The sequence below is a fragment of the Glycine max genome, chromosome 12 (genome assembly GCF_000004515.6).
Source record: "Glycine max cultivar Williams 82 chromosome 12, Glycine_max_v4.0, whole genome shotgun sequence".
Taxonomy (NCBI): Eukaryota; Viridiplantae; Streptophyta; class Magnoliopsida; order Fabales; family Fabaceae; genus Glycine; species Glycine max.
The window spans coordinates 21848047-21920135 of record NC_038248.2 but is presented as its reverse complement, the minus strand read 5'-3'; the positions used below and the strand labels follow the sequence as shown (position 1 = coordinate 21920135).

Here is a 72089-nt window from a genome sequence, read left to right as displayed (position 1 = left end):
TTATCCTTGTCCTCATCTTCAACCTCCTCCTCAAACAAGGCCATAATATCCTCATCAGGGAGTTCTGGATGCATAGGCTGATAATCATTTAGGGGTTGTTGAGCTAGATAATCTGCCAAGGCGCTCCCTTTTATTGCCTTCTGAGTGACGTAGACGATATCGAATTCTAACAACAGAACCTGCCACCGAGCTATCCTTCCAATGAGAGCGGGCTTTTCGAAGATGTACTTGACGGGATCCATTTTGGACACCAACCAAGTAGTGCAACTCAACATATAATGTCTCAAACGGTGAGCCACCCATGCCAAGGCAAAACATGTCCTCTTATGCAATGAGTAGTTCATCTTACATGCTGTGAACTTCTTACTCAAGTAGTAAATAGCATGTTCTCTTTTTTCCGGATTCATCATATTATCCTAGCACACACCCCATCGACTCATCTAATACTGTCATTTATAGGACAATAGGTCTTCTGGGAATCGGTGGCATGAGCACAGGAGGATTCATCAAACACTGTTTAATCCTTTCAAATGCCACTTGACAATCATCGTCCCATTGGACAGACTGATTTTTATGCTATAATCTAAAAAGAGGCTCGCAAGTGGCGGTTAACTGTGATATGAATCTCACTATGTGGTTCAACCTTCCCAAGAAACCCCGGACCTGCTTCTAGATATGTGGCTCGGGCATCTCGAGGATTGCTTTTGCCTTGTCTGATTCCACCTCTATTCCTTTCTAGCTAACGACAAAGCCAAGCAATTTTCCAGATTTTACCCCGAACGTACACTTTGCAGGATTCAGCCTTAACATGTATTTACGCAGTCGCCCGAGCAACTTCCGCAAATTGACTAGGTGTTCCTCCTCCATCCTTGATTTGGCGATCATGTCATCCACATAGACCTCGATCTCTTTATGCATCATGTCGTGGAATAATGTCACCATGGCCCGCTGGTATGTTGCCCCAGCATTCTTCAGCCCAAATGACATCACCTTGTAGCAGAAGGTCCCCCATAGAGTGATGAATGTTGTTTTTTCCATATCCTTCAGTGCCATCTTTATCTAATTGTAACCCGAAAACCCATTCATGAAAGAGAATAGGGCAAAAATGGTCGTGTTATGTGGTAAAGGAAAGTTATCCTTTGAACTGGCTCGGTTTAGATCCCGATAGTTCACGCACATTCGCACCTTCCCATCCTTTTTCGGGACTGGCACGATATTGGCAACCCATTCTGGGTACCAAGCAATGGCCAAGAAACCGACATCAAATTGCTTTTTCACTTCCTCCTTTATCTTTAGGGACATCTCGGGTTTCATTCTCCTCAATTTTTGCTTTACCGGGGAGCACTCGGGATTCAGAGGCAGCTTGTGCTGCACGATTTCCGAGCTCAAACCAGGCATATCCTGGTAAGACCAAACAAAGATGTCTTCGTAGTCTCTCAATAGAGTTACTAACTCATCTCAGACGTTCGTGGACATACAAGTGCCGATCTTGACCTCATTTTTCTCTCCACCAATGCCTAAATTCACAACCTCTGTTTCTTCTCAGTGCAGCTTCACCTCCCTTTCTTCTTGCTCCACCATTCTCCTCAAATCCGGGGGAAGTCCCCAATCCTCATTTTCTTCCTCCTCGGCTTGATTTACTAGCTGCTCAAAGTCAACATCCGAGTCCTCGATATCACTACTTTCACAGGACTCATTGTTGGATTTGCATCAAATCATTTAATCACAACGAAAATAAATATGCAGAAAAATGAAATGGACAAAAGTGCGAGAGGGAACATATCAATAAAAAGGTTGTATATTTATAATTGTGGGAACATTTAAAGAAAAAGGTATGCCCAATAAAAGAAGCAAACCCTAAAGCCTAGGCCCATTAATAGGGTTCAAACTACTGGATTACATTGGATTTGACACAGAAATCTCGGGTCGCTCCATTATCCGCCAATTCTTCAATTCGAAACCCGGGGAGCACGGCTGCACCCAACTTGGCTAATCTTGGTTGGTTTCTTCTTCTAGCACAGCAACCTAATTCTCATGCATCCAGCCCACACTGACAAAGCTTTTGCTAACATGACAGATAAAGACCCTCTCCATCTGTGGTCCCTGCCCTTGTAAATGGGCTAGGCTTCTTTCTTTCCTTTCTAAGGCGACCCTTCTCTTGTCCACATGTGTAGGCTTGTAACCCAGACTGAACCTTCCACGGTTTTCAATGAACTTCACCAAGTTTTCCGTGCCATCACCATTCCGGCCTAAACCCATTCCGGACTCATACCCATCCCTTAACATAACTCAAGCCACCATTAAGGAGGAACCAGATAAACGTGGTTGCACCGAAGGAGCCTCCACATAAGCATTGTTCACAATTTCTAGTGCTTGAAAAGATGTTTCCAATGACTCTTCCGCAGCTTCCACATAGGGTGTAAAGGATGGACAACTCACTAGTATATCTTCTTCACCCGACACTATAACTAGTTGTCCTTCCACCACAAACTTCAATTTCAGGTGCAACGTTGATGGGACCAGCCCAACAGAATGGATCCAAGGCTGACCTAGCAGGCAACTATAAGCAGGGCTTATGTCCATCACTTGGAAAGTTATCTGGCACGTGTGTGGCCCAATTTGAATCGGGAGATCGATCTCCCCTCTCACGTCACGCCGGCTACCATCAAAAGCCTTTACCACCATGGAGCTTGGCCTCATATGCGACACATCAAATGGCAGCTTATCCAATGTACTTTTGGGCATGACATCGAGGGAAAAGCCATTGTCAATGAGCACTTTGGCCACTATGTGGTCCATGCATTTGACGGACACGTGCAAAGCCTTGTTGTGTCCCCTGCCCTCAACTGGCATCTCCTCGTCGGCAAATGTCAAGTAATTGTTTGTAGTGATGTTGTTGAGTATTCCCTCGAAGCCCTCCACTAATATGTCTTGCACTACATGAGCCTCATTCAAAATTTTGACCAACAGTGCCCAATGAGGCTTGGAGTTCATGAGCAGCCCTAATAGAGAGATCCTGGCTGGAGTTTTATTCAATTGCTCAATCACTTTGAATTCACTATGTTGAATGATTCTCATAAATTCAATCGCCTCCTCAGCTGATATCTCTCTCTTGCTAAAGTCATCCCCTTCCCCTGCAAGCTTTCCAATAGGGGCCTCGTCATTCTCGGTCGGACCCGTCTTCTCCCTCTCGCCTATATCTGCCTTTGCCTTCCCCTTGTCTTTCGACCTTGCCGGTAGTTTGGGAGGAGCGAAAATGCATCCACTACGAGTCATGCCGCTAGTACCAAAAATATTTGTGATCTTAGCAGCCAGCATGCCATTCTCGACACATATGACAGACGCATTCTGCCTTCTGTTGGGCCCTTGTACGCCATATTTCCATGGTATTGCCTTGTCACTCTTGTAAAGGAAGGGTGCTGGAGTCTTTGCTATAGGGGGTTGGAAAACTCGGGGTATATGAGTGGTAATGTCCTTGGTGAAATGGATCACCAAAGGTTTAAGCTTGCTTGGGTTTTTGTCACCCAACTGCATGTATACCTCTCCTTCCTCCTTCTTTGCACTGCAGATTTCAATTTGACCCCTACTTATCAGTCCCTGCAGCAACTCCTAAGCTATTGGGCATGTTTCCACATCGTGCGATGCCCCTGGATGCATCAAGCATTGATCTCCTTTGTTACTATCAAGGTCAATTACACCGGCCTCGCGTAATGCCTCCAATATGAACCGCCTGGAAGTCGACACATCCTCTATCTGCTTCGGCTCTCGAGACTTCCATTCTTCCACTGTGTTCACCACCGAGCTTCCATGATTGGAAAGTGGGTTAGTGCTTACATTTGGACTATCCTCTTGAAATGTAAGCCATCCAACGCCAATCAAACTTTGTACCTTGTGCTTAAAGGCCACACATTGCTCGACGGAGTGCCCCAGGATGCCACCATGATAGGCTCATGTGGCGTTAGGATTGTACCATTGATGGGCTCACTACAGCCATTTGGTTGTTGAGCAAGGATGGTAGCAGGTCGGTGTTAGTCGATGAAAATGACTAACTTTTGTGTATAAAACTTGTATAAATTGTATCAAACTCTCCCAATTTATGGTTATTTTGTAATGTTATAAGTAATTTATGTTAAGTATAGGTAATAAATAATTAGTATTTTCATTTTGTGTGTTTAATAATCATTTTCTCTCAATTTCAAGTTAATTAGGTAAGCTTTGGAAAAGGCTGTTTTCACCTTCTCGCTAAGCCAATCTGCTGGCTTAGCGAGCATCCGCTAAGCGCAACACTCCTGGGCTAAGTGCGAGGAAGAATCCAGAAGAAGATGAGCTGTACAGGTTCGCTAAGCACACCACTTCATCTCTCTAAGCACACCGCTTCAGTTCATCCGCTAAGCGAGAAAGGCGCACTAAGCCAAAAATCACTAACGTGCGCTAAGCACACGAGCACGAACAAGGCCACCTATTTAAGCCTGAAATTTTGTGAAGAGAGTTTGGACTGGGATTCAGAGCTTTGCATGTCTAGGGTTTCTAGAGAGAGAAAGGTCTAAGTTCCAGAGAGTTTTGAGAGATTTTGCTGTGTGAAGATCTGTAGAGACCAGAGCTTGAAGCAGGAGCCGATTTGAGAGCTTGAGATGAGTTTGTGAGTGATTGTGAGATCCTAGAGGTGAAGGAGACATCCTCACCACTTGTATTTTTGCAATCTTTCATCTTTTTCTTCTCTTTGTTGTTAAGAAGGCTTCCTGGTATGGAAAGCTAAATCCTCTGTTGGATCTTCCCTATAGATACCTGATGTAAATATATTTCTATCTATTTAATGATGTTTTGTGTGTTCTCTGTGCTATCTGCTTTTCATTCCAGTATGTCTTTACCTTGATCATGTAGATGCATGCTTTGTTATGGTCATTCAATAGTGGAAACTGGCCTGACTCTAAAGTCCTTGATAGTGCAAGGCTGAGTAGTCGTGCTTTTACGAAGAATCGGGGTGCGATAAGTCAGTTGAGTATGTGTGTCTTAATGCGGTCCTGGTTGAGTTTAGTCTTAGAAGAGGAATCTGCGGACGAGGCTTGATCAGGATTAGGCTAAACTATCATAAGGAATCGGGGTTTAGTATCTCAGCAGACACCATAAGAACACATAAGCATTGTTAGATAGAGAATATCTTTTTAGCATCAGGCACCTATTAGGAAGACCAACGTGTTCTCTACTTGTTTTTACACATCATTTCTCTCGCGTGATTTTCTTTCTTTTTGCACAGATAGTTTATACACTTGTTCATATTCGCACCTACTTTTACACACTAGATGCCTATTAGCTGAAATAGCTTACCAAATAACACAAGTTCCCCGAGTGTTCGATACTCGGTTCTTACCGTTTTATACTACCTGTGCAATCCAGTGCACTTGCCGGAAGCCGAACAAGTTCTTGGCGTCATTGTTGGGGAACTTCTTTTTATTTGGGAAGTTAGCTCATTTTTAGGTGTCTATTCTTTATTTGTTATTCTTTGATTGTTTTGTGAATATTCATTCATAAATTCTATTTGTCTATTCCTGTTTAAATGGATAACCGTTGTTCTGTTAGTATTGTATATGCATAAATCTCCCACAGGCAATTTAGTTCCTCTAGACTTAGAAATTGAAGCTACGTTGCGAAGGAACAGGGCCGAGAGGAGAAGGAAACTTCTGCAAGACAGAACAATTGCATCCATTCTTGAGGAGAAGACTCATTTCTCTGACTTATTATCACATGATTCACCATCATCAAGGGAATCTGCCACTCAATTACCTGAAGCCATTACCATGGCAGAAGAGCATGACCAGAGGATTACCCTTGAGTATTATTCAAGTAGTTTAGTACCACAATTTTTTACCAGCATTGCTCGTCCTGAAGTGCAAGCTAACAACATCAACTATCCACATTCCTTAATTCATTTAATACAGGGGAACTTATTTCAAGGATTACCTAATGAAGACCGCTATGCACACTTGGCAACGTTCATTGAAATATGTAACACTATTAAGATTGCCGGTGTACCAGACGAAGCTATTAGGCTCAGCCTTTTCTCATTCTCATTGGCAGGAGAAGCCAAGAGGTGGCTCCACTCATTCAAGGGCAACAGCCTGAAAACCTGGGAAGAAGTTGTTGAAAAGTTCCTAAAGAAATACTTCCCAGAGTCCAAGACTACAGAAGGGAAAGCTGCAATCTCTTCATTTCATCAGTTTCCTGATGAATCTCTAAGTGAAGCATTGGAGAGATTCAGAGGCTTGTTAAGAAAAACTCCCACTCATGGGTTTTCCGAGCCAATCCAATTGAATATGTTTATTGATGGGCTGAGACCACAAACCAAGCAACTGTTAGATGCTTCTGCAGGGGGAAAGATAAAACGGAAGACCCCGGAAGAAGCAACAAAGCTAATTGAGAACATGTCAGCCAGTGATCATGTCATTCTACGAGACAGAACCCACCAACCCACGAAGAAAAGATTGATAGAGCTATCATCACATGACGCGCTATTGGCACAAAACAAGTTGCTTTCTAAGCAACTGGAAATTTTAACAGAAACACTTGATAAGCTGCCAACTAAGTTGTCTATGGGTCAACCTACACACTCTTCTATTTTGTAGGTTACAGGTTGTACCATTTGTGGTGAGGCTCATGAAACACGCCAATGTACTCCCGCTAAAGAAAACACTCAACAAATTCATTATATGGGAAATCAACAACGACAAGGGTATACTCAAGGAGGATTTTCAGGCTTCCAATAGGGTCCATATAGTCAACAAGGACAGTGGAGGACACATCCTGGCAATCAGTTCAACAAAGACCAGAGTGGGCCTTCAAACAGACCAATCCAACAAGGACCTAACATATTCCAGAGAACTACTAAGTTGGAGGAGACCTTAACTCAGTTTATGCAGGTAACAATGTCAAATCATAAAAGCATTGAGTCAGCATTGAAGAACCTTGAGGTCCAGGTGGGACAACTGGCCAAGCAGATAGCTGACAAGTCATCTAGCAGTTTTGTGGCAAATACAGAATAGAATCGCAATGAGGAATGCAAAACTGTGATGACAAGGAGTAAAAGGTTTGTGGAGGTTGAGGATAAGGATAGTGTTGTGCATGAGAAGAAAACTGCTGACAAGAAAAGTACTGATGGCAAGAAAAATTAGGTTAGAGGCAAAAGTAATCAAGAAAAAAAGGAACAAATAATGGTCAAGAACACAAGTAAAGTGTCTACTATCATCATGATCATTTCTCTTTCCATCATTGGGGGTGCTACTTGAGCCGCCAAATCCCTCTACCTTAGGGCGTATTCTTTGAAGGACTCATGCTCCCTTTTGCACATGTTCTGCAACTGTATTCTATCCGGGGCCATGTCGGAATTGTACTGGTATTGCCTAATGAAGGCAGCCATTAGGTCTTTCTAGGAGTGAATCCGGGAAGATTCCATATTAGTGTACCAAGTGATAGCTGCCCCAGCCAAACTCTCTTGAAAAAAATGCATCAAGAGTTTCTCGTCCTTCGTGTACGCCCCCATCTTCCGGCAGTACATTTTCAGGTGGTTCTTGGGGCAAGTAGTCCCCTTGTATTTGTCAAAGTCTAGCACTTTGAACTTCAGAGGAATGATGACGTCGGGCACTAGGCACAATTCCGCCATGTTGGCAAAAGGGTAGTCTCCACTTCCTTCAATGGCCCTCAACCTTTCTTCTATGTGATCAAATTTTTCCCTTTCCACTATGGCAGGAGGCAATCTTCCCACCGAAAAAATGTAAGGGTTGAAGTTGTGGTTGTGGGCGATACTGAGGGCCCCCCGAGGTGTTTGGCTGGGGTATGCTACCAAATGCTTGCCCCTCAGTGGCATATCCAAGGTAAGGCTCAAAGTTGGCCAGAGTGTGATCTCAGGGTACTTCATGTGTCTCCCACATGGGTTGAGCGACATGTGCATGCCTAAACTGGGGTTGTTGGCTCTCAAGGGGTATATGAGCGGAGTGGTCGACGTTCTCATCGAGCACATGTACAGCATTGGGTGGTGCATAGGGAGGCAAGCCATACAATGAAAAAGGATGCTTGCTCTGGACCTACACAAAATGAGGGCCGCCTGTACTCCCCAACGCTTTGCCTCCCTGACCTACCATATCTGAGACTGGACGATTTACTTGATTGAGGCCAGATGGGTGAGTCGGGTCCACCTCAGTGGCGGTACTTGCGGAAATGATTGTAGCTGTGTTGACCTTCATCATTTTTCTTATACTCATCATAGCTTCCATCATTGTGGTCATTTGCTCTTTCATGGCTTCCATGTTGGCCTTCATTTGTTCCTGTACCTCCTCTATTTCACTCATCAATCTAGCTTTGGCATGGGTTCGGTAAAGGCGCCGTAAAGTGCATTCTTTCCTTTTGATTATAATGATTACAGTTCTGATTTCAAGGAAAGAATGCAATGAGCAATGCAACCAATGTGAAAAGAAAAATAAGCATGGATGTACGTGAATGATACATTGTTGAAGTATTGCAAATTTTACACAGGACATTCAGTAGAACATAGGGTCGAATCAATTTAGATTTTCATTAAAACAACATTGTTCATTACATCTTGTTAGAGTCAAAGTGCAACTAGAAATAAAACATGGACATCAACAGTCCTTAATTTTGTAAATTATTTAGCTCAATCATGTGTTGGCAGTAGCCAAAGAAACTATGTAAACTCGACCCATCTTCTGCCCCAACTTTTGCAAGCTAGTTACTTCCATACTTGGCCCTGACTTGATGAAACCTTTTTCTTAAAACCATGTGCTTGGTTCGACCCCATAATCCAAGGAATAGAAATTTTAATTGTCAATACTTTGACAACCTATCATAGAGATGAATGATTAGGGCACACTTATGTTATGCATGACAAATGTAATTATGAGATCGACATGAGACGCCTGAAGAAACATCCTTTCCTAGTTAACAATGCATTAGGTACCATGTTCACATGATTTTCAATCATTTTTTTAAGAGAAATGAGTGTATAATCCCAACATGGTTTGTTCATAGCTATCATCATGGTACCCAACACATTTAACTAAGAATGTGGTGTAAACTTTCATTCTTCATTGTGACTTTCTTTTTGTTCTTTTTTTTGTTTTTTTTTTGTTTTGCAGAGGAAAATGCAAGGATCATGCATGAGTGAACATAACATGCGAACGATGAAAATATAATGTACGCAGTTGGCAGAACAAAAGCATGTTAAATGAAGATGTATGATAATGCAATGACTTATGCAAATGCAATGCATGAATATGATAAATGATAAATGCAGGAATGATATGTCCATTACGATGCCATGAAGAGATGCATGATGCAATCAAGGAACAAGCCAGAGTGAGTTTGCTATGTGCCCCCTAATTCAAAAACCTAATGGAAAGGATCCAAAAGTCCATTTCTAGTGATAACTCCCAAGGGTACTTTCATGTAACCTTATCGGTCTCTAGAGATATCATCCTCTTAGATAATACATTGTGGCGATAGGGACTATCAGCAACAATGCATTACCAAAAGAGGAAAACTCTAGATGAGGCATCACTGTTATCAAGCAAGTCAGAGATCCAGCATGACCACAGATCGACCTCCACTCCTTATGGCTCACATAGACTCAGGTATAGGGCCTAATATCTCAACGTGTGTGCAAAGGTGTAGGTGCCATGTGTGCATAGAACAAAAATATTTCTAACTACGAATGTAATAGATAGGTAGACACACACCAAACACAATAACATAGCAAAGGTTATATACAAATATGGACAAAACAAAAAATAAAAGAGAAAAGGGAACATAAATAAAGAAGAAGTCATGATAAAACATTGCACACTGATCGAATGGTTTAACTCTCTAACAAGGTGTCCCTAGTGGAGTCGTCATCTGTCGCAACCTACCCTTTTACGGGAGGGCGAGGCGAAAAGAAAAGCGTACATCCTACAAAAAAGAGAACGTGCGGGAGTCGCCACCAATGTTTCTTCAAGGAAAACGTTAGAAAAACCAAAAAGGAGGTCTGTGAATTTTGAAAATAAAGATTCGGAAGTTGTTTACACGTAGGGAAGGTATTAGCACCCCACGTGCTCGTCACAAGGGACGACGGCCTTTAATCAAGTGTGCAACGTGACTTCAAAAATTATTTACTTTTCCCTTTTTTATATCTTTTTATTTTTCGGGTCGACAAGGGGGTGCCCTTGCTCCTACGTATCCTCAAGTGCGATGAGGAATTCAGACCTACGTAGTTCTTTAAAGTGAGAAAGTTTGTGTGTCAAATTGGATTTTATGCTTTTGAAAGATTCTTTTTAAATAACAAGAACAAAAAAAGGGTCGTTAAGATGTTGGACCTTGAACAATCTCAAGTGACTTTGATGGAGAGAAATTCAGTTATGCATAGATTTTATCTTGGTTTTGTTTATTAACTTTCAATCTCTTTAAAAGGCAACTTTGCAATGCTAATGATCGGTTAAGGTTAAACTTTACAAAAAAAATGAGATTACCGATGATAGAAGGAGGAGATGAATATGCACAAAACAACAAGGGGGACCCCTAAGGGTGCATAGATCACATTCAAATCATAAAACAAAACTAACCGATAGTCGCACGAAGAACACCAAACAAGGAACGATGTAGGGATTGATCACAGTCGCGATTCGGCAATGCCTCGGCTTTGTTTCCTCTTCTTTCTTCTTCTTCTCTCTTATTTATCTCAATTTCCTTCACTACTCAATGTTGGAACCCCTCCTCAGCCCCCCTAGCACGCCTATTTATAGGAAAAGTGGAATTTTGGGCACTTGGAGCTCGCCCAGGTGAGCTAAGGCTTATTCCTGAAGTCATCAAATCACCTAGGCGAGTTGGTTCCTTAACCCTAAAGCTGTTTGGCGGCCCAGGCGAGCCAGAGGCTAGCCTAGGCAAGCTAGGGTCCAGGAAACTCAAGGAAAAGACCCTTTTTCCCCCCTTTCTTGGTATCTTTTGCATTCTTGATCAAAACATTGAATGATCATTTTGTTTTGTGCAGTAACTAGTGTCGAACAATGCAGCTCGGCTAGCGAGAATCAAAACATCAGTGAACGATAGTCCCCAAATGAAATTAGGGTCTGACACTCTCCAATGACATGCCAAAACTGTTGGTAGAAAAGGGCAGGCATTCCATCCTCACTTGGCACTTTAGTAGGGCCCATTCCATGCAAAGCTTCAAAGACTTCCTCCTCGAGAAGCTTTGTTCTAGAAAATATTACTTTTCAACGTCCATGCATCTTTCAACTAGCCTTGCACTTCTTCCATATTTTTGGGGTAGAAGATGAGAAAAAATTAAAGAAGAAATTGGTTAAGGTTCCCATATCACCACTCTAAACCGCGAAAAAATTAAAGAAGAAATTGGTTAAGGTTTCCCATACCTTTCCAATCACATGCCCTTCATCATCCTTAATTCTCTTTATTGAATTTGTAATGACCCGCCTCGTCGCTACGATATCACCACTCTAAATCGCGAAAATTTCAATTTTTAATTGTAAAATCTGTTAATTTTCTTATGAAAAATGAAAGTAAATTGTTCACGATATACACTCACCAAACAACACACCATTGCTTAAATGAATACATATATATATATATATATAGGTATAGTAACTCAGTACACATCATTCACATAATGGAAAGTAAATTAGTTCATACATATAATTAAATCTATGATTTACATCCTCAGTTCAAAAAAGAATTATGGAACCAGCTACGGAGAAGTTGATTAACAAAACACAACTCTCTCCCAAAATAATCTCAACGTCATCACGTCGACTTGGCGGCTCCACAAAAGAATCTCACTTCACGTACTCTACTGCTGTCATTCTGCTCCTATGAACAAAGGTTCACGGTCATCACAGGTACCAACCATACGGTACAAAAATTGCGAGGGTGAGTTTATTATAAAAGAAATTAATTCTAAAAATCAAATAACCATAATTAGTAAGAAAACATTAACAAATACCATAAGCATACACAAACATCCATTAGTCCAATATACACTCAACAAGTAGTCATCATGCATCCATAATTGCAATCAATCATGCTCAGTATGATGCATGCACCTGACCTCAACTCTCAAATGCAATGTGGTACCATTCATCAAGGAAATAGCCTAAGTGTGTCCACACGCCACTCTCACTTAGAAAAACTAGGCAGTAAGTGTCGAGGTCACCCTGTCGTGCACAGGCAACTCCCCCCCATGGTGATCAGCCTGAGTCTCAAGGGAGTTCTAAACCAAGTGACATGCTCCCAAGTACAAGTATTCCTCCTTATGAGAAACTATAAGTACATACTAACAAAGTTTATACTATTTTCATGCTATGAAACATGGGCACCATCAATGCACTAATCATGGATAATTAAAGATTCTAAGTCATCCCCCTCCAGAGATGCTTAAAACTCTTTAACCACTTTATTTCCCCTACTAGGGATATCCAACATGGTCACTGCACCTCCCATGTACATACACAGCATACATCATCACAATGACATTTTCAACATCATCAACATCTCATCTCAATGTCATTATCAACATCAACATTGTCTCATCTTAATGTCATTCTCAACATCAACATCATCTCATCTCAATATCATTCTCAACATCATCATCATCTCATCTCAATGACATTATCAACAATAACAACATCATCTCATATCAACATAATTTTCAATAACAACATCACCTCATATCAATATTATCATCAATAAAAACATCATCTCATATCAACATAATCATCACAATGAAGGCCGACATGGAAGCCATGAAAGATGGAGAATGAGTGGAGGGAGAGAGGAGAACGAAATTTTGAGAGAGAAAAGAGGGAGAATGAGGTCAGAACTTTGAAGTCTAATTTCTCAAATCATCAAAGTTGCAAAATGCACACACAAGACCTCTATTTATAGCCTAAGTGTCATACAAAATTGGAGGGAAATTTGAATTTCTATTCAAATTTCACTTAAATTTGAATTTGAATTTGTGGTGCCAAATTTTCACTAATTATGATTAGTGAATTTCAGCTATGGCTCAGCCTACTAATCCAAGATCAAATCCTAGATTCTCCACTAAGTGTGCTTAGGTGTCATGAGGCATGTAAAGCATGAAAGACATGCACAAAGTGTGACTATATGATGTGACAATGGGGTGTAGCAAGCAAATGCTCACCTCTCCCTTAGGCTGGTCCAAAATTTAATTGGATTGGGCTTCTCCCAATTCAATTAAATTTCTCTCCCAACACACACATCAAATAGTGCACTTAATGCATGTGAAATTACAAAACTATCCCTAATACAAAGACTAGTCTAGGTACCCTAAAATACAAGGACTGAAATATCCTACATTACTAGGGTATCCTAAACTTGTGGGGTACCCCTCCCTACACTATGGAGCCTTAAATACAAGGCCCAAAAAATAATGAAACCCTAATATAATATGTACAAAGATAAGTGGACTCATTCTTAGCCCATGGGTCCAAAATCTACCCTAAGGTTCATGAGAACCCTAGGGCCTTTTCCTGCATCCTTGGCCCAATCTTCCTACAGTCTCCTAACCATGGCTCTGGTGATGGGTCCTCTCCTTGGGAGGATTGCATCATGGTGGAGATTGTGGGAATGATGAAGGAGAAAGGAGGCGTAAGAGACATGGGGCATGGAGGAAGAGATAGAGAGGAAAAAATAATAGAGAAGATATGGATGAAATATCCTAAGTGGGAGATGAAAGTTGAACAAATCTTTGCATGTCATAAGTATAGTGAATAGAAGAAGATTAGGTTGGCTACCTTAGGCTTTGATGACAAAGCACTCACATGGTGGAAGCTTGAAGAGAATGAAAAAGGGAGGATAAGAAAACCTGAGATAGCAACATGGAAAGAAATGAAGGAGTTTATGAGGAAGACATTCTTACCACCTTCTTATGAGAGAAATGCTTATGGCTAGCTACAAAACCTCACACAAGGTAGCAAGAGTCTTGAAAAATACCATAAAGCGATGATAATGACTATGAGGAGAGCCAATTTACAAGAGCCTAAAACTTTCATGGCAAGGTTCCTACGTGGGCATAATAGAGACATTCAAAGCATTTGGAGGATATGATGCATCAAGCCAAGAAAGTGGAGAAACAACTTGAGATGAAGCATTCCTACAAGAAGACCTATCACTATGACTCTTCTAGTGGTAAGGACAAGTCTGAGAAGGAGGGATCTTCCCCACCTAAGCAGCAAGGTTCAAAATTTCCAAGTGGTAAACATGTTCCTAACCCTAGCACTTCTTCTACTTCTAGGAGTAGTTCAATTAAATGCTTTAAATACTTGGGTAAAGGTCATATTGCATTACACTGTCCAAACAAGAAAACCAAAGTTTTGAGGGACAATGAGATTGTCACTAGTGAGTTTTCTTCTATTAGTTCATCTAATATCTCTAGTGATAATGATAGTGGATGTGGTACCAAATGTGTAGATGATGGATTGATGATGTGTAGGAGGTTGTTGGGTATCCAATGTAAGGATAGGGATGAGATTCAAAAGAATAACATATTTCAAACTAGATGCTTGGTTCTAGGGAATGTGTGTTCTTTGATTATTGATGGAGGTAGTTGCATAATGTGTCCAACACAAGGTTGGTTGGCAAACTTAATCTTAAAACCACTCCACACCCTAATCCTTATTGCTTGAAATTTCCATGTGAAGAAGGTGAGTTGGTTGTAGAACAGCAAGTGTTGATGAGTTTTACCATTGAAAAATATAAAGATGTTGTGTTGTGTGATGTAGCTCCCATAGAAGCATGTCACATCTTGTTGGGTAAACCATGAAAAATTGAAAGAAATGTGAAACACCAAGGGAAGACCAATAAGATTTCTTTTGTACATGAAGGACATAAGATCAAACTTGCACCACTTTCACCTAAGGAAGCAAGTGAGGATTGAGTTAAATTGACAAAGAAAATAGAAGATGAGCAAAAAAAAAAGGCAAAAGAAAAAGAAACAAAAGATCACTACTTAAAAAATGATTTTTACAACGATTATAAGGGGTTTTTACGACGGTTTCAATTGTTGTTGAAGCCGCCATCGTGGAAACTGTCTTAGAAGGGTACAATTTCTAAGATCATTTTGTCCCGAAATCGTCTTAGAATGTCCTTTTTTAAAAAAAAATTGACAATTCTAAAACGGTTTTTTATAATGTTTTTTTAAAAAAAATCAAAAAATTTGATGATTCTAAGATGATTTTCTAGATAACGTCTTAAAATATCTTTTTTTTAAAAAAATTAAAAATTTTCATATACATTTCTTCCAATCTTTCTGAGATTTCTATTCCTAGCCACATGCTATTTCAATTTCATATATTCTTATGGTCATTCATTTCACATCACAAGTTTCATAAATGTTGAAATAATATAATAATAATAAAAGAACTATTAAGCATAAACATACTGCTCTACTAGCTCATTTTGGATCTGGCTGCATGAGAAGTGTGATTTTTTTTTTCTAGTTTTCATATTAGAATTTAATGAATGCCTTAAGGGTTGTATAATTTACCATAAATCATGCATTCTTTATGGTGATAGCACTCTAACATAAAATGACATTGAAGGGTCAAGGAGTAACCACGATAGTAATCAAATACTTCCCTTGAGATCAACTTTTCTAATCAAGGCTTTATTTATATAGTCACCGAACCAAGGAAAGTATATAGTACACAACTATCAATAAACATTAAATTTCTTACACGGTAAAGCCAGCAAGAATACACACACAAATTAAACAGTGATCAATATCAAAGTATGCCATAGTTATGTACCTATGCCACATCATTGAAAAATCCATGTTGAATAAGAGCTCTAACAACATCCCGCTTTGAAGGGACCTTCCTTGAGGAAACGATCACAGAAAAATAAAAAATTGCTCATAATATAGAACCAAAAGTAAAATGGTTATGCCATTTTATTCATATAAAAGAAGCTAAAGAGTACCAAAAAGCCAGTTATTATGTTACTGAGATGATAATCAAAAGAGCATCAAATGTTAAATTAGCATCAAATGTATGTGGACAATGAAGCACTACAAGGATTTGGTGGACTGATTTGCAAGACAAGGCCCATAAAGATATATTATCTAGTTTTATTTTTCTATCAAATAAAGTTATAAATATTTAATATGGCATAATAGGAGTGACTATTTAATAAGTCACTAACTTTAAATAATTACTACCCTTAGGAGTTCATTATAATTAGGGACTCTTAGTATGTCTTAGGACAACTATATATGTACCTCACAATTTTATCAATGAAAGAGACTTAAATTTGGATGCAATCACAATTTAGATTTGTGCTAAATGTGAGAGAATAATTCTCTTGTGGTTATTGTGTAGAACCCTAAATTCTTATCAAAGAATTCATATTCTTTGTGACAAATTTTTCTCAACTTATTAATCCTTAGGGATTGTGATATTAATCATTTTTATTTCTCACATCGATTCGCTTTTCCTTTTCTTATACAAAAATTACCTTTAATTTTAGATCTGATAAAATGTTGAATTGTGATCCATGAAAAAACATTCTCATCACATTCAAATAATGATTAAAACTGCAATAATTATATTCATTGTATTTCAAAAGAAATAATTTTTCAATTTAATATATATATATATATATATATATATATATATATATATATCAAAATTTAACATTTAAATTAAAGTTAAATTTATAAAAAAAATGCTTACAAACTATAAAATATTATAAATAAAAACAAAATTAAACATTTAATCAAAATTCATCCAATTGATAAATTATTAAATAATTTCTAAAATTATTTCCTTAAAAAACAATGATGAATAAATAATTTAATCTCTTAATCATATTAATCCAGTTTCAATTAATAAGATATATTGATCAAAAGGAAAAAGTATATTTTTTCCCTCATAATATTCCAAAATTCATTATAGTCTCTATAAAAATTCGATATAATATATATATATATATATATATATATATATATATATATATATATATATCTTATATTTCAACAAAAAAGCATGTTTTCAGTTTATAGCTGAAAAATTAAAATAACATTAGTTTTAATAAATATGAAGATTAAAAATTATTAATTTTTTATAAAATATAACAAAATTTCTAGATGTTTTAAAAAACTAGAAATACCTTTTAACTAGAAAAAAACACTTACTGGTTGGAAAAATCAGTTGGAAACAAAGAAACTAACTCACTAGCTGAAAACTTTTAAGTTAGTTTATTAAATCATAAGTGTTTGAATAAAATTATCTATTAAATTAACTAAAAATATAAATTTTTAGGTGTTGCAATATTAATTTTTTAATTAATTTTAAACTCTTGTAATTTTTTATTTATAGATATGTTATTTTTCTTTATATTTGTAGTTTCAATTGTTATATTTTTCATATGATATATTTTGCTATTAATCTTATACTATATCTTAAAATATCTTTAATCAAATTTAGAATAAAATAAAAGAGCACACTTAAGTAGACATTATACTTTTATTATATTAATTAGTGCAATAGTTAAAATAAATAATCTAATATAAAATTATTCAAAAATAATAAAATAAAATAAATTTAGCATATACCATTATCAATTTCATGAAGTATAATGTTGAAATAATAGATTAAATATTATAAATAATAAAATGATTAAAATAAATATTATAATATTAAAAATGTAAAATATAAAAATTAAAAAAATGTATCATCTATCGTTGTCAATACCTTGATGTATAATGCTAAAATAATACTCACTCCATATTGAAATATTAGAAGAAAAAAACTAATTCATGTCCATTAACAAAATTAGTTAACATCATTTAATTTTAATAGTTTCAATAAAAAATTAATTCATTTTCTAAAGTATCTCTAACATTTAATTTCATAAGTTAAAAAAAGAAAAGGTTATTAAGAATAAAATTCTAATTTAATGAAATATCTTTTAAAAATAATATTATTAAATATGAGAAAATTAGTTAAAACATACTTATACTTTTTTAGTCTATCATATTTTTTTTTCTTATAGTTCAGTCCAGAGGCAATATAATAAATAGTATAGTAGTCAAATTAAACAATGGAATAAGGAAATTTAATAAATATGATTAATAAAGAATAAGGATAAAAATGAAATAAATTATAAAATATAAAAACTAGATGATAGTATTTTTAAAAATATTACTTAAAAATGTTAAAAATCACAAAAAAAAACATGTTTGAATACTCAAATAAATTTGTCAATTAGTAATTATAAAGTTAGAAGTTATCTAATGAATTGTAAATAAATAATTGAGTTTGATTTTTATAAAATATATCCTTAAAAAAGAGACAAGTGTAAATAAATCTCAAATCCAAGATTAATAGTATAACCGGCATAAATAAGTAAAAAATCCTAATTACAATAATTAAAAAATCAAAATGAACTAAAATAACCTGTGGAATATAACCGGAGCAAACAAAAAATGTGGCACAATGTTTCTAGCATACATTTAAAAAAATAAAAAGAAAAAATGTATTTTATTTCCCACCACAAGTTACAAATGAAGCGAGGGTTGCACAAGTATTTAGGAGTGGTGACATGGCGAGGTTCCATTGGTGGAACCTATTGAAAATATTACTTCATCAGTTCCACCACCTCATCCTCATCCACACAACACTCCGCTCCGTTTCTCTCTTCACTCCTCTTTCCCCACACACAACACACTCAGATCTCTCAACTCAGATCTCTCAACTCAGATCTCTCTCTGCTTCCATTAATTTCACAATGGTCACTCTCTTCGACTCCCTCGCCGTCGTGCGTCTCCCCACCGCCGCCTTCTCCCCGGCTGCCACCAGCCGGACCTCCGTTTTGCTCCCGCACTGCGCCGGCCTCAGGCTCAGACCCGCCGCCGCCACGCGCTTAGTTGCGTCCCCCGCTCGCAGAATCGCTTCACGCGCCGCGCGCGTCGTATGTGAGGCTCAGGATACCGCCGTCGAAGGTCAGCTTCCATTTTTTTCTTCTCTGTTAATATTTTATTTTTATTCTTGAAAATATAATTATAAAAAAAGATTCTTCGTTTTTAGTACCGATTCAATGCATGTGAACCAACGAAGCCTGGTGGTAGATAGCTGAGTTTCTTAAGCAAGTTGTAAGGATTTGATTTCTGGTCATGTGATTTTTGAAGTTTTTGTAGAGACTGAAATAAATAATTGTTCTGAAATTAAAAATTGTTGTATTTTCAGACACCGAAAGATGAAATTAAATTTAACCTTTTTTTTTCTTCTGTGGCTTTATATTTTCGTGGCAATAAATAAAATAAAATAAAACAAATGTTGGATTTTGTTGCTTAATTGCTGATGAACTTTTAAGTTGTGATGTTGAAATTAAGTACGAAAAGAAATTCCACTTGTATGAGTTTCCCATGAAGTCCACTGTTAGAACATAAGGCTTTGACTAGCACCGCTCGACACGCATATCAACTGTTGAACCATAGCTAATTGATTGATATTTTTTTCTTTGTTTTTAAATTAATTGATTGAATATTTGATATTTTGCCTTGCTTGAGAAAGTATGAAATGCATCAATATGAAGATGGTTTGGTAGGGTAGGAAGTGATCTTGGATTGATGTGAAAATTGATTTTGATTTTGAATTGCACTGGTGTTGATAGTTCTCCTGTTTATTTTCTCATGGTAACCTCCTCATGGAGTTAATGAATTGATCATTGATGTACGGCATTGGCATACCCATTTTCAATGTTGAGGTTATTGATGGAGCATTGATGGCTTTCGTTTTTGTTGGTGTGTGAAGTGATAGTGATGTTCTCAGACATGCACATGATCCATAGGTTTTGTGTATGGAGTATGGACTAAACCTAGGTGCATAATGCGTTAGGCATTGTTGTCCAATAAAATTAGAGTTTCATCTCAATAATTAGTGTTGACCTTTTATGCCAACTTTTATTTTGCCTAAGGTGTTATGTCTAACTTTTGTCATCTGTGTATTTCCTTTGCATTGATTAAATAAATCTAGTAAGAAGGTCTATTGATTGGTTAGGTAAGTTTTTTCTCTTATTAATCACCATAAGCATAAATTAAACTGTCTATGGTTTCATAGCTAGATCTTAGCTCAGGTAAAAGAGGAGGGTTGTCAGCCAACCTAAAACTAGTCAATTTCCAAACATGGACAACTCGTGACAGATTAATCAACAAAACATAAGCATAGATTAATCAACAAAACATAAGCATAGATTGTTTGTTTGTAGTTGTTTTTTCTAATTGCAACAAACATAAGCATAGATTGTGTGCTTTTAGTTGTTTTTTTTTTTTCCATTTGCCTGCTTGTGTTTTTTTTTTTTTTTATCTGGTTTGCTTGTTCTCCATTTCAGCGCAGCATCATTGTAATCAAATTCTTGTGGATACACATAATCTCTTTTTGTTCATACCCAGATAAATTTTATTTGGTTGAGAAAAATACTAACTTAAAATTTTGCTTGGTTGAGAGAAATACTAATTGAAATGAAATCATTTTGATTATTACATATTGCAGTGGCTCCTATTACTGATGCAAATTGGCAATCCCTTGTCCTTGAATCTGAATCTGCTGTTTTGGTTGAATTCTGGGCGCCATGGTGTGGTCCCTGCCGAATGATTCACCCTATAATAGATGAACTGGCAAAGCAATATGCTGGGAAGCTCAAGTGTTACAAACTCAACACGGATGAGAGCCCTTCAACCGCTACTCGGTATGGAATTCGAAGCATCCCTACTGTTATGATCTTCAAGAATGGTGAGAAGAAAGATACAGTTATTGGTGCTGTGCCCAAGTCAACATTGACTGCGAGCATAGAAAAATTCGTATGAGGTGGTAAGTAAAGAAGGCCTTTGCTGGAAGTAAAGCTGTTTTTTCCCCATTAGCTTCTTTTCTTCTAAGCCCCATGTCTCAAGTTTCGATAATTTGTTTACTCAAATGCTCATTTATGCTCCTGTACAGTTATTGGATGCTACCTAATTTTATGTTTTTAGATTATTCGAGTTACCAATATACTAAGTGAATTTGCTATTGAATCATAGCACGTTTTAAATTCATTTTACATATTTTGTACGGCTTCTGTTTCTTTTCAACTTTCACTCAACACTGGTGACATGTGGGGTATATGTGTATAAAACAAATTAGATAATTCAAATTAAATTTGTTAGGTCTCATGCAGGTTACTGTGGGTTCTAGTTGGTGACCAAATTAAATTAGATAATGTATATAAAAAGGTTTACATTAAAATCAGGATAAATGACCAATTTCGATCCTTTACTTTACACTTGCCCTTAATTTAGTCCCTATGCCATGAAATGATCAAGTTAGTTCATTATTCTGTAAATGTTCAGACAATTTAATCCTATTATTAAGTCTCTTCCGCTTTCATTAACATTTTTGGTGATGTGGCATGTGAAAGATGATGTGACAAATTCACGTGGTAAAAGTGAAAGTCACCAGTTGGGCTAGGTATGTGACTATGTGTCAATCAAATTATTAGTTGTAGTATGTGCATTTTTTAATCTTTTATTAAGTTACTAAAAAAATTGACCTTTCATTTATCTTCTTTCTTTTTACCTTTTGTGAGAGGGATTGAACAATGGGTGCTACGTTAGTTACACATCACTGGTGGACGGTGGTGTTTGGTTTGTGGTCACCGTTTTTGTTTGATTCCTCCTTGTGGATTGGAGACTGCCCTGATGAATATTTGGACTGTTCATGACCTATGTAGGGCTTAAAGTTGATATAGTGAGTTTCAAAAGGTGTTTCATTTGGTACTAGGAATAGGATTTGAGGATGGTTTAATTTCGTTTGATAATGATGAGGATCTCTTAGTTATATGTATTAAACAAAATTTACAGTTTAATGGTACATGCACATTTTTATCTTCACTATATTATTGCGAACTATTTTGTCATTATGTTATATTTATTAGGATCATTTTGTTGTTGTAGAATAAAGTATTATTATGAAATTAGGAAGAGTCTTCTTAAAATAGTCGCTATCTTTTATAAATTTTAAAATTAAAATAAAAAATACTAATAATTTAATTAAAAACACTGTTGTCTGATTTGAAACGATCCCTATACGTGGATTTATTATGTCATCAAAATTTGACACTCTGTTAACAAAAATTGATGAAACTTGTCGGTAGGATTAAATTGTTCATACATTTACAAAATTTAGACTAAATTAATGATTTTGATAATATAGGGATGAAATTGTAAGTAAATATATGGTGTAGGTATGAAATTCACTATTTACCACTAATTTTTTTGGTGCATTTTGGTTGAAGTTTGATAGATGCATCTTTATTAGAGGGTTAGTTTTATGTTAATTTAGAACAACGCTAGCTTTCAGGGGAGTTAAGGTTTAGATTGCAATATTAACTTGAAATTTGGCGTTTGCTATCTCGTTTGTCCGGCGGGTTGTGAAGAATTAATGTTTCACTTTTTTTTTTTGTGAAGAATTAATGTGTCACGTTAATTGTTCTCAAAATAGACATAAGTGACTCACTACAAATCCTTTTCCTACTCAAAAAAAGGAGTACTAAAAAAAAAATCCTTTTCCTGAACGAAAAGGCTCAAGCATGGTCACAGCCGGTTGTAAGCAGCGTCCCACTTTGGTACGGATCTAAAAACATTAATGTAAGTATATAAAATCATATTATCATATTAATATGGATAAATACTTATTTTTGTCTTTAAATTTGTTTGATGCTGATTGTTAGGTTCCTTAAAGATAAAAAATTAAATTTATGTTCTTAAATTTATAAAAATTACAACAAATTAACCCTAATGTTAGTTTTTTTGTTAACTCAAACGATTGTGCATGCATGTATTATTCATGTGATTTTTATGTGTCATTTACTTTATTGTCAAGTGTTAAAAATTAGATTTTTCAATGTGATTTATTAACTTAAAAATTTATTGTCATTTTAGTTCATAAAATTTAATTACTTACGAACATTTTGGTCCTTGAACTCAATATGTATTGTCATTTTTTATCTTTGAAAACACTTTTAAATTTTCAATTAAGTCTTATGTTGCATGAAATTATTAGCATAGACGTTGTGATATTCTCTCCTATTCTTTTTGCAATTTGTCATATTCTCTCCTATTCTTTTTGCAATTCTTCCATTTAAATTATATTATAAATATAAAATTAACTTATTAGTGATTATGTCACACTAGTACGTGTTAAATCTAGAACATTACTAACAAGATTCTATAAGGTTCTAAACCGGATATTCTACCCAAATTAAGTTATTATGTTATATGCTATTAATATGTGTAGAATGTTTGATTAATTAATTAATCTTTTATGAAATAATGTTAATGATGAAAAGACACTTAAAAAAAATTGGACTCATTATAAAGATTGAGTATAAAAGGACATGAAAAATAAAAATGTTCTAATCATTTTCTTACACATCCTTCGTTGTTCAACAATTGGATATTAGAGGATATGGCTCATTATAAGTTAAAAATATATGACCTACAAAATTGAACATAAAATATAGTTCACTCATTATACTCCCAATGCAGAAGGTAATTCTCGTCTGTTGTGTTAGAATATACAACCTACAAAATTAAGTATAAAATATAATTTACCCATTATATTAATTATGTTGAAATATACAAAATAATACAATACAATAAAAGGTGAAAAAAAAATATAAATATCTAATTTTGTCTTAAATTTTGGTCGAATAAAATGATTCATTGTGTATATCTTTACTTTTTAATTTCCTCCTTAAATAAATATACTGACTTTTAAAATAAATTATTTGTTAGTATATATATACATATAATTTAATTCTTATAAAAACTAATTTAATTTTCAACATAATATTATTTTCAATTAAACGTATTGTTGTTTATCATTGTTATAATATTATTTGTTAGAATCTTAACTTAATAAAATATAAAATATAATATATAAATTATAGTGATTTTAAATATAAAATATAATATTTCTTGTTTTTATAATTGACAATTATTTTTCATTCATTTTGTATTATCATAAATAGTTATCATTATAACCAAATATCATTTATTATCACTATGCTAACCATTTATATGTAGTGTGACACTTAATTAAAAATTCAAAAGTGTTTTCAGTTTCACGGACTAAAATGACAATAGGTACTTAAGTTTAAGACCAAGATGTTATTCACTTTAGAGATTAAAATGACAACACGTAGTTAATTTTAGAGACCAAATAAAAAATTCAACTTTTTGACACATGAAAATCATATGTATGACATGTGACAACCATCCGTTTCATCTCATCATCGAAAGTTTCATGTAAGCTTAAGAGTTTGAGTTAACGGAAAAATGGTTGGACTACTTTGTTGCACATTTTGCAAATTTGGGGACAATTTTAGTTTTTCTTTCAAGGAGCTAACTTTTAGCGCCTAATAAATTTAAGCACAAAAATGAATATTTACCCTATTCATATTTTAAAAAATTGATAGAAAATCAATAATGTTTTTATAAAATCATATTAATATTAAAAATATTTTGAAATTTTAGGTAGCTTTTTATTATTATGGCTTAATTGCATGGTTTTCAAGTATTGTAATCGCTTAATTTTAGTCCTTCGGGTATTGTATTTGTGCAATTTTAGTCCCTTTGTTTAAGAGACCAACATTGTTCTAGTTAATATATATATGACATATTTTATGAGAGTAAATATCTTAAATGAGTGAGAAGATTAATTTTCGACGTATAATCATACATGTTAAGATTTAATGTAAGAAAATCACATGATTTTTTAAGTGATTATCCGACAATAAATTTTGACATTTATGTTTGGTTATAGAATCTACATTTAATCTTCTTACTTTTATATAATATATATTCCTCCCATATGATATGCCATATAGAAGAGGATATTTTAGGTGAGAAAAATGTTAATGTGAGAGATGAGAGGATTGGATCTTAATTTACGATTCAGATTAGATTACTCACTAAATAAAGGTCATGTGACCCCTTTCCTCTAAACCCAAACATGTCGTCTCTTCTTCTCTCACGAACGTCCCTTCCCTTCATTAAAGCGCACACATTCTTCTTCCCTCTTCTCTCCCTTCCCTTCTTTACCGTACAATTCTGTCACACCTTCCAAACTCCTTTGTTTGACAAATGGTAGGTTCAATATTCTTTCCTTTTCCTATTTTGCTATTCTAATTATCATGTTTATTAGAGGTGCTATGTCATTGGTGGAAAATCAGTTTTGTTAGGTATATTTTGTTTTTATTTTGGGATGGTGTGCTGATTCATGTATCGCATCAAATATTATGGTTTGGGGGGAGGCATGCTAGTGTGGTGTATTGTGGGTACTATTATTATATTATAGAGTAAACAACTATATATTGGAATTGTGTTGGATTATGCATAACAATCATTGAGGGAGCGGCAAATTGCAAACTGCATGTTACACTTTTTAATATATATTCTTTAATTATAGTATCCAATATATTCATATGCTAATTTTTTTTATTTATATGATCATTGTACATGTAACTGTTATGGAAGAGGTGCAAAATCCTTTGCCCCATGCCTCTTCTAACACCAACTCAACAAGTCTTATGTCACCAACACGTGTGTAACCTCTATCAAACCATTATTCACATGTTATGTTGTTATTAACAATATATTAATTTTTTTAAAATAATTTTATTTATATTATGTGTTTTTTTTAGACAAATGAATACTACTAAATGCAAATCGTGATGAAAACTTAAAGCCTAAAGTTGGACAATAATTTGAGACTTTAGACGAAGGTGAACAATTTTACACAGATTATGCCATTAATGTTGGCTTCGGTGCGCGTCGTTCATTGGAGACTAAAGATAACGAAGGGAATATACCGTGGAAGTATTTTGTTTGCTCAAAAGAAGGTTACAAACCAAATAAGAAAAAAGTGGTGGGCGAAGGCAAATTAACTGTTAAGACTAGAAGAAGGAGTCTTACTAGAGTAGGATGCAATGTAAAGGTTGTTTTCAAACGGGTAGATGATGGTAAATATAAACTTGACCTACGGAGAAACATTTTTTGAGATTAGCAAGAAAAGTTAATCCTATTCACAAGTGATTATTGTTTGCATTTAATAGAGAAAATGTTGGGGCTTCTAAAACATTTCATTTATTTAAAGAGCAAGTTGGGGCTATGAAAATGTTGGGTGTACATAGAGGGATCTCCAAGATTATTCAAGAGATTTAAAAACCTTGCATAAAGATTTTGATGCACATGTTTTTATTATAATTTTAAGAGGAAACAAGAAGCAGATCCATCATTCTATTATGCACATTGATGTAGTTCCATGTGGAGCTTGTAGGCCTTGGATCTTTTTTTATTAATAGAGTCATTTGCTTCTTGAAGATGAATGACAGCGGAATGGAGATGGAAGAATGATGATTGGGGATGTCACTTCAAGGAGTAGATGAGTCAAGAAGAAGCTCACCGCTATAGGAAGTCATGAATTAGAGCTTGAAAGTAGGAGAAGATGAGAGCAGGGAGAGGGAGAGAAGGAGCACAAAATTTTGTGTCTCAAAAGATGTCTGAATTTTGAAGTGTAATTCTCAAATGATCAAAATTAAAAAAAAAATGCACACACATGACCTATATTTATAGCCTAAGTATCACACCGAATTGGAGGGAAATTTGAATTTCTATTCAAATTTCACTTGAATTAGAAATTGAATTTGTGGAGCCAAAATTTCACTAATTATGATTAGTGAATTTTAGCTATGGTTTAGCCCACTAATCCAAGATCAAGTCCAAGATTCTCCACTAAGTGTGCTTAGGTGTCATGAAGCATGTAAAGCATGAAGGACATGCACAAAGTGTGACTATATGATGTGGCAATGGGGTGTAGCAAGCAAATGCTCACCCCCTCTCTAAAATTTAATTGTATTGGGATTCTCCCAATTCAATTAAATTTATTTTCCAACACACGCATCAAATATTCACTTAATGCATGTGAAATTATAAAACTACCCCTAATACAAAAACTAGTCTAGGTGTCCTAAAATACAAGGGATGAAAAATCCTACATTTCTAGGGTACCCTACCTACATTATGGAGCCCTAAATACAAGGCCCAAAAATAATGAAACATTAATCTAATATGTACAAAGATAAGTGGAGTCATACTTATCCCATGGGCCCGAAATCTACCCTAAGGCTCATGAGAACCCTAGGGTCTTCTCTTGCATCTCTGGCCCAATCTTCTTGGAGTCTTATATCCAATGCCCTTGGGGGGTAGGATTGCATCATTCCCTCCCCCTTGAAAAGGATTTGACCTCAAATCTAGAGGTTCTTGAAACTCAGGGATTCTTTCCTCAACACTTGTAAAAAGAATAAAAACATATGTATTAGTGATGTTGGGTATGTTAGAGTAGGGTAAGGACTAAAAACCCCTTTCCTAACCATCTTCCCATGAAAGAACATAGTTCCTCACCAACTCAATGAGTGGTGCTACAAGTATAGAAAAATATGGGACAATCCTTTTGTAAAAGTTTGTTAAGTCATTGAAGCCCCAAATTTCCCTTATACTTGGTGGAGTAGGCCACTCAGGAATGACCTTTATTCTCTTAGGGTTCATGGGAAGCCCTTGATCACTATTTAAAAAGTTAAAGAAAGTAATGGAATAAAACATACCTTTTTCTTTATTTTAATGTTGGTTATTCCTAAAAAAGATTTCGACAAACCTAAGGTGTCCCATATGAGCACCTAGGTTTGTATTGAAACAAAAAATAAGAACAAACCTACCTAATGAGTCCCTATGTACACAAATCATGAAGATGTTGAGTGCATGATTGATTTTACAAAAGATGGTTGCACCACTCAACACATTCATCATACCACCTATCATAGGGATTTAGTGCCTCATAATACCTATTTTGGGCACCAACAAAGCACAAGTATTTAAGCTCTTATGAACCAAACCCTCATCCAACAACTCCTTTACTTGAGGAATAACCTCAAGCTCAAGAGGTATGGTGGTGCTAAGGGATGTTTCCCTTGATAGGAGAAGGTAGAAAGATTGTTTAAGAAGGAGTGCTCTTTTGATATCACATTTTGTTGCAAAATGATTTTCCTTCTTAACAATCTTCTTGGAGGAATCCTTTTCCTCTTTTTCCTTCCCCTTGGCCTTTGAAGAGAAGGCCTTACTATCCTTCTTTTTCTTTTGGTTTTCTAGTTTTTCTTCCTCATCCCTCTTATCTTTCATAGTTAGTTGATCTTTGGCCACCTATGAAGGTGTTTGAGGATGCAACACAAATTTAGTGCCAAGATGGGTGAGGGTAATCTCATTAGTTAGGCCATTGTAAATGATCTTCCTATCAAATTGCCATGGCCTTCCTAAAAGAATATGCCCTGCCTCTTTGAGAACTATATCACAATTAACTTCATCCTTATATGTCCTGATGGAGAAAGGTACCTTCACTTGTTGGTTAACTATCATTTCCCCTTGTTCATTGAGCCATTGAAGTTTATAAGGTTTTGGGTGGAGAATAATAGAGAGGTTCAACTTGGAAACTAATCTTGTGCTACAACAATTGCAACAAGATCCACTATCCACAATGAGAGAACAAGTTTTATCTAAAATTTTGCATCTTGTATGAAAGATGTTCTCTCTTTAGGATTGAGATAGATCACAAGATTGACCTCCAAGGAGCCTTCTAACTATTAGGAGGTCACCTTCTTCATGGAGGTAGACTTCCTCACTAGACTCTTCGCCCCTTACTTCATCTTCACTTCCACTAGAGGAAGGGGAAGAAGTAGTCTCCTCTTGACTACTATAAATGTCTTGACCCCTCATAATCATGGTTTTCTTTATGGGGCATTGAGAGGCAATGTGACTTCTCCTAAGACATTTGAAGCATTTAATGTTGCTCGTCCTTTCTTGGGAACTAGTCTTAGGGGTAGATTTCTCTATGGTCTTACCCTTATCTTCCTTGGGTTTTGAAGGTGCAGCCCCCAAAATTCCTTGGGCTTGGTCCTTCCTTGGATAAGAGTGAAAGCCATAAGATTTTGAAGGCTTTCTTTTAAGTTATTGCTCCACTCTTATACAAAGTTGGACTAGCTCATCTAGGTCCCTATATGGAAGGAGTTCAACCTTGTCCCTCACTTCCATATTAAGCCCACTAAGAAACCTAGCTATGCTTGTTCTTTCCTCCTCCCTAAGTCCAGCTCTTAAAAGGAGTAGTTCCATTTGTTGTCTATATTCTTCAACACTCATAATCCCTTGTCTAAGCCTTTGGAGCTTGTCCATAAGCTCTTTTTCATAGTAGGAGGGAATGTGTCTCTTCCTAAGGACACTCTTAAGATCATTCCAATACTCTACTGGAGGATCCCCATGAATCCTTTGTTCCCTAACAAGGAAAGTTCACCAATAGAGGGCATACCGTTGAAAGCTAAGGGTAGCCAATGGAACTTTTCTCTCTTCGCTAATATGATGGCAAGCAAAGAGTTGTTCAACCTTCATTTCCCAATCTAAGTAGGCCTCAACATTATCTTTTCCATGAAAATATGGGAGCCTAATGTTAACCTCTTGAGGTCTTCTATCCTTTTCTCTTCTTTGGGAATGATGTTTAGTATGTGAACTATGGCGCCCTTTATAATAGTCGCTAAGTTCTTCACTTAAACTCTTGCAAGAGTCATGACTACAATAAGAGACATGTTTTTCTTTTTTCATTTCTTTCATTATTTTTCTTCTTTCTTCCTTTCTTATTTTCTCTCTTTCATCTTGAGTTATTTCTTTCACTCTTTTTTTTTCGTTTTCTTTTCTCTCTTGTTTATCTTTCCACAACTTAAGGGATTTCAACTCATCTAATATCTTATACAAGGGGTCCTTAGGAGTAGAACCCTCACCATTAACACTAGATGAAGAATGAAGACTCATGTTGGTTCCTAAGTTATGGTTCTTTCTTGTTGGGGGTTTGAAAACAAAAGGTAAAAGAAACTATGATTGAAACTAGCCAAAATAAACATTAAAAGATGTGTGAAAGATAAGGTAAAAACTAATTGGTAAAAGGCAAGCTATCTAGGCGGTTTGATAATGGAAGGTAAAGGAAATAAGCTATGAAAGTAAGCAAGAAATTAAAGTGCAAGAAATGCAAACTAGGCGGATCCTAAAAGTGTTTGGATGATCTCATTTAAGGTTCCCAACAAAACACTCACTATCCTAAGGGAAAATTGCCTAAAATTATTACACACAAATGGAAGTAGGGTGACCTATTGGAGGCTCCCAACTTACTTCCAATGAAAGACCTTTTTGTTACAAAATTTGAAAGCAAAGCAAATTGTCAATTACAAAAAAAAGTCCTCAATTTTGGTGGCTATTCTATCTTTTGTGTTTCACTCAATTTGGAGTGCTTCTTAGTCCAATAGCTCTTAAGGTGGTTAGCCCCTTGCTTCTTGACTCAAATTCTTCAAGGGATGATACCAATCCTCCTTTCCAATTCCCTATATGGCAACTCACAAACTAGGAAACAAAGAGACAAGCAATAACCAAAGACGAAAAAATGAAATGAAAGCTAAACCAATAGAGTTTTAACAAGATAAATTTTCAAGGATTATTCAACAATTAAAGCAATGAAAATCACATAAAATCAAGTTAGGACTCAAAGAGAAACTTAGAATGGATCTAAAGTAGAGTAAAAAAAAACAAAAAAAAAACTCAAGAAACCTCTAGTTTTGGCACTTGTTTTCACACTAATTTTGAATTGAAATTTCAGAACTAAGATTGGTATAAAATAGGCACCAATTATAGAACAAATTTTGAGCCAAAACAACAAGCACACTTCCCTTTCACTTTTTTTTTCTTTTCTGGATACTAATTTTCCTGCCAACTTGTGTGATTTTTCTTAATTTTTCCTTTTGTCCAAATCACTTGGTTATTTTTTTATAATTTTTTCCAGATGTCTAAAAATTTAGTAAAAATTTAGACTCAAAATTTGCGATGACCAATTCTTAGTAATTTTTAGAAGTTCGTATGTTTAAGCTGCCAGCACCAGCGATTTCAACCTAGAAATTAAGAGTAGTGTTTATGTTGCTTAAGGCTTGGATAATTACAATTTGTATTTGCTTATGCTCAAATGTCTTGAATAAAAAAATTCAAGAGAGTTTAAGACTTATTTTGATTCACAAATACAGCCACAACTCAGGACCACATCTCAATTTCTTCATAGACATCATATAGGAAACTTAGAAAACAAAACAAAGTTCAACAACAAGACTACTTCTAGGAATTGATATAGAACATGTTATGAACTAAATAACATGTATGAATTAGACTCAAAATTAAAAAAAAAAATAGGCTAAGAATGACAAGAATACATGAACAAATATATCTAAAATTCAATCAACAGAATCAAAATTCAACACAAACTTAGAACATAATGTGACAATTATTATGACTAAACATGACTCTAAGACAACATGGATTAAGTGATTTACACTTAGATTTTTGTGTTTTTTTTCTAATCAATATTTTGGAAGAAAATTTAGATCTAAAGGTTCAGCACAAGAAGATTATGACTGAAAAATGATAGAACCTAAAATCAACACAAAAACATGATTCAAGAGTAGATCTATAAAATTTGAACCATAGAAATGCAAGAACAAGTGTAGATCTAAGATTTAATCGGTTTATTTTTTTTAATCTACTCTAAACAGCACCAAACCACAAGACAATGGAGGATATACAGGGAGAATAAGATGAAGAACAAGTAATTAAAGTGAATTGACTGAACAAAAAGATAGAGGAAGCAAAAGAACATCACCTAAACGAAGATGCTCTTGATACCACATGATGTAGCTCCATGTAGAGCTTGTAGGCCTTGGATCTTCTTCATTAATGGAGTCCTTTGCTTCTTTAAGATTAATGACAGCAAAATGGAGATGGAAGAATGATGATTGGAGATGCCACTTCAAGGAGAAGATGAGTCAAGAAGAAGCCCACCACTATAGGAAGCCATGGATAAGAGCTTGAAGTTAGGAGAAGATGAGAGGAGGGAGAGAAGGAGCACGAAATTTTGTGCCTCAAAAGAGGTCTAAACTTTGAAGTTTAATTCTCAAATGATCAAAGTTGAAAAAAATACACACACATGACCTCTATTTATAGCCTAAGTGTCACACAAAATTGGAGGAAAATTTGAATTTCTATTCAAATTTCACTTGAATTTGAAATTGAATGTGGAGCCAAAATTTCACTAATTATGATTAGAGAATTTTATCTATGGTTTAGTCCACTAATCCAAGATCAAGTCCAATATTCTCCAATAAGTGTGCTTAAGTGTCATGAAACATGTAAAGCATGAAGGACATGCACAAAGTGTGACTATATGATGTGACAATGGGGTGTAGCAAGCAAATGCTCACCCCCCCTCTAAAATTTAATTGTATTGGGATTCTCCCAATTCAATTAAATTTATTTTCCAACACACGCATCAAATATTCACTTAATGCATGTGAAATTACAAAAATACCCCTAATACAAAAACTAGTCTAGGTGCCCTAAAATACAAGGGTTAAAAAATCCTACATTTCTAGGGTACCCTACCTACATTATGGAGCCCTAAATACAAGGCCCAAAAATAATGAAACCTTAATCTAATATGTACAAATATAAGTGGACTCGTACTTAGCCCATGGGCCCGAAATCTACCCTAAAGCTCATGTGAACCCTAGGGCCTTCTCTTGCATCTCTAACCCAATCTTCTTGGAGTCTTCTATCCAATGCCCTTGGAGGGTAGGATTTCATCACATATGAGGTAGATGGTGAAGGTAGACTAAAATATGTTTTTAGGAAGATGGTATTTGTAGGAATAATTATTCATTGTTTGGGGATGTGATCTCATTTGATACTTCATATAGAACATACAAATATACAATGGTTTTTTCCCCATTTACCGAAATAAATCACCATAGACAATGTGTTACTTTTGGAGTGGGCTTTTTAGTAGATGAGAAAATTGATTCATTCATATGGTTGTTTGAAAAAATTTTGGAAGCAATGAGGGGACGTCAGCCAACTCTTATAATAATAGATCAAGACCTTGCTATGAAAATTTTTATAGAGAAGATTTTTAATTTTTCTTCTCATAGATTCTATATGTGGCACATTATGAAAAAATTTCTAAAAAAGTAGGTCTCTCTTTGAATGCTAACAAGGATTTCGATGATAATAATTTCAAGTCTTGTTTTTGGAGATCAGAGACACCAAATGATTTTGAGCCAACATAGGAATCTATAGTTAGTCTATTTATGTTAGAAAATAATGATTGGCTTTCACATATATATGATATTCAAAGCATGTGGATCTCAACTTACTTTAAAGACATATTTTTGGTTAGGATATAGAGAACAACATGAAGATCAGAAAGTGAGAATTTTTTATTTGGTAATTTTTTGAATCCTTATGTTAGCTTGATTGAATTTTGGATGAGGTTTGATTCTGCAACAGAAGCACAAAGGCAGAAGGAGTTATTGGCTCACAATAATTTGCTTCATTCCATGCCATCACTAAAGTTAGATCATAGTTTAGAGAAGCAGGGAAAAGATGTTTATTCTCATGTTAACTTTTATATTTTTCAAGATGAGTTATGGATATCATGTTTATATTGTGGAGTTAAAGGTATGAAAGAGAGATGGAATGGAAAAATTTCATGTAACTGATAACAATGAAGCCAATGGTAAACTACAAGAGGTGGTTTATAATCCTTCCAATCACACTACAATTTGTTCTTGCAGAATGTTTTAGTCTCAAGGCATACTTTGTTTGCACATACTTTTTGTCTTGAAAGGGGAAGGTTTAAATGAGATATCAAGTAATTACATTGTGCATAGGTGGACTAAGTTGGGAAATAGAAAACTTATTTTGATACTGCCAACAATTTCCTAGATACGTGTTCTAAGCCAGAAAATGAGAGCAAGCAGATTTCATATGTATGGAACCACTTATTTACGTGTAAGGACAAGGTTGGACATTGTAAGGAAAAATTGTTTCTCGTGATGAATGGAGCTATGAACATTGAAAAGCAATTGATTGAGTATGAAGGGGATTCTAAACCAACTAAGACTAATGATTTGCAGGTCTTTATTGGCTCCAATATTCCTACAAATGTGGAAATTCTTCCACCGCAATTGTCCAAGACAAAAGGAAGTGGTAAGCAAATCAAGGGTGGCAAGGAGAAAGTTGTTGAACAACAACAAAAAAATGAACTCGGCTATGTAAAGCATGTGGTCAATATGCATTTCATGATAGTTGTAATTGTCCCCAAAAGTCATCTCCCTAATTTTGGTAAGTTTTCTTGTCAATTTAAGCATGTTGTCAAATTTTTATTTATTTTCAACTATGACTTGTTGTTTAATATCGCATTTGCTGTCAAAATTTGTGTTTTTATTGTGGATATCAAGTTGGAAGAATAGGATAGGGTGTTCTTGAAGAGGGTTAGACAAAGACAATTGCAAAATATCAAGTGAAGGTTGAAATATATAGTTAAAAACATATTGGAATAACTAGTAGAATTAGGGTATTTTGTTTAGCATTTATCGTACATTCATGTTTAAAGAATTAAAACAGTTAGTTAAATTTTGAGGTTTTGGATTTGGACTAATTAAAATAATTGTCTACCTATATTTTAGTTCTACCACTATTTATTGCAAGGTGTAGTTTATAATTAGAAAACTTTTATGTCCTCTTCTTTACTATCCCTCAACTTAATATTTTTAATGAGCTAGTTTATGTTTTTAACAATTTTGGTTTTATGCTATGTGACTTTGTTGTGATTCTGCATAAATGAATATTAGGTTGGGATGAGGTTCAATGGCAGATCATCACATTAGGATTGCTTGGAGGGTGATACACATGGGTGAGTCTTAATGAAGGGAATTGCATTTGAATTATTTTGTTGCTCTGTTGGCAATCTTACAGGGAACACTTTATGTAGCATATATAGATCTTGATTAGGTACACATGGTTGGGTCTTTATGGAGGGATATGGTATTTTTGTGGTTAATTCTTGTTAGTATTTTAGGGGAATAGAAAGATAGTTACTTGTTTGGATGGTGATTGATAGTTGGGTGTAGGATGGAGGTGCAATTAGAAATATTAATTAGTAGTAGATGACTTAGTGTCCGTATAGATCTTAGACAATGAAAGGAGGAGCTTACATTGATTTTTAAAACTCATTACATTAAGGTGTTGTAAGCTTATTTATAGGGAAGCAAGGTTGATGGCATCATACCTCTAAAGATAGATTTTTCTAGACTTTATACAATAGTCTAAAATACTATCGTTTACTTAGATCCTAAATCTTTCTAGATTTTTCTTAACAATACTCTTATACTTTTTTAGTACATTTAACTTCTAGATAAATCATGAGCTTCTAGGACCTTCTTTTCTATTCTAGAAATTTGTATCATATTTTAACAATTTTGATATGTTGCAGATCATGTAATGTGTTTAATCCTGGAGTTTTGATACAACATGTAACAAACTCTAGTATCCTTCTTTAATGAAAATAAATATTAGCTCGAAATTCTTTATTTCATCTAACAATTAACTAGCTTATTTGTTAATTGTTTCATTGTTTGAGACATAATTGAAGTAAAAAAAAGGTCTTAAAAGGCAATTAAGAGAATTCAAACAATGACCTTTGAGTTAGGTAAAGGCTAGCTTCAGTCATATTTGTTGCTACTATTTTCTTGAGGATCACTGCCTTTGAATGATGTTACGTGAATAATTTCATACTATAAAACAATCTGCATGGCAGACATTAAGAAACAAAAGCATAAGCCAAACTTATATAGCAATAATTAAGGACTGATTTTAGCCTTTTTAGGTTGGTCTTTCTATTGCAGCATGCGTGTTTCAATTGGCAGGTTTCAAAATAAATATTAGCTCAAAATGGTATAACTTGATTCTTAATTTGAGAAGCACGTAAACAAAAGGCAAATCATTTAATTTGTAAGCCACTAAGTTACCCTTTTTCTTGTATAAAATAGATTGTGTTCTCCATAAGGAAAAAAATCGCCAACAATCTTAAAGTACTCCCTACAAATAATCACTGTCCCATAATTTATGCATTGATTCTCATATAATTTGCAATCATCTAGGATGTTTACATTCTATTTTTTATATCAAATAATTTTTCTTTTTATTCCACGTAGTTGCCAAAATTTCAAAACCTTACTACAACATAACTCCACTTCTCACATAATAATGATTGAACAAAAAATAACATGCCATGTGAATGAGAATTGAACAAATTTAATTGAACCAAAATTGTATTACTAAAAAAATAGAAAAGATAATAATCCAAGGCGTGCTTCTTCTCATAGAAATCACATCATGCTTTTACAAAATAAGTACATGATCACAAAAGATAATAATTGTCTTAATTTGTGTTGTTGTTCTTAGCATGGATTATTATGTAACTAGAGTTAGCTTAGTTGGTTAATTGGTTAATTGGTTAATCTCTATGTAACTAGAGTTAGTTTAGTTAGTTGTGAGTTAGTTACTCTTGTAACTAATTATATAATAAACTATAATGACCAACTTTGTGAGCTAATTCATTCATGCTTCTTATATCTTTTTTGCTCTTTAACTTCCTCTACAAGCTTTACATTTATCCATGGCAGGCACGAGATTTATGATGGTATCAGAGCTCTTCCATTGAAAAGCTCTGTTGTGCAACTCTCTTCTCTTGCTTCTTCTTTAGTTTCCTTTTGATTTCTTCAACATGACTAACAATTCATCTTTGAAAGATCAATATCTAAATATACACAACCCATACTATCTTAATTCAGGAGAAAATCTTGCAATTGCTTTGGTTTCTCCAGTAATTGATTCGACAAATTCAACTTGTGGAGTTGATCAATGCTTACTGCATTGAGTGCAAAAAATAAATTCGAATTTCTCGATGGATCTATTCAAAGATATGCATCAAACCATACACTTCATACAACTTGGAAGAGGTGTAATAATATGGCGCTTTCTTGGCTTGTTCACTCAGTCTCACATTCGATTAGACAAAGCATCCTTTGGATGGATGATGCAAGAGACATATGGAAAGATTTGAAATCGAGGTATTCACAAGGGGATTTGCTAAGAATTTGAGAATTGCAATAGGACATGGCATCTATCAAACAAGGTGATCAAACCATAATTGATTACTTTATAAAATTGCAACAGGACATGACATCTATTAGACAAGTTACAAACATGATCCAGTGTGTTCATTTGATCCAAAGTGTATGTATGATGCTCTTACTAGTATTATGGAGAGGAAGAAACAAGATCGGGTTATGCAATTTCTTAGAAGCCTAAATTATCAATTTAACACTATTAGATCTAATGTATTGATGATGGATCCATTGCCTAGCATAGCTAAGGTTTTCTCATATGTTGCTCAGCAAGAAAGACAACTTACCAATAATGATGTAATGAGAAACACAAGTCTGATTAATGTGGTCAACACTAATTCATCTAACTCAAAAGATTTGTGCACCTAGTGTGGTAAAGACAATCACATTGTTGACAAGTGTTGTAGAAATAATGGTTTTCCTCATAATTATACTTCCAGAGGAGGAAGAGGAAACCAAGGTGGCTTTGGCAGAGGGAACCCAAGAGGAAAAGGAAGCAAGCTTTGCATATATTGTGGTTTCACTAACCACACTGTAGATGAGTGTTACAGAAAGCATGGTTACCCTCCTGGACACAAGTCTCAAGGTTCAAACATCTAGTGTTGAGAAAGAAGAAGGTGATAACTCAACTCAAGAAAGGAATCCAGAAGCACAAAATGAGGATGTGAAGTTAACCTCTTAGCAATATAAAGCTTTGATGGCACTACTGCAATAGCAAAACACAATTTACATTTGAATCAAATTGGTACAGTTAACAATAAAGATAGTGTACTATCCATTACTTGTAGTGTAAGCAAGACCAGTCAAGATGAGTGGATCCTTGACTCATTTGTTTTCTTTATGCAAAAAGATAAACCATATAATTGTTAGACTTCCTAATGGTTATAAAGTCACTGCAACCCATGTAGGTAGAGTTCAATTTTCTCAATTTTTATACCTAGAGGATGTTCTATACATACCTAGTTGTCAATTCAATTTGATTTCAGTATCCAAATTAGTCTCTTCTTTGTTCTGCAAACTAACCTTCATGAATGACAAATTTTTTATATAGGATATATAGAACCTACAGAGGATTGGTACAGTTGATATGGTGGAAGGTTTTTACACACTTAAGATGGTTCCTCTCAAGCGTCATAGGGAATACAACTCCAATTCCATTATTGTCCCTATCTGTCCTAGTGTTTCTAGCATTTCAGCCTTTTCATGTAATAAATACCCATATATTTGTAGCATTTTAGACTTGGTCACCCATCTTATGAAAGATGGTTGTTGTTAAAACAATTTTATCCTATTCTTACATCAGACAAACAATTCATATGTGAGACTTGTCATCATTCAAAACAGAAAAAATTGTCTTTTCCTAGCAGTGATTCTCATTCTTCTTGTGCTTTGTCTCTTATACATGTTGATATCTGGGGCCCTTTCAATGTAAATTCTTTAAATGGTTACAAATATTTTCTCACTATAGTAGATGATTATTCAAGATTTGTTTGTGTTTTTCTTATGAATTCAAAAGACGAAAAATAGTCTCATATAAAGAATTTTATTGTCAATGTTGAAAGACAGTTTGAATCAAAAGTAAAGGTAATTAGATGAGACAATGGACCAGATTTTATTATGAAACAATTTTATGATGATATTGGCATTGTACATCAATGTTCCTATGTTGAAACTCCTCAACAGAATGAGATTGTAGAAATAAAACATGAACATACATTAAATGTAACTCGATCCTTGTTATTTTAGTCTAATTTACCATATGCTCTTTGGTCTTATGCCTTAATTTATTTTGTTGTCCTTGTTAATTGCATGCCTACCCCTTTTCTTGGAAATTGAACCTCTTATTAAAAACTACATGGAACCATCTATGATATTGAATCTTTAAGGGTATTTGGTTGTTTATGCTTTTCTAGCACTATGACAGCCAATAGAAAGAAGCTTGACTTAAGAGTTGCTACTTCTATCTTTTCGGGTTTCAAGCCACATACAAAAGTATATATCACCTTTGATCTCAAAACCAGGGTTATTTCTATCTCTAGAAATGTCATTTTCTATGAGGATTGCTTTTCATTCACTGATCAAACTAAACCAGATCCTATCATTGTCCTACCTATGCCTACTCCTTCATCTCATGTCATTGATCAGTTTGATGATTCTTCTTCAGAGTCACTAAGTGATCTTGTCATGCTTGTATCCAATGATAATTTTGATTCCTCAACCTCACAAAAATCCATTCATACATATAGAAGATCCATGAGAAAAATACACAGACCAAGTAAATATAAAGACTTCCATGTCACATATCCATCATCAACCATTGCCAATCACTCTACAGGTACTAGTCTCTATCCTCTTAGTTTTGTCCTTTCCTATACCAGACTATCCCCCTCTTATCACAATGTTGTTTCATCTATCACACAAAATGTTGAACCTCGGTCATACAATGAAGCATCTCAAGACCCTAATTGGATTGAGGCCATGAATGCAGAGATTAAAGCACTAGAACTTAATGATACTTGGATTCTTACAGATCTTCCTAAGCACAATACTACAATTGGATGTAAATGGGTGTATAAGATTAAGCACAAATCTGATGGTTCAATAGAGAGGTATAAAGCCAGGCTAGTGGCTAAAGGCTATACTTAGGTGGAAGGACAAAACTATCTAGATACTTTCACTTCAGTAGCCAAACTAACCACAGTGAGACTTTTATTGTATTTAGACGCTATCAATCAATGGCATTTCAAGCAACTGGATGTGAACAATGCTTTCTTACATGGTGATTTAAATGAAGAAGTGTACATGGTATCCCTCAAGGTATGCAGGTGGCCAGACCAAGGCTAGTTTGCAAGCTTCAAAGGTCCTTATGTGGCATGAAACAATCTAGTAGGCAATGGTCTGTCAGATTATAATCTTTTCTGATTTCACATGGATACAAACAATGTACTTCTGACCATTCTTTGTTTATTAAGCATGGTTCCAACACAATTGTTGTTTTACTAGTTTATGTTGATGACATTGTCTTGTCAGGCAATGATTTGTCTAAAATTCAAAGAATTACACATCTATTGGATAGTGCTTTCAAAATAAAGGACTTAGGAGATTTAAGGTACTTTTTGGGTTTCGAGGTAGCTAGAAGCTCTACAGGTATAAATCTTTGTCAAAGAAAAGATCCACTAGAGATTCTCAATGATGCTGGCATGCTTGGCTCTAAGCCGATGTCTACCCCTTGTAATTACACAACCAAGTTGCATCAACACTCAGGGTCTCCTCTTTCAGCAGAAGATGCTTCCTCTTATAGGAGATTAATTGGGAGATTGATCAATCTGACTAACACAAGGCCAAACATTACATATTGTCATACCCTAATTTCGTCCGGGAACCTTTGTTCGATGACGTGCGACCATTCTTTGGTCCTCGTGAGGTGCTTGGCACCCATCATTAGGCAATTTGTGAAATTTCAGGACATGCCGGAAAACCGAAAAAATATTGATGCACAATCCGTAAGTTTCCGTGACACACCGGAAATCAAAGGAAGCATCGTTGCATAATTAAGTGAGGTTCCGTAACATTCCGTAAGTCAAAAAGGGGATGATTATGTAATTCGCAAGGTTCCGTAACATTACGGAAAGAAAACAAGTATCGTTACGAAATTCGTAAGTTTCCGTAACTTTACGAAAAAAGAATCACCAAAAAAACAGCAGAGGGGGTGAACTTGGTAAAAATGGGGGTGCAAATAGCACCCAGGCCCATTTGGGCCCTCCAGAAGATTCCTCCAGAAGGCGGTTGCTTCTGGAGGAAGCAACCCTGCTCGCCTGGGCGAGCTGAGCTCGCCTGGGCGAGCTGGGCGGCAACCACCTCCCCTATTTTGCTATAAATAGGGGAGGAAATGAAGAAGGAAGGGATCCCAGTCCCTTAGGCACTTCTCTCTCTTTTGAATTTGCTTGAAAAAATTGTTTCCGTGAAGAAAATCTAAGCCGAGGCGCTTCCGAAACGTTTCCGTAACGTTTTCCGTGAGGAATCTCGCAAAGGTTTCAACCGTTCTTCGACGTTCTTCATTCGTTCTTCATCGTTCTTCGATCTTCAACGGGTAAGTACCTCGAACCAAGCTTTTCGATTCATTCTATGTACCCGTAGTGGTCCACATTGTGTTTCGTGCATTTTTATTCTCGTTTTGTTTACTTTTATACCCCCAGTTGACATGCTTAAGCCATTTTGCTTAAGTCATTTCTCGCTTAACTTAAAAATAAAATAAATTTCCACCGAACGTTTGAATTATATTATCCGTTAACTTCGGTTAAAATCAATTCCGACCGTTCGGTCATGCCGTAACCACGTTGGAAATCAAAAAGAGGTAAAAAATAATATAATAATCAAAAAATATCTTTTTAGGTGAAATAAAGCGGAAAATCAATCGGACGTTTTCTCTTTGGGATTTCTCATTCTTAATCGAATTGATTAATAACTAAAGTGAAACTAAGGCTAAAATCAACTCGCCTAGTCAAGCTCGTCCACAAAAATAGGCTTTTGAAGTTTGTCATTTCAATTTCTCACTAAGTAAAATGGATCATTTTTAAAGGTCCAACGCCTTAAAATGGTCACCACTTAAGTAAAAAAGAATCATTTGATAAGCAAGAACTACGTAGGTCTGAGTTCCTCATTGAGGATACGTAGGAGCAAAAGCCCCGCTTTTGTCGACCACCCCAAGAGATCGTTAATGGTCCAATGCCTTAACGTTTCTCTCCTTTCAAAAACAAGAGATCGTTAATGGTCCAACGCCTTAACGTTTCTCCCCTTTCAAAATCAAAAGACCGTTTAATGGTCCAACACCTTAAATGACCTTTTGTTCAATAAAAACATATTTTGCAAAAAAGACAAAAACAACTTAACCAAACACTTTGTTCCGAAAGAACTACGTAGGTCTGATTTTCTCATCCCAATTGAGGAATACGTAGGAGCAAAGGGAAACACCCTTGTCGACCACAAAAAAGAGAATAAAATATAAAAAGGGTATAAAGGATATAAGGACATAAAAGGGAACGTAAAAATCAAAGTCAAGTTTGCACATTCGATTAAAGGTTGCCGTCCCTTGTGACGGATGTGTGGGGTGCTAATACCTTCCCCGCGCGTAAATACAACTCCCGAGCCTTTCACTTAAAAGTTCGTAGATCGCGTCTTTTCCGGTTTTTCCGACGTTTTCCTCAAATAAACGTTGGTGGCGACTCCGCGCGTATTCCTTTCGTGGAACACGCATCCCGCGAGTCACGCGTCGCCCTCCCGCCGAAGGGTAGATTGCGACACATATGTTGTGCAACATCTGAGCCAATTTGTTGTTGATCCCACCTTAAATCATAAACAAGCTTCTTTTCAAATTCTTAGATACCTCAAAGGGACTCAAGGTGCAGGGATTTTTTCTGTCTCAGTTGTAGTCATATGTAAACAAATGAAATAAATGATTTTTGGTGCTTTGTTCAACTAACAAATGATTTATTAAATTGGTTTTCACATCCAATTTTCTCAACTAATAAAAAAATCCAACTTGTTCTTTGTTTTTTCAATCGTACACCGTCTTCAACAATTAATCGTATACCCTTCTCCTCTTTCCCTTTGTGTTGCTCTCACCTTGCAGCACCCAATTCCGCTAAATGAACCACCTCTTTTGAAGGCACCATCTTTGGTTTCACCACGATGCAGTCGTAGACCACCATGAACACTATGATGGCATACACTTTACCGCATGATCTGACCCACCATCGTGAACATTATGGGCAAGACGAGCATATGGGCCCTCAGGAAGCGAACTCCACCACATTGATGTGGCGGTCAGCACCAGAGAGTTAGGCAAAGCGCAAAGAATATGTTGGATTTATGTCTCTGAGATCAAGAACAAGGACACGCATGAAGATGGGGGGCTAAGGTTAGGCACAAGGAAGTGTTCAACAGAGTCTGACTCGTGTGCGAAAGCACCATTCATGCTAAATTAATTAGGTCACGTGTCTCACTAACATGTTTATGCTAAAATCGTTAGATCATTACTTAATCAATGGTAAAAAATTGATGTATTTTTTTAAAAATTATACCAATATAATTTGATTTTCACACACACACACACACACACACACACACACACACACACACACACACACACACACACACACACACACACACACACACACACACACACACACATATCACACACACACACACACACACACACACACACACACACATACACACACACACACACACACACACACACACACACACACACACACACACACACACACACACACACACACACACACACACACACACACACACACACACACACACACACACACACACACACACACACACACACATATATAATATTTGGTCATCATGTGTTTAATTTTTACTCTTTAAAGCTACTATTATATATATATATAATAGTATATATATATTGACTAAAGAAATACCATTTTCATAATTAAGTTTGTAAAATAAATCATACTTTTATAAGATTTTCTTTTAAAAGATATAGTTATGAGTTAAATAATTTGACAAAATTTAAGTTTTAGAAAATGTGTATATATATGGTATTAAATATTTGTGTTATTAATTAATTAAAAAAAATCTTATATTTAAAAAAAAATTGAATGCATAACAAATAAGTAAAACAAAGTTATTAAATGATCTTATTCTTGCTTTAAACTGGAATCCAATAATTATATATCTTAATGTTGTTAAACAAGTGGCCTCAATAACTTAAGAGAGGGTGAATTAAGTTTAAAAAATTTCCCCTAATAAATTTTAATTTTCTCTTTAAATGGAATATGCAGACTTAATAGAAAAGAAGTAAAGAACAATTCATTTGATACTTCTTTAAAATATGTAAAGTAAAATTAAAATGCAATAAATTAAAGGAGTTTAGGAAAGAGAGAAATGCAAACTCAGTTTTATACTAATCGATTACCAGAGAGAAAAACATATTTTTCAAAACTGAATTTTACTTAAAAACTTTGTAAGGTGTTTTGAAAGATTAACTTAAGGTCAAACCTTTGCAAACTCTTTTAAGGGATTTTTTTAACATATGAAGGACTAATTGTTAATTGTTTCTCTTGATTTCTTGATCTTGACTTAGATCAATGTTGAATAGTTTCATCTTTTTGGCATCATCAAAAGCTTCATATAGCATATGCATCTACAATCTCCCCCTTTTTTATGATGACAACAATCTGAAAACAAGATAAACGATATACGATTTGAAATGCGTGCACTCATCCTTACTCCCCCTTAAATTTGTAATTTATGGCCTAATTTTTAGATAAAATTTACCTTTAGTTTCTCTCCCCCTTTGGCAACATCAAAAAGTCAAAACGACCGGAGAAAACAACAAATCCAGAGAATATCCAAAGCAAGTAGCTTAACTCGTCAAAAAACTAAAGCAAACACAGGCTAAATATCCAAAGAAAATTATAAGCCAAGCAAAGTCTAAATATCCAAACCAAAGCATAAGCCAAGCAAAGGCTAAATATCCAAACCAAAGCATAAACCAAGCAAAGGCGAAATATCCAAACCAAAGCAAATCACAAACTAAATATCCAAAGCAAAAAAGCAACCAAAAACAAAATAGCCAAAAGTTAACCAAAGTACAAAATAACTAAAGCCAAAATACAAGGCAAAATAGTAAAAATGTCTAGAGAATGAACGACGTAGAATACTAGAAACATCTAAGAATCGGCAGGTGAATCAAAGCAATGTCAGATGAAACTTATATCGTCTTCAAGACGTGTGATAAGGGAGTCAATTGCATCAAAGAGATCATCGATAAAAGCTTTAAGATCCAGTAGTTCAGTTAGGACTTCAGTCAAGAGGGAGGAAGAGGTATCCTGTTGCGGTGGTGGAGACGGTGTACGTTCATTGGGAATGAGAGGTGGTAGGTCTTGCTTGCGCACCCACTGGCCATCCATATCTTTCCGATATCCAAAAGATGTAACAACATCAGCACCAATAGCGAAAGATCGTTTAACCTTAACAAAAGGTTCATCTTCTAAAGGGACATTGAAATGCTGGAGAAATAAAGTAATTAGATGAGGATATGGAAGAGGTGTATTGGTCCGTAATTCCTTAAGCATTTAGTACCGAACAAGATGAGCCCAGTCAATCTGACGACCAGTGTGAAGAGGCCATAACAGGATTAAATCCTCCTCAAAGGCCTGGGCAAGATTAGTGGACCTAGGAAGAAAAATTCGACAAAGAACATAGTGCATGATGCGACACTCAAAGGTAAATGACCCAACAAGAAATCTATTGGTCATGTCAGCATGGTCATTGCAGACCATTTTGTGAGCATCATGACTCAAATAAACATGTTTCCAGTCATCAACTAGAGTGCCCTCAAAGGAACATCTTGACTGCTCAGTTTAGTCAGTGAATAAAATAAGGATTGATCAACAATAATAGGAATTTGATGCACCTCAAAATAAATGACTCCATCCTGAATTTTCAGATTATTGTAAAAGACTCTAACTAATTCAGGATAATAAGACAATTTCAAAGACATAAATTCAACTAGTTCAGAATTTTGAAACACTTGGTAGCAATCAAATGTTTCTCCATCAAAGAATTCAATATCTAAATACTTAGGGTCAAGAATGACACGATTGTAGAATTGGGAATAATACCTCTGACGCTGGTCATCAAAAGAAAATAGAGTTAATGACCTAGGAGATGAAAAAGAAGGAGGAATTAGTGTTGGTGGGTCACCGGATGTTCCATGGCGGCAGTGGCCTGCAGCGGTGGTGGTGAAGGAGGGTCCTTTTTGTTTCTTCGAGGATTCTACCATTGGAGCTTGTTTCAGCAAATTCTGATTGGTGGGCTTTGTAGAAAATTGAAAAAAAAAAAAAGAAGTTTGAGCTTTGTTTGAAGTAATTTGGCCAAGAAACGAGAAAGTTGTGAGGATTTGAAGGTTAGAGAAGGTTGGGCGCCGTCAAGGAGAAGAGAAGAGTGAGGGTTCTATGTAAAGAGAGAGAAAATGCAGCTTTTTATAGGCAGGGACGAGCTGTAATCGATTACAGCCTCTGGTAATCAATTACAGGCTTATCCTATAACTGACCAGGCCCTCTGGTAATCGATTACAGCCTGTTGTAATCGATTACAGGGTGTTGTTCTATGGTAATCGATTACCAGATCCTAAAACATAACTTTTTACATAAAAACTAACTATTGTTTACTCATAAAACCTACACATTCATTGTAAACATCATCATCAACAATCAAAGATAAAAAATAGGCGTTGAAAAACAAGCATCATAAACTTCTTAACCACATTCATCAAGCACAATCAAAAGTGCAAAAACAATCATCATCAACAATCAACAACAATAATTATCAAAACACAAATAAAGACAATCAAATACAATCATTAATCTACAATCAACAATTAGCATGACTATCAAAACACAAACAAAGATAATCAAAGACAATCTTGAATCCACAATCAATAATAACCATAAAAAACAAACTCAATTATCAAGAACAATAAAAAATTAACAATCATAAGGATAGAAAATAATAATCAACCAAATTAACTATTGTTCTAAGTCATTGATATCTAAAAATCCTAATTCTCTTCTAATAGCAAATAATGTTTCTTTGGGGGAGAGGTTTTGTAAAGATATAAGCTAACTGATTCTTTGTGTCAATGAATTCTAGTACACAATCCCCCTTTTGAACATGATCTCTCAAGAAATGATGCCTAATCTCAATATGCTTGGTTCTTGAGTGCAAAACCGGATTTTTAGATAGGTTTATCGCATTCATGTTATCACATCAAATGGGAATATGATCAAGAATTATTCCATAGTCAGAAAGTTGTTGTTTCATCCAAAGTATCTGTGCACAACAACTGCCAGTAGAAATGTATTCTGCCTCAGCAGTGGATAAAGCAACATTATTTTGTTTCTTATTATGCCATGAAACTAAATCAGATCCAATGAAATGACAGGTTCCACTAGTGCTCTTTCTATCAGTTTTGCAACCGGCAAAATCAGAATCAGAGTATCTTATTAGATTGCAAGTGGAATTTTTAGGATACCATAATCCTAGATTAATAGTGCCTAATAGATATCTCATGATTCTCTTAACTACACTAAAATTTGATTCTTTGGGATTTGCTTGAAATCTAGCACACATACAAACACTGAACATTATATTAGGTCTATTAGCAGATAAATAAAGAAGAGATCTGATCATACCTCGATATTTCTTAATGTCTATTGACTGACCGGTTTCATCCTTATCCAAATAGCAAGCAGTACTCATTGGAGTAGCCATGTGTTTATCATTTTCCATCCTAAATCTATGAATTAGGTCTTTGCAATATTTTGAATGATTGATAAATATTTTATTCTTTGTTTGCTTGATTTGCAGACCAAGAAAAAAGTTTAACTCACCAATTATTGACATTTCAAATTCATTTTGCATATCTTGAGAGAATTCTTTGCAGAGAGAATCATTACTGGACCCAAAAATGATATCATCCACATAGATTTGTACTAAGAGTATATCATTCAACTTTCTTTTAATAAAAAGAGTAGTATCAACCTTACCTCTTGAAAAAACCTTTTCTAAAAGAAAGTTACTCAGACATTCATACCAAGCCCTAGGGGCTTGTTTTTAGCCATATAAAGTCTTTTTCAGCTTAAAGACATGATTAGGCTTTTCTGAGTTTTCAAAGCCAGGGGGTTGATCTACATATACTTCCTCTTGGATAAAGCCATTCAAAAAGGCACTTTTCACATCCATTTTTTAAAGTTTAAAATCCATTATGGATGCAAAGACTAATAACATTCTAATGGCTTCTAATCTGGCTACTAGAGCATATGTTTCCTCATAATCTATTCCTTCTTCCTGATTGTATCCTTTGGCTACTAACCTAGCCTTATTTCTAATTACTATCCCATGCTCATCTAATTTGTTTCTAAATACCCATTTTGTTCCTATAACTGGATGATTATCAGGCTTCTCAACTAATTCCCAAACTTTATTTCTTTCAAATTGATTCAACTCTTCTTGCATAGCTATGATCTAGCGTTCATCAATTATGGCTTCTTTTAAAGTTTTAGGTTCAATCAAAGAAAAAAAAGTCATATTATTGCAAATATCTTTGAGAGAGTGTCTAGTTGTTATCCCTTTAGATATATCACTGATGATGTTGTCAAGAGGGTGGTATCTATAAGTTCTCCACTTTCTTGGAAGATCTGCATTTGTTTTTGTTTCATCAATGTGAAAGTCTTCATCATTTCCCTTTCCTTTGCCTTTGTGATCTTCACCATGAATATTCATTTCTTCTAAAGAATCTAAAATATCATCTAGAGTATCATTTCTTGGCAAAATTGCATTAGTTTCATCAAAAGCAACATGGATGAATTCTTCAATAATCATAGTTCTTTTGTTATAAATTCTAAATGCTTTATTGTGCAAGGAATAGCCAAGGAATATACTTTCATCAGATTTTGCATCAAACTTACCTAAGTTATCTTTATCGTTGTTTAGCACAAAACATTTACATCCAAACACATGAAGATGTGAAATGCTTGGTTTTCTTCCGTTATATAATTCATATAGAGTTTTCTTCAAGATTGGTCTAATTAAAGCTCTATTCATGATGTAACATGCAGTATTTAAAGCTTCAGCCCAAAAATATTTGGGAAGAAATGTATCATTAAGCAAAGTTCTGGCTATTTCTTCTAAAGATCTATTTTTCCTCTCAACAACTCCATTTTGTTGAGGGGTTCTAGGTGCAGAAAAATTATGTTCAATGCCATGTTCATCACAAAATAATTCAAAATCTTTATTTTCACATTCTCCTCCATGATCACTCCTAATAGATGCAATTTTGAGATTTTTCTTATTTTGAATAATCTTAGCAAGTTTCTTGAAAGCATGAAAAACATCCTTTTTATGAGTGAGAAATAATGTCCATGTAAATCTGGAGTAATCATCAACTATCACAAGAGCATAGTAGTTTCCTCCAAAACTCATAGTTCTAGAGGGGCCAAAAAGATCCATATGCAAAAGTTGTAAGGGTTGAGTTGTAGAAACAATATTCTTTGATCTGAAAGAAACCCTTACTTGTTTTTCTTTTTGACAGACATCACATAGTCCATCTTTTTCAAATTTAAGTTTTGGTAAACCAATAACTAAATCTTTAGAAATTAGTTTATTTAAATGTTCCATGTTTATATGGGCAATTTTTCTATGCCATAACCAAGGATCATCATCTTTACTAAGAAAACATTGATCATAATTTGGTGTTTGATCTAAATTTATCATGTAAACATTATTTGTTATATAGCTTATATGCTTTATATTTCTATCATGTTTGTTTTCAATGACACAGTTATGAGAGTCAAATGATACTAGATAGCCTTTATCACATAATTGACTAACATTAGCAAACTGTGCTTAAGACCGTCAACAAGTAGAACATTCTCAATGGAGGTAGATGAATTCGTACCTATTTTTCCGACTCCAAGAATTCTACCTTTATTGTTGTCGACATAAGTCACATGCCCACTTTTCTTGGGAGAAATATGAGTGAACTTTGATGCATTTCCCGTCATGTGTTTAGAGCATCCGCTATCTATGTACCAACTCTTCTTCACAAAAACCTTTTCACCGCTTTCATAATTTTTTGGCCATTAGACTCAGGTTCACAACTTCATTTTCTGAATCTTCAGATGCGTCCATATCATTGTCTTCCCAAGTGATATAGGCCTTCTTTGCTTTCTTATCATTGAAAGATTTCTTTTCAGATCTTTCTATTCTTTTCTTGAAATTTGGGCAATCAACTCTCAGATGTCCTAGTTGATTGCATTCATAACATTTTGGAAGAGAGGATGAATCTTTTGCTCTTTTCTTTGATTTGAAATTTGATCTTCTTTGATTTCCTTTGTTTCTTAGAAATTTGTTGAACCTCTTTACAAAGAAACTTAAATCATTATCTTCGTCTATTTCATTCAAATCTTCTTTATCACTTCCTTCTTGAATTGAGGATGAAACTTTAAGTGCGATTCCTTTCTTTTTCTTATCATTCTCCTCATGCTGATTCAGTCTCATTAGTTCCATTTCGTGTTAGTAACTTTCCAACTAAAGTTGCAAAAGACATGTTAGAAAGATCCCTTGATTCTGTAATAGTCGTTACCTTTGGTTGTCATTCCCTGCTTAAACATCTTAGAACTTTATTAATAAGATCCTCATTAGGAAATGTCTTTCCTAATAATGCAAGATGATTTACTATGTCTGTGAATCTCTTTTGCATGTCTTGTATAGTTTCATTAGGATTCATTCTAAACAATTCATATTCATGAGTTAAGGTATTTATTCTAGACCTTTTTACATTATTAGAATTTTACATTTGATCTTGACTTGGATCAATGTTGAATAACTTTCATATTTTTAATATCATCAAAAGTTTCATACAGCATATCCATCTACAAATGTAAAATGAGAGTGAAGATTTTTCGAAATCTGTCGTGCAACATTTCTTAACAACTGTTCTAGCATCTTTATAACTTTATTTTGTTTTTAAAATCACATAAAAGCATTTACTTTCCTAATTTCAGTATTTGATCCGTTTGTTGCTTTACATAATTTAACTACAACTTCTTGTTTTTATTGCTGTCTTGTGCTTTTCTTTAAGCATAAGTTAATATTCACGCTACATTACTTATATTACATAAGTCTCTTGCAAAAATGATATATGGGTTTATCCATTTAATTACTTGTGCGATTGGTTAAATTATTCATACGTTAATTCACCAGTCATATCTAAGCATGGAAGCATAATTAATCAATGAAATTGTGTCAGCCCGAGTCATGCCATATATCTTTGAAGTTTCATGTAAAGACAAGAGACGTGTCTCTTTTTTTAAAATTGTCTACCTAAGGGCCAATTTTTATTTGAAATTTTATGTAAAATTTGCATCATGCTTTAGTATAATTTTTTAAATTGATTTTAATTTTATGTTAATTTTTTTTTTCTTTTTCAGGAGGCAACAAAAAATAATCAGGGGCTAAACTTAAGGTTTCTATTTTTAATTTAGGTTATAGTGATTGACAATGACACAGTATAAAAAAATATTATATTAAAAATATGAAAAAGTAATCAATGCAAATAACCTTGCAAATTATTTTATTAAATGATGATTATAGTGCATTATTTTTTTTGTTTATGTCAACATGTTAATGAATTAATATGAATTGGTGTTAAAATCAAATAACAAAGTTAATCTATTTATTTATCATTTTTTTATTTTTTAAAAAAACCTACATTTTTTTACATCTTTCATATTATACTTTTGATTTTTTTATTATTCGATATTTCATTTGTAATTCTTATTTAATTATGCTAATTTTGTGTTATATTTTTATATTTAGTGATCGATCTAATTTTTTTAAAAAAAATTTGTGGTTGATGGATACAAAATTTTCCAAATTTAATCAGGTAATGGATACAATTTTATTCCGTAGACATACTTCCAATCGAGCTTACACAATTTTTAAACTGTCTAACTTATCAAACTTATATATAAAATGATGGCATTATTGAGTCTTCTTAATATGTTTTGTGTTGTAGTTTTAGTCTTAAGAGCTTTAGAATATAGAGTTTTTGACTTTAGAGCTTCACAAAAATTTTGCTTTTTTTTTTTAACCTTGGTACTGAAAATAATTCAAATTTCGTGATATCCACGTGTGTTCTCGCATTCGTCATCATCAAAGTTTATTCTTCGTCGTCGCGTATCTAGGTTGTATATCTGTTTTCCAGATAAAATATGGCCAAACGGAGAAATTAGGCTGAGTGGAGAATTCTATAAAAGTGAATGCAGTTTTTTCAGTCCGAAAAATAAAGTATAGGTAATTCATCAAATTTGTCTTTGAAACTGTTGAGAGCGAGAGATGGAGAGCTAATGAGGGATACAGATAGAAAGCATGATGAAAAATTGATCTTTCTAAAATAGCAGCTCCAACAACACCATATGATGATGGGCACTTCTTTGTCAAAATTACACTAGTATAACCACCATCACGATTTTGTAGAAAAAGATGGAGAGCCAGAGAGATGAAAAGCTAGAGAGAGAGCATGATAAAAAATTGATCTTTCTACAACAACATCTCCAACAGTACCATATGATGATGGACTCTACCAAAATTGTAACACCGCAATGTTTTTTTTTTTTTCAGCGTCTTATTTTTTTTTAAAAAAAAAAGTTATTGAAATAACTTACAAGAAAATTAAATTTGGTTTAATTGAGAAAATTTAATTAAAACAATTTGTATGATTTTATGTGAGAATATGGATGTTTATTAGTCCTTCCGCTTCTTTTCATCATTTAATTTTTGTGAAGTTATTTTCTGATAATCTGTATTTTTTTACAATGTTACATAAGGACATAACATAAGAAAAATGGTAACAACTTTTAAAACGTTTATTTCTTTTTTTCTCATGTTGACAGTACCTTTTATTTATGAGCATTTAATTATATGTATATGTTTTAAACAAGTACAATAAATATATAGATATATGTGTTCCTTTTTTTTTTCAAAAAAAATATTCACATGTTTTGTCAACTTAGAAATAGAAACTAAAAATTTAATAACCTGTATTCCACAATACTTACTATGTAAATGATTTTAAAGGTATATTTCAAGAAAAAGAAATTGAGGCGTTATAGTGGGAGCAGATGGTGGAGATGTGTCGGTTCCCGGTGAGGTTCTACGTTAGGATTATGGATATCGATGTAGGACGCAGCAAAAGAAGCCTGCACTCTGTTTTTGTATCTATACTACAGTCAATTTTTGATGAGAAAAGAATATGACGTCTCCAGTTGGATCTATTAATCTTCGTTTTGTTGTTCTTAGGAACAAATGTGTGTTGGCCAGCTGGGGAGTGAGTTGATGTATTAGACTTTCCTCCCCTTTTTGATGCATTACTATTTGGTAGGTACTTTGACGGTCATGTATGTTTTATATAGAGATACTTGAATTTCTTACTAATGATTGTAGTGCCATAAGGCACAATATATACTATATTTCGTTGTTTATTAATTAGTATGTATTATGCAACATGTACTGCATTTGATTATTAGAATTTTACATGATTTTATGATTTTAGAGTGAGAATGAAATTGCAAAAAAAATTATTAGAATTATTTTCGATAGGAAATAATTATTGAGTGACAATCTTTAATCCAAGGCTGTTCTTCTTATAGTGGTTGTTAATCCTTGTAGGATGGCACCAGAGGATGTGGTCGAGGTCGACCTTCATCTAGTCATGCCCAACTTCCTCCCGATCTTACTCAGAGGCAATGGCTACAGTAATGGCACAACAAGAAGACACAATGGCTCAACAATACCAAGCTAATATGGCACAACAAGGCGTAGCTCCAACCCTTATACATCCTAAATTCCAACGATTTGTTGAGTTCAAGAAGAATGACCCTCCACAGTTTAAAGACACGACTGATCTCTGGATTCGAGAGTTGGAGAAGATCTTTCGAGCTATGGATTTCCCTGACGACTGAAAGATGACTTATGTCACGTATATGCTAGTTTGAGAAGTTGAGTACTGATAGCAAGGAGCACAACAGACGATGGAGGCCCGTGAAGAAGTTATTACCTGGCTCAACTTCAAGAAGCTATTACTGGTGTCAAGGAGTGCCGGTGTCCTTTGTCTTTTGACTTGTGTGTTTCTACCCCCACTGCAACTCCTGTAGCAACCTCAGTTGTTTGTGCTAATTGCCCCATTTCTGCTAGTGGACGCAATTATCGAGTGAACTTGATTTGTCTTCCCTTATCTGAATTAGAACTTCACATGATTTTAGATTGTGAACTGAGAATGAAATCGCGAAAAGTTTACATATATCTTCATTAAATGATTTAATAAGAGATTTTCAAATTAAAACTGAATCTTTTTCGTAATGTTGGTTGAATCGGCGTCATCTAGCGACAATGGTCCGTTACAAAAAATCACACTGGTATAACCGCTATCACCAATACCATCACAATTTTGTGCAAGAAGATGGGGGAGATTGAGAGATGGAGAGCTAGTCAGGGATGCAGAGAAAGCATGATGAAAAAATGATCTTTTTACAACAACAAGCTCCAACGGCCCCACGTGATGATGGACTGCAAAAATCACACCAGTATAACCACGATCACCAACACCATCAATATTTTGTGAAAAAAGATAGAGAGACCGAGAGTTGGAGAGCCAGTGAGGGATACAAAGAGAGCATGATGAAAAAAATGATGTGGAAGGAATCAATTTATAGCAAACAATGAGGAGGTAGACCAAGAAAGAGGACAAAGTTACGTAAAGATCAAATTTTAACATAAATTAGGTGAAGTCAAAAGTATGTTCTTCACGAATTCTAAAAAAACAATATAAAGAAAAGACAAATTTGTTTGAACACTTAAAAATGAATTTGGATTGTAATATAATAATAAATTATATGGTAAATTACACTTTTATTTCCTCAATTTTGGATTTATTACACCGGCATTCTTTTTCTTAGAATATATTTCTTTTGAACCCTTATAATTTCCGCTAACTAACGTCATTTATTTTGAAGTGAAAGGTCCAAATAGCCCTTCTTACTTAACCCGATAACAATATTATTGTCTCTGAAATTAAAAAAACCCCAAGTGTGCTCTGCTAGGGTTTTGTAAAAGAGGGTTTGACGATGGTGGGTGGTTGCTGGTTTGAGTTTGATAGTGGTGGGTGGCTACTTTTTCGAGTTTGGCGGTTGTGTGTGGGTGCTGATTCAAGTTCGATGGTGGCGTGTGGGTCGCCCCTTCACCGTCGGCGCTGACGTGGACCACTACAAGACCACCCTGACCACCGCCCTCGCCGTGTTGCCTGTCGCCTCCTCGCTAAACAACGAGGAAGAGAAGGTGTGGTGCATCGCGACGGGAACGAGGTGATGTGGTTTCACTACTGGGGTCCAACCGAGGAGACGACTGTGCATGGCTTTGCACTTTCCCAGTAGAGGCGACGCGGCTTCACGGCTTTGGAGTGTTGGGTTTAGTCCAAGTTGTTTATTAATTTTTATCTTTTACTGAATGGCTTGTCTGGAATTTTGCTCATGATTGACATCTGGGGCTCTTTATTGTAATCTTATGATTTGGGTGCAGCAGAATGTTTGGGGTTTATATGTTGAAATTGATTTCATTTGTAAGAACAAAATTCATGTATGGTGTGGGTTAATTGAATATGTTGGATGGTGGTGAACCACACTCCTTTGATGGTTGCATATGATAGAGTTTAAGATGTCTTCTAACATTTTGCCTCTTCTTCATCTCTGATGTGTATCTATTGTTTTTATTAACTTCTGCAGGAATTGAACAGGGAAAAGTACTCGAAAGATTGGCATACCTTTATGAGCATGTAATGATTTTTCTGGATGTATAGTTGTAGTGTTTAAAGAGTTGTCTTTTTCCACTTGATTTCATGAATAAGGTTCAAATCATTGTAAACTGGCTTTTGAAGATTTGTTAGAAAGTATAAGGTTCAATATTAGCTTTGGTTCATTGGGGGAAAAGGTGTTACATTTGGGATCTTGGTTTGAAGGAAATGCAATTGGGTTTGTTTTTATTAATTACTAGTCTGTGACCCGTGGGATGCACGGATGTTTAGCTACGTTGCATAAATTTGCATTTTTTTGGTAGTAAAATTATAATTTGATTAAGAATTAAATTTATTGAAATTATAGATTGAATTTACATTGTAAAAAAATTTCACAAAATATCTAGCAGTGAGTCTATTATGGTGTTTATCAATTCTGAGTCAAGAGAGTATTTGAAAACAACATATTTCCTTAACTTTGGCTGCACATTCACTTCACCTCAACAAAAATGAATGGTTTGCTGAAAACTGGCGAGAACCGGATGGTTGTGAGCTTGCCTCATTGCGAAACATGAGAACTGGTTGGGCTGTGTTTACTAATTTGGTAATTCTGCGAAATGAGAAATAATATTAAAGGCAAAAACAAACATAACGAATTTAACCCAATTGGAAACAAAATACCGTACCTTTGCTTGAATTCTTCTATATATCCAATTCAACCCAATTTTGATGCTTTTAATGAGTTGTTTATTGTTGTTGGGTACGGTCCTATAAATGGAAAAATAGGAACATAAGACGACATTTTCTAAATTAGATTTGAAATCGAAGCAACCAAAAGGAACACTGCTTCAATGGTAAGGTATTACCTTGACTCCTGGAAACCAAAGGGAACACCGCAACAAAGGTAACTGAAGAACAAAGGGAAACGACCTCAAAAAAAGCAGCAAAGTCAGCAAAGAAGGAAAACCCCCACAATAAAACACCAAACAGGCGAAAAAAGAATATATAGGAAAGAAGCACAAAACATGAACACAGACATGCATAACTCTCCACCGAAATGAACAATCACAGAATCACACCTTGAGATGAACAACTAAAGATACATAACAAGCAAAAAAGAGGTGCAGTTGCAAAGGGAAAACCAAAGCAACCAAAAGGAACACCAAAGCAAAGTTCATGCTTGAGAGGGAAGGTATTACCTTAAGTCCTCGCAACCAAAGGAAACACCGTAGCAAAGCAAACTGGAAAACAAAGGGAAACAACCTCAAAAAAATTAAAATATGTTATAGTAGTAACTTATAACAATAGATGGTGTAATGGAAACGGAGAAAAAATAATCCTCATTATTTGTCCCACTATTAAAAATAATTTTTACAATGATTGCAATATAAATAAAAGGCTCATCATTAATTTTTATATAAATTATGTATAAATTAAAATATTATTTAAGAAAATTAGTAAGCACCACAGTAAAAAAATATAAAATTATATTCAATGATTTATATTTTTTTACAGCCATGAAAAGGATAGGAAGAAAAGAAATAAAATTAAAGTATATTATAGTAACTTATAACAATAGATGATGTAATGGAGGGAGAGATAAAAAAAATAGTATTATAACAATTATTGTATAAATAATATAAAAGCATTTGTATTTAATAGCATCCCTCTTATCCCACCACCCACTATTCCTAGCCATCTCAGCATTTGGTTAAGCCCAACATTTAATAACATGAACATTCCCTTTATTTCCCATTTTTTCTCCTTACCCACCTGTTGATCCTTATCCCCTCCCTTGTAGCATAGTACTGGATAATAAGAGATCACACAAGCTATCGAGACTTTTTTTCCTATAGCAATGTAAACATGAGCATTACCAACTTCCAACAATTCTAACTTTGTTTTGCATGAGTTAAATTGATCATTTTTATCCTTATACTAAGAGAAGTATAAGGAAACATCAATTGACTTTTTCTTGATTTAATTAGCAGATAACAAAGTAACTTATTATCTTTAAATGTCAAAACTGTGCAAGTGTAAATCGAACAGTGGTATCATCAGAACCACTTGTCAGTTGTTGTCCGTCAGGACTGAAGGCAACAGTTAGTACAACTTCTACATGACCTACATAATACAAACAATTCCAACCACATGAATTCAAAAGAATATGACAATAACACAAATTCCTGCTAAATCTTCAAGAGCCAAACCACATAACTGTTTTTCATGATTTAGCATGCATAATATTTTTTTAGGATAAAAATTCTACATACACCATTGTGCCACTATATGAATGGAAAACCTATGTTTTTCATTATAGATATTGTTGGAAAAACAAAACAAAACCTTGGGAAAACCTATGTTTATGTACATAATTCAGATAGGAAAAGAATGAAATGGACAAAATATCTAGTATTTAATTAGAATATACTACCCGTTGTTGCCCATTAGGACTGAAGGCAACCGTTAGTATAACTTCCACATGACCTACACAATACAAACAATCCCAACCACATGAATTCAAAAGAATATGACAATAATACAAATTCATGCTAAATCTTCAACAGCCAAACCACATGACTGTTTTTCATGATTTAGCATGCATAGTATTTTTTTTAGGATAAAAATTCTACGTACACCAGAAATAGTAACCGTATAGCGATTCATAGGACGAATCCGAAAATAGCTTGAGGTTGAAAAACTATAGTCAATGCTTTCTTCCCTAATCCTTTTTATTTATTTTCTTATTAGAAAATAAACAAAGAAACTATAGAAGAACAATCTAGATAATAATAATAATAATAATAATAATAATAATAATAATAATAATAATAATAATAATAATAATAATGAAACAAAACCAAAATATAAGCATAACACATTCCTATGAGTAAGAAAAATATAAGCAACTAAAATTTTGATTTCTTAATATCTACAAAAGATGAATCACTTCCCAAAGTGCATCCTTTTTTAAAGGAACCCAAAGAAACCAAACATACAATAGAAGTGGAATCTTGAAATATTTTCTCGGCTTCTGATTAGAAAACAAACAAAGAAACTATAGAAGAACAACGCCTACATAATAATAATAATAATAATAATAATAATAATAATAATAATAATAATAATAATAATAATAATAATAATAATAATAATTAAACAAAACAAAAAAATAACACAAACTAAGAGAGAGTAGAAAGAAGACATGCGCTTGTTTAAAACTTCATTTTTTCGCCCCATTCAACAAAGCAACAATTTATTTTCTGCACTTGTTTTAAAAAATTGAAATTTAGGGGTATAAATGTTGAATCTCAAGTACCTGTGAAGATGTTTAAAAGCATTTAATACAGACAACATAATATTTACATAAACCACCAAGAACAGAAAGGTGTCCTAGTAGAATACGCAACTTTGTATTCTTATTCTCAACTTCATGAGCAAAGCGCAATCACCTTTATTCTCCAACACCGCCTTGTGAATCCTATTGTTATAATCCTTGCATGGGCAAAGCGCTGTCACCTTCAGCACCGCTGTTGTAACTGTAGTTTGTCCCAAAAATCAAACCACAAAAAATCAGACAAAAAAAACATAAACACCATTTAAATTAAATCAAAATAGAAGAACCTCTATCTTCCTCTTAACTTCTCCGACAACTTCTTTGCCAAAGCTGCCACATCCATCGTGCCCTTCACCATCACCATCCCCCTCTCTCTATCTATACCCACGTCATTAACTCCTACGCCACACCATTTCAACACACGTCAATAATAAAGCACAAACAAAAAATAATGTCAAATCAATAAATAGATAAAAAAAAAAGACATTTTTATTCTTCAACACCGCCCTGTGAATCCTATTGTTGCAACCCTTGCATGGGCAAAGTGCCGTCACCTTCAGCACCGCCGTTGTTACTGCAGTCTGCCCCAAAAATCAAACCACAAAAAGAAAAAGAACCCTAACCAAAATCGCAAAAAATAGAATGAAGATGAAAAGAGAACTGTATCAAAAACAGAAAATGTAACACGCACAACACATTGCAATTTTTGAAGCAAACTCACTCCTTTGATATTGCGATTCTCTTGCTCCATTGCGCCCGCCGAAGATGTAACACACTTGCTGAGAACAACAACCACACCTATTTATTTACGAAAATAGAATTACAATATCAAAATAATGAAAACAGAAAATGGATGAAAGCCGGAGAAAGAAAAGATTAACGAAGAGAGAGAGTAATGAGCAAGAGAAAGAGATAAATGAAGGAAGAGAAGATTCAGGATTTGAGCCAGATTATTAAACGAAATTTAATGGAAAGTTGAAATCCGTCAATTAGAGAATGACACGTGGCGGTAACAGTTGAAAAATGTGAAAAAAATGAAAAGACAAAATGACCAAAAAAAACCACCCAAAGTGTCACGTGACAGCATTTTAGGTATGGGCACAATCGATTTTTCCCGAGACTTCTCTTTAGTTATAGATTTGATTAGCAAATTTGCAAAATCATTTTTAATGTATGCTGGGAAGAAGATGATGGCAATTTTGTCCAAAAAGTTCATTAAACAATCCATGTGCCTCGAATGGGCCCACTTAAGTTAACAAAACTAACACCGTTACTAACGGAAGGAGTGCGCATGCAATGGAATTCTAAAATTGAGGGAGGTTTATGTAGGATTCATGAATGGAGAGGGTGTGCACATGTAATAAGTTCAAAAGATTGAAGGGGTGGAAGTTGGACACTGCCTAAAATTTCTTCAAAGATTGCATATGGTTTTGAACCCATTGATTGACTTTGTTTAGGCACCGATAGAATAGAAAAACCTGTGGCGACTACGTGCACGTTTCAGTTTCAGTTTCAGATCAGTCTCACTGCTTTTAATGTTAGGCATCAAGGATATGTTAATTCTTGTTGTTATTTTGAAATTTAGATAGAATTAAAGAAAAATAAATTATAAAAGTTTCATGTATTGAAAAATTAAGTTTTAAACAGTACATATTGATGTATAAAATATATGTATAATTAAAAAAATGAAGTTTTAAATAAAATTTAAAATATCATGATAAAGAAATTAAATTAAATACTAGTATTTAAACACTTTGAAAGAAAGTTATGTAAAAAAATACTTTGAAAGTTTACTTTAAATTTTAATATGAAAAAAGATATATGTACGTAGAATCTCCTGTCGACGGATAAGAAGTCAGTCACACACGCAGTGTTGCGCGAAACCTTGTGTCAATACCAGGATGCCAGCGGCAGTTAAAGTTTTCAAATTAGAAAATGACAAATCTTAAACATTTGGAGAGAGAACATGTCATTTCCAGTGATTTTATCTGAATTTATTCATAAAAATTACAGCTAGGGAACATAAATTTAATATAAAAATTTATACTTCATTAAAAAGGGAAAATTTAATATAAATTTATCATGATTTTTAAAAATAATAATTTAATTTTTTAAAAAATATATAAATAAGTTTGACACCATACTAAAAAAAATGATCTAATATTACTCGGACCAACAACTTAACCTGATAAAAGACTTTCTCATGATAAAATATAATAAATTAATGTTTAGTAAGACTCTTAATGAACTTATAAGCTCTCTTGAGTATCTTATAAGTTACTTTGACTTGAGTTTGTTTGATATATAGACTTATTTTAAAAGTTTAAGGAAAATAAGATGACATATAAGCATTAGCTTTTTTTTTTATTTTTCTCACTTTTATCCTTACTATTTTATTAAAAAAAATTTATTCTTTCATTCAATTTAAAAATTCTCTTATCTTTTTTTTTTGTTTTTTTTTTTAAAATCCTTATATTTAATTTTACGTTCTTATACGCACATGATAATCAACTCTTCAATTGTGATTGTAACACCATTTCTTAAGGTAAGAAATATTTCAATCATATTAACTTTACAATTATTTATTGAATTATTATTTTTTATAATTATATGACTTAATTTGATTCCTTGCATAATTTTTATCTATTCAATTAGTAAAATTTAAAAATATGTGCTACTTTTAAGATGATAAGTTATTAGAAATAAAATTTAAATATTAGAAATATTAAATGTCTTTTTATGTTATTTAGACCATGTTCAGCAAGACATTCAGCTAGTTTCTACTTTCTAGCATTTTTTACCAGCTAAAAAACTTGTTTAAAAGTTTGTTTGACGATTCGGTAAACAAACTTTCTTAATAACTTTTGACATTTTTTGAAATGTTACTTGAAGTAGTGTTTTTTAAAACAAACTTTTAATTTTTTGTATTTTCTTTCATTTCTATCTTTAATATATTTATCCATTTTTCTAGTTACACTTTTTAGTTACTTCAAGAACTAGTTTTACTGAACACTTATAATTTAATAAATTGGTTTTTTAGCTTCTAGCTATCAACTAACTTTTTGAATATAGCCTTAACATTTATAAGTTAACTTATTAGCTAGTCTTACTAAACACTTTGGATTAAACTAATTAGCTTATAAGCTTTCAACTAGCTTCCAATTTTCTTAGCTCCTAGAGGCTATAGGTTTGGCAAACCTATAGCTAAAAAGTTAGCAAGAAAGCTAAAAAATTAGTTGTAAGTTAAAAAATTAATTGGTAGTTGAAAGCTGGAAACTTTTTAACTGGCTTATTAAATCATAAATATTTAGTAAAATATATGTTAAAATAACTAAAAAACATAAAATAACAAAAATGGACATATTTATATTATATTTTTATATAAATTTGAATTTTTTTTATAGATAAAATATTTTTGAGGTGTTATAATTTTAGTTTTATATAATTAATTTTAAACTCTTGTAATTTTTTTATTTTCGTTACATTTTTAGTTTCAATTATTACATTCTTTTCATATTATGTTTCTACTATTAATGTTATGCTATATCTTAAAATATTTTCAATTAAGTTTAAAATAATGTAAAAAAATACATCTAAGTAAATATTATACTTTTAGCATCTTAATTAGTCCAATAGTTAAAATCAATCATCTAATATAAAATTATTTAAAAAGAAATAGAAAATAAAATAAATCTAATGTAATAAATTAAATATTTAATTAATAAATTAAATAGTACAATGGTTAAAATAAATGATATATTATAAAAATGTGTAGGAGGAATTTGGAAAAAAATATTTATTTTATGTAAAAAGAATAATAAGAAAATTTAATAAATATTTTAAGGATAAAAAAGAATAAAATATACAAAGCTAAAAGCTACCATTTTTAAAAATACTACTTTAAGTAATGTTTAAAAAAAAACTATTTAAAAAAACTTATTTATGATAGTTAAACAAATTTTTCAGCTAATAAAAAAAAATTAAAAATTAATTAAAATAACTTATTAAACACATACATAACTTATAAGATTTTAACCAACTTATTAGTTGGTTTTATCAAACATAATAGTATTAATCTTTCACTAGTTAAGATTTTCTTTATCCAACTTTTTTATTTACTTTTTTTCCTTTTTATTTTATTATTTATAATAAGAAATACACCAACCTTATACAAATTTAGGACAAGAAATTAATTTTTCAAACAAACATAACAAGAAAATGTCTCTTTAAAAATTCTAAACATCAATTAATATGATTTTTAAAATACTAAAATATTAATTATTTTAAAATAGTGTGTTATTAATAATCTCAAATTCAAACTTTTAATTATACATTTGTAATGAAAATATAGAAAAAAATAATTATAATAATAATAATTTGATTCAAATCAAATAAAATTATATTAAATATTTAGAAGAAAATATTTTTTTTTTCATTCATAAATATTCAATAATATATAAATGTTAAAAAATTTATAATAACACTCACAGTGTTCAACTTAAATCCTATCCTATCTTATATAAACATGATACTAATAGAAGATATTTATCTTTTACAGCATATACTATTTTGGTTTTTTTAGAAGTTTTTAGATTTTGATTTTGTATGCCATTACAAAAAAATGGCGTTATATTATATATATATATATATATATATATATATATATATATATATATATATATATATATATATATATATATATATATATATATAATGGCATTACAATTTAGAAGATATTTGATATTTGTTTTTCTGTTACAAAAACTAATTAACAGAAACAAACAAAGCCATTTATTTCTATCGATTAATGGTTAGTATAAACACATTAAATATATACATGGTACCACCACATTCCCACTCATTCTTTCCCGCAACACAATCTTCTTCTTCCACATTTCACTCTCGTCCATTGTTTCCCTCATAATCATTTTCTCTTCTATTACAATTCTCTTTCCCTTTGAAACCACTTTTTTTCTTCTTCTCTTGTTTCCTTTTATCCATTGCGTTCTTCATTTGCACTTGAATTTTCCTTAGTTTGTAAAAGGTGCGTTTTTTCTTATCTATTGGTTTGTCGTTGTTGTCGTTCTTGCTGTGATGTGTAATAATGAGAATTTTCGTTTTTGTTATGTTTTTTGGAATGAAAATTGGATTTTTTTCACATGGGTATTTGCTTTTGTTTCTTGATGTTCCTCTAAAATGGTTTGCATGCATTGAATTTTCATCTGGGGTGGCGTTTTAAGGTTTCCTTTAATGTTCTCTGTATTTGAGGATTGAATCTGCATTTGTTTTTGTTCAATTTGGGTTTCTGGGATAGGAAACTGGGAAGTGGTAATGAATAATCGTGAAATAGCCAAATTTGTGTTTAGTTTTTCCTTTCTTAAATCATTGTTTTCATTTTCATAAGGAAAAGAAAAGAGGTTTTTATTGACAGAGTTATGTCTCTTGCAAGTTCTTTACTAAAAGTTGTTTGTAAATGGTATTTCTTCGATCTAGATATTTTGTTTATTCCAAAATGAGAGACTTGCTCTTTCAAGTTGTTGTGCTAGGATCTATGAATACGTCAATTTGTTCTGTGGATTACCACGATGAAATTCCAAAATTAATTTGTTTCTTTAGCATACTATCCTATGCATAGAAATGATCATTTCTTAAGAAATTAATATTGTGAATGCATTGCTGCATAACCCAAATCTGTAAACTTGTATGTGACTTTTGTTTTGAAGAAACCTTTGGCACATCTGAGTGAATAGATATGATTTGTGATCCCCAGTTGTTACTTCAAATTGGAACAGTATCATAAATTTCTAGGTTAAATGCAAACATTTGGATCTGCCTGCAAATATTAAAGAGCTTTTTTGACATGCTCATTGGGCGTAAATTATCAATAGGAATCTTTCTTTAGTTTTAGTTCTCATTTGGATCTCTGATCTCACTTGTTATACTTCTAGATCTATTCTGTTTAACACAATTACATCTTTCTAACACTTTTGAAATCTTTAATAGGGTGTAAATTGGGGAAGAAAATTCCATGGAATCTAAATACTTTGACTCCAATGGGGAGGTCTCACTAAAGCAAAAATCAAAATCCATTTCAGCAGAGCCAACAATCTCTACTAGTGAATATGATTGCTTTGATTGCAACATTTGCATGGAATCAGCACATGACCCTGTGGTCACTCTCTGTGGCCACCTTTACTGCTGGCCATGCATATACAAGTGGCTTGATGTCCAAAGCTCCTCTGTTGAACCGTACCAGCAGCAGACATGCCCAGTTTGTAAATCAGAGATCTCTCACACTTCAGTAGTCCCCCTCTATGGCTGCGGAACATCGAACTCGGAATCCAATGCCAAGAAACTTCAGATGAGCCTGGGAATACCTCACAGGCAACCTCCTTGCAGCTTGAATGCTATGTTAACTTCTCCTCGCTCGCGGATTTCGCATCCTAGTCAGCAACTGCATCCAAGTTATTTCCAGACACAATCAAGACCATTTCATTATCAGCAGTTTTATGGAAGTTATGGTACCAATGGATTACCTTATCTTGGAGGTGCTTCTATGACTAGTTTCTTTAATACTGTGATTGATATGTTTGGGGAGATGGTCTTGACAAGGATTTTTGGGATCTCAGATGCAAATTTGTTTGCAAACCCTCTTAATGGAAGTGGAAGTTCTAGGATGAGAAGGCAGGAAATGCAGATTGACAAGTCTCTGAACAGACTATCTATTTTCCTCCTATGTTGCATCATGTTGTGTCTTCTCTTATTTTGAGGACATTTCATTTCAGACTGTATAGGCACTTATGTGCAGCTCTGAATGTTCATGCTGTTAGGGATCTACTGTAGGTTGTACCATTATGTAGATAGTAGACTTTGGCATATATTATGATTATGTTGATATTGGTCTTGTTATTTTATGATTAACTATTGCATGCATGTAATAACTATATGAAAGTTTATGTTCCTGCTCTGAAGCCAAATTTCCTATAAGCCAGATGGAGCGGTTTGTAAGAGGCTGGGTGAAGAAGAATTCTTAGAGTAACCTGGCCTCAAACGTGATCATGGAAAAATGTTCTCTCCCCTCCCTCCTTTGAATCAATTTGTATTGGAACTTGTGTATTCTTAACTAAGGCGTTTTTCATTTTGATGTGTTCATCAAAGTATGGATGTAAAGACATAAAGTGTGCAATTGGTAGATTAGCATTAAAAAAAAAGTCCTTTTGAGTTATGTAAAGTTGTTATTGGGATGTAGATAAACTACTTTAGTTGCATTTTTGTTTAGTATCATGACACATAAACTACTTAAACTGTTTTTCTTTCTGCGATAAAACTACTTAACTCGAGCTTTTGTTAAATAAGAAATGATTTAGTATGTCTCAGCGAAATTTATTGAAAGAAGTTAATAAAAATTTTGTTTTGGCAAGTTTGTTCACTAAATATATAGAAAAAAGTTAAAAAAGAACTTATAAAATATCATGAGTCACTTTTATAATTTAGAAGAAACTCTCTAAAATCTTAAACATATATTTTCCCATTCAAAAAGCATTTCTGCATACGAGGCTCCTTGTGTTAATGTTTTAGGTTCTTTGCAGATGTTTTATAACAAGTTTGCTGAGTACTTGGTGAGAAACGAAACAAATTGGATAAAATATGCGGCAGGCAAAATTAAATTCTCAAAATTAAATTTAAAAGGCCTTATTTTTATCACTATATACATCTTTTATCATATTTTTGTTAGTACATCTTTTATCAATTTAGTCCTTAAAAAGTAATCTTTATCAATTTAATTCTTATGGTCAAAGCTTTTCGAAGTTTTGCTTTCTTGTGATGTGTCGAGCAAGTTTAGAGAGATATACATTGTTTCATGTCAAGAAGCTAAAGAAGCTTCACAACCATATTCTATTGCAAATTGCAATCAACAATTCTTGTCTTCATAGAATTCTTGGCTTATTTCATACGTGTGTTTGGATAATGAAAATATTCAAAATTTTCTTTCTTCTTTTTCTTATTTTTTTCAATTCAAATTATATTTTTTCTTTATTTTTTCCTCTTAAACAAATAAAGGATAAATCTAGAAATTCTTACTTTTTTTTCATCCCTTAACACAAAATAGTTAACTTTTATACTTTGTTTGAACTAAAAGTAAAATAAAGAGGAAAGAAATCAAAAGAGAATATGTGAAAGATAAAAGTAAGATAGGAATAGACTAGAAAAAATATTTTGTTCTTATGGATAAAAAAGAAAAAAAGAAGAGAGACTACTAAAAAAAATGCTTTTCAGGACAGTTCGAAGGGATTTCTTATGACGATTTTTAATCATTTTTGAAGCCACCATCGTAGAAAGTCGTTCTCAAATTGTCTTAGAAGATAAATTTTCTAAGACAGTTTTGTCAAGAATTGTCTTAAAAATTGTTTTCTGAAAAAAAAAGATGGATGCTTCTAAGACGATTATTTAAAAAATCGTCTTAAAATGTTTTTTTATAAAAAAAAAAGCAAACAAAATGAGGATTCTAAGACCGTTGACAACAACCTTTCCACTATGACTTGGATGTATAGTATTTATAAGGATTTGGATCAATTTGTGTCATTTCAACTATCAAAGAGACATTGACAACAACCTTTCCTAGTCATCATTGGCTTACAAAAGCTAGCAACTTCACTACAATATCTCACACACAAATAAAAGGAAGCAAAAGTGTTGCTCATGTATTCTCTCCTCACAACAACCAAGATTTACTATACCATTATATGTATTGATTGAGTTTACACTTTACATACAATAACAATATATACATTATGTTCTTATGTGACCTTGTTAAAACAAACTCCCAGATAAACTCATCAAAGAGGTGTTGAAAAGAGTTGATAACGCCATATGTTATTTATGTAAATAGACATTGAAACAAATCACCAACATAGTTATCCATACTTACATCTTTTGCAGTGACTGGAGCAACCAAGTGTGCCACTGAAAAATGGAAACAAGAATAATTCACCAATACAAAATTAACCAATCCCAACCATCAATGTCAAAGCAGTATCATAGTGCAGAGTAGAGTTTGAGAATTATTTACAAGTCACCTAGCCAAGTTGCAAATATAGCACAAAAAGTTGATATTAGCAAGTTCCTTGTTCCCAAAAGAAGGAAAAGAAAAGAGAGGAAACAAAAACGAATTAACAAGCAGGCACAAAAGGCCTATGCAACATAATGTTAAACTTGTTTTACAAAATAACATGCTTTATCCCAATAGAAGTAGAACCACTAAAATGAGATTAACAAGGGAAGAAGTTTGATTGGAAAACACATTATATTGTGACCAGTTTAAGAAATGAAACAAGGGATACATGAGAGGGTAATATAATCCGCAATATCCATATGTACAAAGACAGTACCTATCATGACTCCAATGCATGTCCTAATGTTATTGCCATTAATCTTCCATTTAGACCGAAGACAATTTTCAGGTTTGGAAGGTTTTTAGTGCGATTGACGGGAACAATATGCTTACGAATACTCAATTATTCTAAATTATAAATGCATGTAGAAACCAACCTGCAAATGACTAGCAACATGTTGTTTGGTCAAACCAAGAATATTCTTCACCTCAAGAATCCTTTTTGGTTGGGCCTCTGAAAAGTAATCAAGGGAGAAATTGTAAGTGCCATATAATTATTGCAAGACCAACAAAGAAATTAATTGTATAAAAAGAGAAAAAAATAAATGCTAAAGAATTAATCATACTGTCTAGCCCAACATACATCACAAGTTTGACAAATTGTTGTTACCAAAATATGAAGAGTGATTCTTTTGCTTGCTACTATGCTAGAACAAATAAAACTATGGAGAATATTGATACCAAAATATACCTGCTCACCCGGATTGATGCTAGTAGCATCCATTTCCCTATCGAACTTGGTTAAAGGGAGACCATTTGAGAAAGCACCCCACTCAATGCTAATGATCTGAATCAAGGAATGCTTTTCGCATATTAAGATGATCTAGTAGTTCATCTATAGCATTAGAACAAGATATGAAGAAATGAATGAAGGTGTGTAAGTGTTTACTAACCATTTTCCTAGAAGAAGAGACGTAGCCCTGCAACTTAGGAATGGCATTGATATGCTCAACATAGCAAGCATTGCTTCCAGTACCCAAAATGACAGCAACCACAACATCATTGTCCCAGTATTCTGCTCTAGCTAACGTTGCCATGGTATCATTCACCTATTAGGTAGGCACCATTTTAATTTTCATAACTTTGAAAAGTCCATCAAATCAAAGGGTGAACTCAACAAACGAATTAAACAGAGCAAAAACAACAAAAATTGATGAGAGACAGACAAAAAATAATTAGTTAGGTCCATAGAAAATGACCTCAACGCCGGCACCTCGCTGGTAGAAAAAATTGCATTCATTCCCAAACGTATATACTTCCAAAATCACCATTATAAATAACCAATACCACCACTTTCGATTTGCGTCACCACTGTTTTCCCTTCCCAAACTCCCAAAGAGAACAAACAAAAAATCAGAATGTCCTTCTTTACCTTCTCCATGATAGAGTCCAACCTGCCACTGTGAAGACGATGCTCTCGACAATGGCCTCGGTGGCTGCCATCTCAATGGTGGTTCACTCCATGGCAAGCGACCTCCTCCCGATGGAGATCCGTTCCTACATCACCAATGGCATCCATAACATGTTCTTGCACTTCTCCTCGGACATAACCCTAATCATCAACGAGTTCGATGACCTCGTCAACAACCAAAGCTCCTTGAGACTTGTGAAAAAGCTTGGACTTGTGAAACTCTCTAATATGTTTTGTACAAAATATGATCAAACACAAAACTCCTTGATATCTTGACACAAGATTTTCTCTATAATGTGATATTATTAAGCTCCAATTGAGAAATAAAAAATGAATTATAATAAAAAATAATAAAATAAGATGTGAATATTATCATGATAAAATGGGAACAAATTAGCATTTATAGGTTTGCAAAAATAATTTCATTAGGTCTTGCAAAATATCCTATTAATGCAAGAGATTTTTCTTTTTTTTTTTTGTCTAAAAAAAAGCAACACATATATGAAGCAGAGATAGAAACACATAGAAAAAGTCAATAAATTTTAAAAAACACAAAGAAGATGAAAAAAAATCATGTGCTTGAGCATATTATGGGAAAAGATGAAGAAGGTTTGAAAGTATAAGAAAGATGGAAACCAATAGAAGTTATTGCGCGAGTAATGGTTATTTGCAATAGAAATGTAACATAACTCTTCATTTGTAAACATAATCAACATTAAAATATATAGTAAAAGTGAAAATATAAAATAAAAATATTATTAAAATTTTTGTTGTTAAGAAAAGCTAAAGAAAGTTTTATTTATATTATAGTAGTAAAAGAAAAAATATATTTGAATTTTTTTAACAATAATAGTCATTACTAGAAAATATGGTTTTAATATCGATTATTAAGGACTTTCAACATCGGTTTTAATATCGATTATTAACCGATGTTGAAAGTATCGACTTTGAAAGTAATAACGTTAGCATTGATTTTTCAAAATCGATGTTAACATAAAAATGATAACATTAGTTTTTAAAAAATTAGATGTTGTATAGTAAGAAATAAAAAAAAATTTGTACAAATCAACATCATTTTTTACCAAAACTGATGTTAAGTTATATCTACAACATCGGTTTTTATAAAAATCGATGTTAATATATACATACAACACTGGTTTTATCAAAACTGATGTTGATTTGTACTCCCCATCATATATATATACACAAGACTGATTTTTACCAAAACCAATGTTGTGAGTACAACTTAACATCAGTTTTTACAAAAACCAACGTTGTTTGTAAACATCAACATCGATTTTATCTGAAAACCGATGTTGTTTATTGGATTTATTTTAATATGCTGTCTATTTTTTTAATTACTCCAAATTAACCTATAAATTTAAAATCAGATCCACACCAAATAATTTTCAGTCTATTTTCAAACACTTTTTTAGCAAAAATTCCATAAAAATGGAATATGTACTATGAATTAAAAGTATATTTAATGTGCATACATGAAACGAATTGTAAAAAATGTAAATTAACTAAACTACAATTCTTAAATTACTTAAACACTAATTGTTTCATTTTTAACTTTCAAATAATAGGTTGCCCACTGGATACAAAACACCTTCATTCTCTCTGGTTCCAATGGTCTAGCATCATTGAAATATTGCATGATATGATAAAACATAAGTTAATAATATATAATACCAATTATAACAAAATAAATTACATTTGAATTAAACAATTACCGTTTCCAAATTATTCTTAAAACTTCCTAAGATTATAGTTGACATCCGGTGCATGACGTAGTACCCTCACTCAGTGCTTCCTTTTTGTCTATTACACTAAATATATTATGAAATTTAGATATTCAATGTTAAGTACAAATTAGTCTACACAATAATAAAATATAATTAGAAGCTTTGTTTAAATGACTTACTTTAATAACAATCCACCTAGCAATAACCTTTGATTTACTTTGTAGAGTATCGTCAAATCCTTTCAAAGCATTGTTCAATACAAACATGGATGAGTATTGTAGAATTAAAATATTGATGTTCTCGACTAATGCTAATGTAAATGTATTGGAAAATGTAACTGACCTGTTAATATTTCCTTTCAGGTAATTGTCTGGTCTATTATGCAAGGAACAAAACCAGATGACAACATTTTCCTTTGGCAAAATGACCACCATTTGTCAATGTGCACTGCATTAGAGAAGAATAAGTTATTATAGTGCATAGATTATTTAAATTCATTTGTTCAGTTTAACTTACCCATTCAAGTAGGCTCCTGGGTACGCATCCCTCTTTGAAGTATGCATCCAATTCTTAATATAACTTTCTTATTCAAATTGTGATTGTCCAAATCTTTGTATGGACTATGGCTTGAGGAACCCATATACATTGGCATTCCCTGCTCGCATACTTGTCTCAGTCATATGCATATTGTTGTTAAAATAAAGTAAATTATGTATGAATTTAAAACAATAAGTTAAGTAATAAACAATAATGTAAAGTGACTTACATAATCCACAATTGTATAATGGAGATGCTGAGACATTGACCACCGTGTGCTATTTCAGACA

General features: G+C 33.7%; 4 protein-coding genes, 2 long non-coding RNA genes and 1 pseudogene across 8 annotated transcripts in view; 3 read left to right on the top strand and 4 right to left on the bottom strand.

Moving 5' to 3' along the window:
• The window catches only part of LOC102665176 (uncharacterized), a 627-nt gene extending 385 nt beyond the window's left edge, over window positions 1-242 (bottom strand). Inside the window, exon 1 of the mRNA XM_006593135.1 lies at window positions 1-242. This exon is cut by the window's left edge and continues 52 nt beyond it. Coding sequence (XP_006593198.1) covers window positions 1-242 — 242 coding nt within the window.
• A 7178-nt stretch (window positions 243-7420) lies between these two features.
• On the bottom strand, window positions 7421-8002 carry LOC100781195 (uncharacterized). Its single transcript, XM_006593134.1, has one exon. It carries the CDS (start codon window positions 8000-8002, stop codon window positions 7421-7423), a length of 582 nt encoding a protein of 193 aa, XP_006593197.1.
• Window positions 8003-18589: 10587 nt separating this feature from the next.
• On the top strand, window positions 18590-21937 carry LOC100818054 (thioredoxin M1, chloroplastic). Of its 3 annotated transcripts, XR_003263632.2 has the most exons (4): window positions 18601-19015; window positions 20565-20882; window positions 21466-21515; window positions 21634-21937. XR_003263632.2 is itself a non-coding variant. In XM_026124639.2 (3 exons), exons 1-2 carry the CDS (start codon window positions 18616-18618, stop codon window positions 20876-20878), a joined length of 714 nt encoding a protein of 237 aa, XP_025980424.1. In that variant the 5' UTR covers window positions 18601-18615; the 3' UTR covers window positions 20879-20882; window positions 21466-21937. The 3 variants fall into 3 exon arrangements, 2 of the variants coding, with proteins under 2 accessions (XP_003540097.2, XP_025980424.1); XM_026124639.2 differs by having other exon boundaries at window positions 21466-21937; XM_003540049.5 differs by lacking the exons at window positions 21466-21515; window positions 21634-21937 and having other exon boundaries at window positions 18590-19015; window positions 20565-21108.
• Window positions 21938-33369: 11432 nt separating this feature from the next.
• LOC100780126 (protein FAR1-RELATED SEQUENCE 5-like) lies at window positions 33370-34352 on the top strand (annotated as a pseudogene).
• A 19047-nt stretch (window positions 34353-53399) lies between these two features.
• On the bottom strand, window positions 53400-54473 carry LOC106795413 (uncharacterized). Its single transcript, XR_001383873.3, has 2 exons — window positions 53867-54473; window positions 53400-53767 (listed from the first exon to the last, which is right to left on the bottom strand). It is a non-coding gene; the product is annotated as an uncharacterized lncRNA (long non-coding RNA).
• A 236-nt stretch (window positions 54474-54709) lies between these two features.
• Window positions 54710-56883, bottom strand: LOC102662634 (uncharacterized). Its single transcript, XR_417171.4, has 4 exons — window positions 56794-56883; window positions 56461-56524; window positions 56281-56362; window positions 54710-56204 (listed from the first exon to the last, which is right to left on the bottom strand). It is a non-coding gene; the product is annotated as an uncharacterized lncRNA (long non-coding RNA).
• Window positions 56884-63898: 7015 nt separating this feature from the next.
• LOC100817526 (E3 ubiquitin-protein ligase RMA1-like) lies at window positions 63899-66050 on the top strand. Its single transcript, NM_001253342.2, has 2 exons — window positions 63899-63975; window positions 64935-66050. The coding sequence occupies exon 2, from the start codon at window positions 64960-64962 to the stop codon at window positions 65698-65700; it is 741 nt and encodes a 246-aa protein (NP_001240271.1). The 5' UTR covers window positions 63899-63975; window positions 64935-64959; the 3' UTR covers window positions 65701-66050.
• The last annotated feature ends 6039 nt before the right edge of the window (window positions 66051-72089 follow it).

Bases quoted from the DNA above. Each gene is read 5' to 3' on its own strand.
- LOC100817526 (NM_001253342.2), top strand. From the start codon at position 64,960: ATGGAATCTAAATACTTTGACTCCAATGGGGAGGTCTCACTAAAGCAA.
- LOC100781195 (XM_006593134.1), bottom strand. From the start codon at position 8,002: ATGAGAACGTCGACCACTCCGCTCATATACCCCTTGAGAGCCAACAAC.
- LOC100818054 (XM_026124639.2), top strand. From the start codon at position 18,616: ATGGCGAGGTTCCATTGGTGGAACCTATTGAAAATATTACTTCATCAG. The intron at 19,016-20,564 runs GTCAGCTTCCAT...TACATATTGCAG, and splicing joins TCAGGATACCGCCGTCGAAG to TGGCTCCTATTACTGATGCA.